The sequence below is a fragment of the Gymnodraco acuticeps genome, unplaced genomic scaffold (assembly GCF_902827175.1).
Source record: "Gymnodraco acuticeps unplaced genomic scaffold, fGymAcu1.1, whole genome shotgun sequence".
Lineage (NCBI taxonomy): Eukaryota > Metazoa > Chordata > Actinopteri > Perciformes > Bathydraconidae > Gymnodraco > Gymnodraco acuticeps.
In genome coordinates, this window is record NW_022990295.1 from 6,241,418 (window position 1) to 6,313,506 (window position 72,089).

Consider the following 72,089-nt stretch of genomic DNA (forward strand, 5'->3'; position numbering starts at 1 on the left):
CAAACTCAGCTCACACACACACACACACACTTTAAATCTCAAAACCAACAGAAACTATTTTGATGTCATGGCGGTAAATCAAATACATTCATATTATATGACAGGGTGCAGAAAGTACAGTTATCTCTTAGACCAATATGATATTTTAAGTATCTGGTAGTAGAATAAAACATCACTGAGTCCACTATCATGTTATATTATAATACATAGAAATTAAAGAGAGAACAGCTGTCCAAAGGTAACAAATCTCTCTACCAACACCTCTCAAACTCACTAACAAGCTGTTACGCACATTTCCAGAACTATCTTCAAGAGCTTAAGAGAGAAATACTGTACCTTCTGATCCAAGCATTTAGCAACTTTAGTTGTTTTTTTAAATTACAAATGTAGCCTACATACAAAACGTTTGATTGTCTTACAGTATATATTTTTGAAACATCTAACAATACTTAAAATTAGCACCATATCAAACCGCTATGGTAGAATGCAATTTATGTTATCAAATTAATGATTTATAATAACCATAGGCATATTATTTCGCCATTTTATACTTTTTTTTTTATATACAGATAAAGACTTCATTATAATACTTTTGTACTTTTATCATACTTTTCCTGGTAATGTGGTATTTTTACACTCATGTTTTGCTACTTTTACTTCATTAAAGAAACTTCACCACGGCTAATAAAAATAAGAAGAGATCAATGGGATCAAGTATTGTGTTAAAGTGAAGTTTTAAGGATCCCCAGCAAATTGAAACACTTCATTTGGTCACTTTACTGTATAACACTGAACCCAGGGGGCGGCTCTGTGAGCCAGCATGTGTTTTTATACCCTTTACACCAGTGTCCATCCCTCCTTCAGTCAGCATGCTGCCGTTTTGTTACATTGTCCTCCAGTACATGAGGTCCAGCTCTCCCCAGGCACCTTACAAACGCAGCCTGAGTTTTAAGCACACAGAGGGGCTTGCTTATTTTCCCCTGAGCCCTGGGAGGTTAACGACATGCCAACGACATGCCGCTGGAGAACAAGACCTCCGCCTTGCCCCCCTCCTCTCTTGGCTAACCCCTTTACCAGCACACATGCTCTGGGGTTTTGTGGTTGTTCTGCACCAGCACACACCCCTTTTAAAACCTTCAAGCCCTGGAAACTCCATCTCAAACAGAGCTCATTTATTGGTAGTGTCTGGTTGCGGGATCATCTCTCCCCCCCCCCCCCACACCAACACATCCCTCCTCTATTTTTACCAAGCTCCATGCAGCTCTCACCTTTTACTCCCAGGCAATCCGATCCTATTTGGGGTGTGTGACGAGGGCCATTCTCCATCACCTCACTGATCAAGAGCCCCCCTGTAAGCGGGCCCAGGGATGAGCAGGTACAGATTTGGGGAGAAGAGGGAGTGGGGCATGTAGTGAAAGAATCTGCAGTGAGCCAAGGAGAAGATTAAACGCTGGCTAACCGTCAGAGCTCCTCTAACCCCCCTCCATCTTCCTTCAGCACTCCCTTCTACTTCACTGATGTCCTGAGGGGGAGTACCAGGGGAGGGATGGGAGGACGTGGAGGCCAGTGGCACAGTGGTGGCTGAGCCATCTTGTCATCATAGCAGGACAAGCACATTCAACCGTGTCCTCTGTACCCTCCCATCTCATTCCAGTCACCGCATTGCCCTCCGCTGAAATCCATCAAAACCTCTCTCTCTCTCTCTGCCCATGCCCCCCCCCTCTCTTGTTGGAAGAGTTCTCTCCGCTGGTGTCTTTTCTTTTTTAAAGGGCAGAAATGAGTGCTGGGCTCTGCAGTCTTTCCAGGCGTCCAAATTAATTTGCGTCTGGGCAGCAACATAAGCAGCACGGGGCTATTTGATGAGAGTGTAGGGCAATGACATGCACTGGCAGTCATGCCTTGATCTCTTGCTTTCTTCCCTAGTCACTTTCCCCCTCACCTTAGTGCCAGACTCATGCCAGCCTCATCCACATGGGACATACACCAAACTTTGTGCTTCTCAGAGTAATTACTGGAGGGCTAAGAATACACTTCAGATCAAGTGTTAGTGTTTTTTTGTTCATCAAATATCCTTCTTAGTGGAATCTTAAATTAACGAATTAAAACAACTAGCACCCAAAAAGCACATAAATCATAAAGTGTATTGTTCTCACAGCAAATAAATTGAGGATGCACTAAGTTAGGCAATTTCTGAAAATCCCTCTGCTAATTGTCTGTTCAATACCTCAAGAACAGATCATTTTCATAATCATAAACACACTAAGGACATCTACAAAACAGCATTCCTTTAGTTTGATTAATGGATGTCAAAGTCAACTTAATGCAATTTGACATGCATTTGAAGTTGTGATCCAAAAAGGGGACCACAGTTAATGCCTAATTAGCATCCCTAAATAATAAAGCAACTTAGACTAATAATTATTGCATGTACCCATTCTACCAGTTGCACTGACAATTAACCTTTCTCAACTGGTGCTTCGTAATTTGAGTAAATCCTGTTATCAGCAAATATAACACATGGCACACACACACGCGTTTCAAACACCACTCAAGGAAATCTATGCAGTGTTTACGGTCGGAAAGCAGCACAAAAAAACAAACAGCAGATATCCACTTTCAGTAAACACCACCCAACCACTTATACAGGATCTTCCCAGTGGCTTAGAGTGGGTGGGGAATCAACTTTAGGTGGCTGCTGTGAATGTCATTGAACTACTTGTGTTTACGCAGGCTTAATATTGCCATGACAAGGTCTCTTTAAACACACAACGAATACTTCAGAATGTAACGAGTCAATTCTGCCTGAGGGTATAGTTTTATAAATGCCTGGCGTTGCTTTCAAGAAATTAACAATTCATATTTTAGAGCCCGAATAGTGGTTTACGTGCAGAAGTGAGGAAAAATCCCCAAAAGGAACCTGTGGTTGTCTCTGTTGTTGCTGCTGACCTCTCGACAAATAACAAATGCTGTCCAAGTCCGTGATATAGGATCACTGGAGCCAAAATGATGATTACCCAGAGACAAAGTCAAGGTAAATTCAGGATTGAGCATTCTCCCAAAATGTCTCTCCCTCATCCCGATTTGGCAGCACTTGGCTTGTTGCCCACTCCCATTGTGTGGACGGCCCTGCCACCGTTGCCATGGGGATATGTAGACCTGCGCAGGCCCTGAAGGCAAAACGGCCTGGTGGTGAGATGGAGGTTATCATCAGGAGCAGACTCCGCTGGGCCCTCCAGAGGCCTGGGTGAAGCAGCAGAGGGACCCCCTCCCCATCTCTGCAGGGCCTCCTGGTGTATGCTGCAGCTGTTTGGAAACCCAGTTAAGGCTGTGAGATGGGACTCAGTAGTGCAGGGCTCCGGCCTGTCCACTGGGGGTCGGCTGCCTGACTCCCGTAAGCATGGGCCAGACGGGGTGGGCTGGGGTGGGAAGGGGCCAGGCGAGGAGAGCTGGACTGCGGCCCAGTGCGGTGACTGCCTGTCTGCCCAGGCGCTGGGCCACGCTGCCACTCCTCCCTGGGCTCGTGCCCCTGCACTTGGATTTCAAAGGGATGTGACAGGGGGGACTGGCTTTCCCTCTCCATTGCAGGATGCCTGCCCCACCAACTTCTCCAATGCCCCCCCTAAAAACAGCTTTCAGCCCCCACTTTCCCCCAGCCCCCAAATGCCCCTCCAACAGCTTTTCTGTTTCAGTCATGAACTCAGGCTCCCTCTCACACTGTGCCATTCCCACCACTGCTGCCTCACATTTGGGAGGAGAAGGGGGAGGCTGTGCTGCTACACTGCACCCATCTGCCCCATGTCTTTCCATGCTGTGGACCATGATGCTGCAGCATGGCTCTCTGGGCGCCGTAAAGACTTTGGCAAGTACACTGGGCCTTGGAGCACCCCTCCCCTTGTACTCTCTCCCTGTCCGCCACATGCACACACTGATGCACACCATCTGATTTAAAATGTACTTACACAAAAACTAGTGCATGTGATCATGCTCCTGCATTCTTGGAGAGGCAGATGGTGGTTAATACAGGTGAATGATTCACGCTGAAAACTGTAAAACAATAATTTGTTTCAAATGGACTGACTTTACTTCAAGATACCTCAGTTAACGCCCACTGAACACCAAGCCATCTGCGAGAGATCTGAGTCAGATGCGGGTGCCACGGTGTCTGTGTGGCAACCAGCTCATTTAGCAACTGGCCCATCATCAGTAAGCATCCCTACAAACCAAAATGACACTGACAGGCTGTGTTTCAATTGGCTGAGATCTCCTTTTCTCTCTCTCTCTCTTTTTTTATCTAGGTTTCTCTCTTCATCGCTCCCCGCATTGGCATTTCTCTGGCAGGTCCTCCACTGAAATTCCTCCCCCTCCTGGTCCTCTCGACATTCCCGCAGCCAGCCTCCCTGCCTGGGCAGAGTGGAGTGGCTGGGGTTGGGTGGGATGGCGCTCCCCCCCGAGCTTGTCCCAAGCTACGGCTACAACTCCAGCCCACAACACATTCCTCCAGCCGCTGACCAGTCCCCCCAGCAACCAGGAGAGAGGTGAGGAGAGGAGGGACGGAGGCTTAGTGGTGGTTTGCTGTATAATATCTGCCTGGGCGCTACAAGGGAATAACTCTGGTCAAAATGTTCATGACATGTCATCAACATATTCTTCTCTGTACAGATCTGAAATACTCTCAGATCATCTTAGGCAATGAGTTCCTTTGTATTTTCTCAACAAAGGTTCAGTTCAATGACAGCCTCTTCAGTGGTTCACTGATGCTTAACAAGGTACTAATGGATCCTTGATGTTTCTCAGCATGTTAACAGACAACGCTCAGTCCTTCACAGAGATGTGATGGGGTGCATATCGCAGTCCGTCACTCAGAAGTTGCTCCTGGACCGCTCAAGCAGCAGTAGGACAGGAGCCTGACGGTCCCCTCCTCCGCTCCCTCCTACTCCCCCAAGCCGAGCCAGGCGCTGTGTTTACTCTCCTAATTACAGGGGAGGGGCCGGCTGACAGGCGAGCCATCACAGATTCCCCACAGGCTCGGGGCTGGGAAAGCAACAAACACCCGCCACTGTCTCCCAAATGTGAGGGCAATGTCCAACTGTCACAGGGGAGCCTTTACTGGCAAAACCCAAAGGTCCAAAGAGAGATATTAAAGACATGAGAGGAATTGGCAGAGTTGACAGTAACAGGGGGTATGCTTGAGAAGTCGGAGTGGGGAGCTGGGGGCATCGCCAAAGTGTCATTCAAAGCAAAGTGGGGTTTGGACAGGGCACAAATACTGATCTACACACACACATTACTGCTCTCGCTCTTATCAAACTAAGGCGGGAGAGTTACATGTACCAGACAAGAAACCAAGCAGTGGAGTCTCCAAACCATGATGGAGCATGTTCATAAAGAAAGCTAATCCACTGAAAACATTATTCACTCCTTCTTGACTATCTGGAAACCATGCTGCACTGTTCATTTTTGCTAAACTCCTGGCCAACAAATAGTGTTTTTGCAAATACACACCATTCATTTTGATGGCAATGGGGAAAGGTATTCAAAACAGGGATTCACGGATCAGATACATGGTATAGGTATCGGTCCAACACTGACCAAAATGGATTAGATATCGGGAGAAGAAAGTGTAATGTATCAATTAGCCTAACTATCTGCCGATTACTGTCGTTGAGGTAGGCTATTTTGAATGTTGAGTTATATCAAATAGTTTACACTGGATTTATAATTTCTTTGTTATTCTAAATACTCAACATTGCACTTTAAAAGTCATTTCAAATGGAGCTGACAAAGATGCTGCTAAAAATGATGTGTGGTAAAGCCTGATTAAAAAGAAGCAGCATAAGTGAGTCATATTGTGGGCCTTCAGGGGAGAGCAGTATTTGTTTCACAGTTTAACATGATGTTTTAAGATGGCTATAGGTTAAGCATTGTGCATCGATTCAAATGTTTTATTAACAGCGTTGTTTAGGATTGTGAAAAAGTTTTCAGAATACAGTAGGTACTGGCGGTGGCTGTATCGTTATTGGAAATGAAAAAGTTATATTGAGCCATACCTTCACTGAGTATGTGTAAAGTTGGATGCAACATTTGTTTTTTCCAACTACTTTGCTGAGAGTTCAAGATTCTGTGACATAAAAAAGCCATGTTTTATTTGTTATATTCCAATATGTCACTGTGATGTGAAGACTTGAAACAGCCAGTGCACAAACAAGGACAGATATTTTATCCAGCAGTTAAACCTTAGAAATTAAAATAGATCCTGGATATTCTTCAATGAGATGAGACGGCAGATGGCATTTCAAGAATTAAGAATACAAAACTGAATAAAAGTACAACACAATACCGAGGCACGTTTTTGTATTTAACTGCATTAATGAAAGTATGAAGCCGGTTACAATGTATGATGGAGAAAAGAGGACAGATTTAATAATCTATGACTGTGGCTTTGATCAAATATACACAGAGTTTAATAAACTGTATCCTCAGAGTGTGTATGAGTGTGTGCACTAACCCTCCTACCAGGGAGGTATAATCCACTAGAGGTTGTAATGCTCCAGTGCTGTTAGGGGGTCTGCAAGAATCCCTGGAGGCACAGTGGCTGACCCTATCACATATTCAGGTCATATAAAATTGAAAAAGCAATGTTGAGAGAAAGAGTAAAACGTAGGAATTGTCTCTTCACCAGCTCTCATAACTAGCGGCAGAGATCGTGCCGTTATATGCCGGCAACACACACCTCACCCGAGAGGCAAGACAAGAAAACCATTTGATAAATCATGAATAGTCACAGTTGTGCAAGTGCTGTGACCATTTCGAAAATTATTATGGGGATTACACACAAAATCACACAATGTAACATTTTCAAATGTGTTATGAATGCCTCCCAGAATCCAATTCAAATCCTAGGTTACCAAATAAGCCTGAACAAATCCCCCACATTGAGTTCCTACTCCTTTGAAGACTTGAGAGGTCCGGTCTGCAGGGCAGGTTTTACCACGCCACGCAGACACCTCAGCACACAGGCTACTCTAACAGAGGTGCAGAGAGGAGGGAGAAAGACAGCAGTGGTTTGACAATAATAGTCTTTATTTGTATTAATTACTTTTGTATTATTACTTCCAGGACAGTGTGGTGGGAGAGAAGAACCAGAGAAAACATATTTTTCTAGCAAAGACACCAAAATATAACATCAATTTTTAAGGTTGTAAAATAAGAATGTTTAATGTAAAAAATCCACCGGTGATGTGTGTTAATAGAAGAAGCAAGAATCCTCCAGAGTGTGTGATGTTGGGCTCTTAACACAGTTTAACCTTGAGGCAACAGAGTCTTCTCCCGTCTTACATTTGCCCTTGTTGGTTTTTCCTCCAGCCTTGACTTTGCGTCCTCATTGATGATCTGAAGGCGAGTGTGTTTAATTGCATCCGTTTGTTTGTTGGCGAACTCCTGCACAAACACAACACAAACAATTATGGCACTAATTAAAAGGCATGTCATATTAATGGAGAGTGCAAACTTGGCAAACACACACACAAACAGCCCCGGCATTATCGTGCACACCACGTTTGAATTCACGAAGACAATGTGTGAGTAAAATAAACCCAATACTTTATAATGAGTACACCTTTTTATTACGGCACAGAGCAGAAATAAACAAGAACAGACTCATTCAACAGGGTTTTTTTAATAATCATTTGAAGAAGGGCTTTGAACCAAAACAACATTTGTAAAATTGTGAGTAAAGAGATAAAATCCCAGATGCAGGTTGGTGCATGGTGAATCTGTCTGTCTGTCAGTAAACTCTCCCCAAACTGACACTGAATGGGGTGTCTCCCCCTTTAATCCCTGGGGAGGAGACTGGATGTGTTTTGATGACCTTTAGGGTCAGTTACATGTTACATTACACAAAGGTTTAGCTCCTTTGTGATAAGAGGGCTGTGTGGGGAAAGCCATCTGTTTAGACACCTTCCTCGCTCGGAGTGCACCTTTTTTTACAAGGAAGCAGTGGCAGTGGCAACGTATCTATCAAACCTGCCAGGCTAATTAAAATACAGCTTGTGATTATCCTACTTCAGCTCCTCTCTCTCGTTCTCTCTCTGTCACCCACACACACAACCACACACACACACACACTTCATATCTTTCCACAATAATTATCTTATAGGTTTAAATAAGGATCATATCCTCATTGGTTTTAATAACTGCTACCCATACACATGCTACTAGATTTAATGTGTTTTAAATGATGCATTGCTATATGTCAATTTTTACTTTCAAAATAATCACTAAAATGTGTACAACTGTAAATTCAGATTAGTTCAAAACGTATGGAAGGTGAACAGACCCTTGTGGATATTTATTTATTTATTAAAAATAACAATATGATTAAAAACAAATTTTAATTGCATAAGAAAATCTTTGCCTTGACATCAAAGAGTATCACCATTTCTATATGAAACGGCTTTCTTGATTTTATTCCTTTTTTGACACTTTTTTTAAGCTCAGAATGAATTCCACCAACACATTCCTCACATGCAGCCATGCGAATATCAAACAAGGAGGGAAAAACGCAGAGGACAGGAACGCTGAGCAGATGTATATTCATGTGGTAAATATGCAGTTTTAAATTCCCACAACTCACAATCAACATGTGGTTTATTTTGCAAAATAGCAAACATTTAAAACCTCAGGCTGCTGTGTTTATATTTGTTCTATTTAATTTTAAAAACATACATTTATTTATCCTATAATGTGTTGATTCTACTTGTATGCCTATAAGGAACAGATCAGTGGGAGAAATGGCTGCATGCCCAGTAATTATCCAATCTTGAAGTAAGATTTTTCTATCAGGCTATTAAACAAGGGTCACACATTCACGCCTGTAAATGCATTGGTAAAGATGAATAAGCTGCGCATTAACTGGTAGAAATCACAGGTTGGAGGAGGCCTGGTGAAATCCTCCTCACCCTCAGGTTGCGTAGCAGAGGCGGAGATAAAAGCCGTCGTCGTCAATTAGCCGGGAGTCAGTGGGAGCGCTGCTCGCCAGAGGCGTTTAACTCCTTCTCCCTTTAAACGTCCTTTTAAGATACAAAGTCCCTGCGGAGTGCCAGGCTTTACACTTAAATAAATTATTTAGCAATTTAAACGGTGAGATCCAGCAGATAACTGCATCACACGTCATGATTTTCCACGCAGCAGTTAGAAAGTCTCGCGTTAGGCACATTACCATGCAGCTACTGCGGAATATGAGCAAATTCAATTTATTTTCCTTTTTTGAAAAGAAAAGCCGTTTATAGCTCCAAGCTAATTATTGCTTTGCAGAACTCTAGATCGCCCAATGGGCCCAACGTGTTAAGGCGTGAAAGTCAAACATTTTTAAAGAGCACAACTTGCACAAGTCTATATATTATTAATTTAAACTTGACATCCCGGGCTAAACATGATGTTTTTTGTAGTGAGGTGGAGTGTGTAACCACATCTTTTTTGGAAAGGCTCAACTGTGACCAAACATAATAAAAAAACACCAGACGTTATCTTATTTGGCATGCATTTTAACATAAACATATGGAATCAATTAACTCATGCTATTAGATGACAAAATGCACATGTTATTCGGCAGTAAAAACATAAATACATGTTAACAAAAATACACCGAAAATAAGCAAACTGGATACCTGGATGTGTTGCAGTCCCTCGCCTCCAAGCAGCCAGACTACAGCTACACTTTTCCTCTGCAGTTTGCTTGTTAAAAGAAATCCTGGATTATGATCCATTCGGCGGCTCCCTCTGATCGAAATCTGTCAAAAGAGATGACATCGAGTTTGTGAAGTTGACAAATATGTTTGTAGCAGTTTGTGTGAAGCTACAACTCTGAGTGGAAACCAGTGCTCCCAGCAGCCTTCACTGCACCTTTGACTCTGGCCTTCCACAAGAGCCACAGAGAGAGGCAGCAAAATGACGATTCATAAAAACCCACGGTCTGCCTGTGTTTATAAATCTAAATCAATATTCAAATCTGTCTGAAGTGAGCGGGTGTGTCCGTGCAGGCGGAGTGTGTGTGTGTGTGAGAGAGAGAGAGAGAGATTGTGTGTAGTGTGTGCGTAGGTGTTCCGCAAAGCCTCTTAAGATGATACATTTATCAAGCCGTGACAAAAACCTTCGGCATATTATTTTGAGATGGGCACGCAGGTTCAACATTCAAGTGACATGAGGAAGCCTATTTGTCCCTTGCAGCTTGTACACATTCTAGTAAATAGGAAATATGATAAATGATTGTAAATAAATAAAATAAAATATTATTAGTATTATTATTAGTATTAGTATTGTTAACAATGTAAGAATACACAAATAAAAAAATACATTTTCTTATTAATCACATTTAAAATAAAACAGACTTACCTTCACAGTTTTCTTCTTCCACATCTTTTAGCAGAACGCGTGTCAGGTAAAATAAGTGAAAGTCTCCATCAGTAGAACCGGACTTTATTTCCCCCCACATGTCCCCTCTTCTCCGGGTGTGTGCACACTGCAGCTCCGGTGCAGGAGCTCGGTACTCAGTGCCTCTCGGTGGGAACTCCCTGTAAATATTGTGGGTGAATTACGGTGCAGGCCCGTATCATGCTGATGGGAGCAGACTGGCTGCCTCTGCAGATGGGAGGACAGTTTTAAGAAAATAAGTCGCTCTAAATCCCCTTTTTTTGAGACGCGCTGGAATGTGAGAGGACGGTGCAGCCTTCACAGGAGAGCTGCTTCAGTCCAGGAGACTGCTTTCTGTCGCATATTTATTTGAACACTCTGTTATACATCAAAACTATTACATTTGTTTTGTTTGAAACCCGATGTTAAGATGCGTTTATATTATTTGATTGTATTAAACTTTTTTCATATTTAAAACATCTGAAAAAAAAGAAAGAAGATTTTTGGATGACTTTTGCAGTGATGCAGATACATATATTATAAACATATATGCATTCACACCACTAGTATACTAGTATGCCCACATAATGTTTTCAGGAAACTCTTTAATAGTGCATATATCACCCACTCAGTCTTTATATAAGTCCCTCCAGTTCAATGCTTCCACTGCTATTATTTTGAATGTAGGCCTACTAAAAAGGTGACTAAAGTGACTTTTTTTCTCGGTTTAAAGTCCACACATACGGCACCGGCATAAGGTTTATTTATTATTAATGTACTCTCTCTGCGGTGGGGTGGCGATGTTGTCAGTCGCCCTCTCGCTGCCATTGGCTGAGGACTGTGCGTCAAAAAAAAAAGTAGCTGGAGACATTTGTTCCCAGAGAGAAAAAAAAGGGGAAAAAATCCTCTTCCTCCCCACCGGTGTGAGAGACGGAGACAGACCTCAGCTCAGTCCTGCGGCTCTCATTGGCTGGCAGTTTGTACAAAATCCAACTCAAACCACTTCACTCACAACACACCAACACATCCTAAAGGCTACACGCAGCTGTCGCTCCGCTCAGACCTGATGCAGCCGCTCAACATTTAACTTTTATCCGCACTGTGTCCTGAACCAGACCACCGCTCCTGCTCCTGCTCGGTTTTGTGTGTTTTATGCGCCGGGACGTCATTTCTCTGCACTGAGTTTTATTATTTCTCCTGGAGGAAACCAAGTAGACAAAGAACTTCACAGTCGTCGATACCAGGGTAAGTTTTATAATGTATGTATATTGTACTGTTATTGTTAAATTATAGCTATTATTGTTTTGTTTTAAATTATCATTAGTTCGTTACCACATTCATTATTATACATATCACAAAAATGAATCTCGAATGGCATGAAGTAAAATGAATAAGAAGAAACCATATTTAAAAGGTTTATTAATATAATAAATATGCATTGTTTTCTTTAAAAGAGTGGTGATGAATTAAAATCCACGAAAACATTTAAAGAAAATGCCAGTGAGGCTGCAGCAGATGTGGGCTAAAGTCTCTTTAAGTCAGCCTTTTTATTTGAGCAGAGCACTGAGTAAGTCTGCTCAACAAAATCTTTATGAACATAAATCGATGATGAAAATGTAAACAAAGAACACAGAAAATCCGATAATTTTAGAAGCAAACTGATTAAGTTACATGATCTGCTAATGAAATCGATCAAGTGACCGATTAAATGCTACACTTTTCTAATATTCCTTTGCCGTTTTATTTAAATGGTGTGATACCTGGAGTTTATATTTTACAAATGTCACACTCACTGACTGGAGGCAGAGCTTACAGAGAACACCGAGTCCGCATTTAGTGGGCGAAGTTTCCACTAAATAATAAACCCTTCAAAATTTCAAACTGCACATTTGTCCTCAACAAACATTTTCACACGAAACACTTCAATGAATATTTGAGGAAGGGCTGAGGCAGAAAGCTGCACTAAAAATAAAAAATGTAGGCCTGCTGGCTGCTGCTATCGAACAAAAATGTTTCGGCCTTTCTCTGAGCTGGCTCTCCTCTGCCTCCAGAGACGAGTCATTGGAGAACAAAAACCAACATGTCACATCTCATATATTTCAACCGTGTTTACCGCAATCTGGTTATAGACTGTTTGTATGCACCTTAATTGCAAGTTGTGCTCGGTTACATTTATTTTAAATATACTTTAACATTTATAAAATTTAAAGAATCAGAGTAAACATATGTTTCATGTTAAGTGCTTATGAGTATTCACGTCATTCTAAAAAAAAAAGTATGATTATAATTAAACACCATTGTTGGTTTGCAGCATTATTTTAGCAGCACTTTGGGCTGTATTGATACCAAACTGCAGCTCCACTCATGCCTCTCGGATTATCTCGTTAATTCATCAACAGAAACATTTATCATAATTAATTGTTGGACAGAGTGATCATTATTGAGCGGGTGTGTCTGGTGGATGGGTGTGTTTTAAGTGTGACAGATTGGGATGGGGGGTTAAAACCGTTGGATGTTGTGAGAAAAAAAATCAACTAATCAAGACGCGCAGAGGGGATAACGGGTGAGGGTCAGTGAAGTGACAGCAATCACTCATTCACCAATCAACTTCATGTAATTCTATTTTTATTTTTTTTTAAAGGTTACGTGTATTATAGGAGAACGCCTTTTTAACTGGATTAAAAATGTTTCTTCATAATCTCGTGAAAAATAAATAAAAAAAGTCAATCTAAATTGCCCTAAAAATTCAAACTAAGCTTTTAAAAAAAACACATTTTAAATTCAGGATATTTTCACAGCAGAAAGTATACCTAAAGGGATGGTCATTTTAAATTGATGATCATTATTGATTGTTCGTTGTAAAATAAATTAGGTGTTTAGTTTTCTATAACTCCCATTGATTTTCAGTTGACATTTCTAAACAGAACTGTACACGAAAAAGAGTGTCAAACAGAGAACAGAATACCGCCAAATAAACCGAAAAACCTGAAAATAAAATAGAATATATTTAGTTAAATCGCCTGAACGAGTGACGATATCTCTTTTTATTGTACTTCATATAAAAAAGAGCCATTATCTTTTAAGTTATGTGCCATTAGAGTGCCGGCGAGTTCCTTTTGTGTGGGGGGTTGAGGACCAGAGGACAGTTGGGGATGTGGAGAGGGCTTATTTTTGTGTAACAACAGACCTAATATCTCTTCTCAACGTACATCCTAATCGGTGTCTTCTTCTCATGTCCTTTTTGGATCAGGTGCCCGGTGTAACACGGACCACACGGCCAACAGGAGGACACCAAGTACATATCGAGAGCTCCATCCATTTTCAAGATTTTCTCCAACTTCAGCCCTCAGACAAACATTAGCATGATGTCGTATCTAAAGCAACCACCTTACACAGTCAATGGCCTCAGTTTAACAACTTCCGGAATGGACCTCTTGCATCCATCAGTTGGCTATCCAGGTGGGTTTGCACTTTTTGAATAATAAATAAGGAGTATAGTAATCAAAGAACATAAATGGCTCGGAGCAACAAAAAAAGGTAGCCGACTGGAGTGGAAATGTTACACAGTGTAATTAGGAAACACTTCCAGGCTTTGAAATCTAAAAAATAGCTCTAAATTGTGGGGGATGCAGACCAGTTGCTTGGAATAATTTCTAAAGAAAACAAACATAGATTGTAAAAAATGTTACCAAACCCCTTGCGCAAACGTATTTAACTTAAAAGGAAAATAAATCCCCTCTCCTGTGACATGTTATTTTTAGATGTGCCTTCCGAAACAATTACTAGCCAAGTGCTTCGACTTTTGCCTAAACTGCATCAAATGTGCACATAATATTAAAGTACGTTTAATGTTAAAATGTTCTGTCTCACGGGATCGTGCGTATTTACGCAAACGACAACAATTTATGTTGTTACAGATTTGCCTTTGATACATTTTTGTAATATTGTCACCTGCCTTTCCGTTTGTGTCATGTTTCATATGATTAACATTTTTATTTTTATTGCAGCAACTCCACGGAAGCAGAGACGAGAGAGGACTACTTTTACGCGCGCACAACTCGATATTTTGGAGTCATTGTTCGGCAAAACTCGGTACCCGGACATATTCATGCGCGAAGAGGTGGCGCTGAAAATAAATCTACCCGAGTCCCGAGTACAGGTGATTACCCAGAACATTAGCCTACATCAACATATTGTATAAATGCACAGCAAGAAACACTTTAGCTAACGCGTGACTGACACAATGTCAGAAGCTTATATTGTGTTTTCCTTAAATCAAGTGGAAAACTTTTGCCATGGGGTGAGATCATTTCACTTAACCGCAGATTCCCTTCAGTCCACAGATACAATTAAATTAGATACATTCTAGAAAAATCTTGATTTTGACAGTAAATACATGAAATGGTATTTATTTTCCATGGATACAAAATATATAATATATGTGCTATCAACGTAGGGTTTGAGATATGTTTACATTATAATCAATATCTCAGCAATAACATGTCATTGTGTGACTCTTCCAGGTCTGGTTTAAGAACCGACGGGCAAAGTGTCGCCAGCAGCAGCAGCAGCAGCAGAACGGGGGGCAGAACAAGGTGCGACCAGCTAAAAAGAAAAGTTCCCCAACAAGAGAAGCGAGCCCGGAGAGCGGCGCCAGCGGGCAGTTCACGCCCCCCACCAGCACCACCACCGTCCCCGCCATACCCACCAGCACCGCCCCAGCGTCCATCTGGAGCCCGGCGTCCATCTCTCCGCTCGCAGACCCCCTGTCTACCTCCTCCTCCTGCATGCAGAGGTCTTACCCCATGACCTACACCCAGGCCTCGGGCTACAGCCAGAGCTACGCCGGCTCAACCTCCTACTTCAGCGGCATGGACTGTGGCTCTTACCTCACTCCCATGCACCACCAGTTGTCAGGCCCTGGTTCAACCCTCAGTCCGATGAGCACAAACGCGGTGACAAGCCATCTGAACCAGTCCCCGGCGTCCCTCTCCACCCAGGGCTACGGGACGTCCGGCATCGGCTTCAACTCCACAGCAGACTGCTTGGATTATAAGGACCAGGCGGCGTCGTGGAAGCTGAACTTCAATGCCGATTGCTTGGATTATAAGGATCAAGCTTCCTCGTGGAAATTCCAGGTCCTGTGAACAGAGCAATCAGCTGTCAAAAAAGTGCACAAACAGTGACGATCACATCAGACACGGCGCTGCCCTCCCTCTGTACAACACATCCGACATGTTAAAGTGTCAGCCGGGCTCGGCCAGGCAGGGCTCTCAGGGGCCTCGGGTTTTCGGCATGACGGTCTTTGGTCCTCCTAGAGGAGAGGTTTAATTTATTTTAGCACTGGCAAAGAGATTTTTCTCCTGATCATTCACTGGTTGTAGCCCCTCATCCATGTCTGTCAGTGTGTGCCTCTATGCGTAAAAACACCTGTTGAGGGCAACACAGAGTGGACTCTGAAATAAAAGTACACCACAGCCACGGAACTAATGTTTATCCTAGAACAAACCCCAGTTCATTCTCCTGGTGAAGTGACCTCCTTTACACAACTTTGCCGAGCTGCTGGCAGAGACACGGATGTGGACATGGGTGCACTACTTTATTTAAGAAAAAAAGTGTTTATAAGAATCATTATGTAGTTTCTAAGAGACAATCAGTGTGTGTCTTATATAAATGGTACATGTGTTTTTTTTTAATCTGTGCTAGCCTTCGAAACTGTGATCTGTTGTATTGTATGCAATTTGTGAGCCCCCCCTCGCACCAGACTCTCTGCTGTGATTTTAATAGATTTCTAACTTTTTGAACACCGAAGGATGCTAATGGTTACATCGCCGGCCTCACAAAGAGAGAAGAGACTCCCCAAGAACATGGTAGTAATAATCAAAGATTAGCCATACTGGAAATGACTCTCGGTTGCAGAGAGCTCCACACTTGCTCCCTTCCATTGATCTCAACACGGTGATTGTGGATCCTTTACTGGCTCCGATGGTTAGACCTCACCGCTGAAAAGACATGAATAAAGGTCCTGTGAGCTTACTCTCTCATCAAGAGACGATCTGTGTGTGCGTGCATATGTGTGGTGTCTGCGTGTATCCTGCAGAGAGGGGGAATATGTTATGAACAAATTGTTAGCCCACTTTAAGTTAGCAATTCAGTTTATTTGAGTGACAGAAATATTCTATAGCAAGCAACGATTACAATGGATAATGGGAAAACTACAATTACAAATGAACACTGAAAACAAAATAATAACGAGTAAAAAAACAATTTGATTCAGTCAGATCTTTCTAAATAAAAAAAGGAAATCCAATTATTGTAATGAAGAAAATAAATAATGGTAACCACACTTTCTTTCCTCATGCATCATTACCAAAATGATATAATGAGGGAGATACTTGGTTTAAAAGTAACAACATTCTTTGATTTTAAACATATATAATAAAAATGAAATATGGGTTATCAGTTCAGCCTCTGCTCAGGTGCAGCGTTTCCTTTGTTAGTTTCCGGTATTCAATTCAAATAGTCTCAACAAAGAGAGTGTGCGGTTTGAGAAAGCAGTGTTTAATCCCGGCCTCCAAGAGATGCTAATCCCAATATTTTACCGGCGGGGGTTTCTCTGGGGCGCAGGGCAGCAGTGGCCCCAATCAAAGCTCACCGCATGGGTTTACATGCCTGATCCCCAAATGTGACCTCTAATATGGAGCCTCATATTTCATCTGACAAGAAAACATGACAACACACGTTGCTATTTCATTATTCAATTATCAAGTAACCAATTTGCTATGAATACATGTTGCCTGCATCTGAAACTGCAGCAAAGCTTCAAATCATCAGGAATATAAGAGTAACAAAGTAAAAGAAAAAGTGCAAATCTCTGCAGTTATGTGTTGCTGATGGTTTTTTGGTTGTTGGCAGTGTAGGTAACATGTAAATATGAAACTGGGTCGTGAAGTAAAAATAATATAAAGTCATCCAAGGGAAAAACATGCAGTAACTCAGCCCTTAAACATATAACGTTTCTGATTAAAGAGACAGAGTGTGTGCTTTAACCTGAATTAAAGTTCAATTATTCAATGGACTATTAGGTTGTTTAATGACTCTTTACAGTAAGGCAAGGCAAGGCCATTTTATTTATATAGCACTTTTCAGCACGTGGCGATTCAAAGTGCTTTACAGCACTATAAACAATGTGCACCTGCATGGTGCAAACTGGGGATGAGATTATTATTTACATGTCTCGTCACAGTAAATACATTGAAGAGGTTACAGGTTCTTAAAACAAATGTGGAGTTGCTTTTTTTTTCTTCATTATTTTTAAAAGGGGGTTTTGTTTGTAATTAGTTTTTTGTTGTGCTCCATCTTGAAAGTAACGGTGCAGTCAGCTTGACGACAGGAGACAATAAAGTCAGAGCGGCTCTGGGATCTGTAATGAGTCGACATGGCTCGGCAGTGGGCTAATTGTTAGAAGTCCAACAATCAATTAGCATCCTTGACATTGCCAATAATCTCTCTTTCATTGGAGTCTCCGCTAAAGGAGCACACTAATTAAAAGCGTTGCTTGAAATAATGGAAGCGTTAAAGAGAAGGCGACTTTGATTCCACTCCTGCGTGGACAGAGAAAAAGGTGTGCGAGTGTTTTACGGGGTTTGATTGTACTTTTGAAAGACTTAATCACACAATGGCCCGTATCCATAACTTATTCAAGGGTGAAGCAGAAATAGCTGTTTATATGCTGGTGCCTATGTTTCTTTAATTTATAACACAGGCCGATTTTAGCGCTAGAATATTCAAGAATCAATTATAATATCGCCACAATACAACGGCAAGTTTAGCAACACGCATATGCATCGTTATGGAGATAAACAATGCAACAATTGAACTTGGAAACAATAGAGCAGGCTGAGGGAAGCCTGAATATTCATGAGACGCGTCTCCTCTCAGTGTCAACAACTCCTCCATCAGACTGCTCCAACTAAAGAAAGAAACAAAGTGCTTCAGGCTGCCGGGTCACATTTAAATGTCAGCTGTAGAAACACTGCTATTCCGAACGAAAGAGATGTATCAAGTGACTGAAAGGCAGAATAAAGAATAAAGTTTGAAGACTGCACCAAAAGAAGAAAAACTAAATATGACCCTCCCAATATTAGCTGCCCCCCACACACACACAAATGTCATATGAGTAAGTATCACTCACTAACTGAAACACTATTTAATGATAAGCAAGGCCCTTGGTAGATGTAACACAAAGTCACCCTCGCTGTCACTTAACATTTCCACGTTTCACAATGCACTCCCTTGGCCCTAATCAATGCTCACTGATACTTCCAATATCAAGCGAAACACAATGGCTTCAGCCCGCTTGTTATTGTAACCTTGGGGCCTCGTGTCTTCAAAGTGCACAAAAGTCATGAGGAGGATTAGACATCCGGCCTCCACAATGCTTCATACATACAATGAGTTTTAATCAAGACCAAAGCAGCGTTGAGGAGCATATGGGACCAACAGACACGGCATTAATCCCTCTTGGTTTTTGTCTAAGAGCGGGCTGCACAGCGCCCCTTGTCCCCGGCCTGAGTGCAGTCCGGTCGGCCACAAACACGAGTAACCCTCCGCCAACCATCCGCCTGATCACAGTTCGAGGCTGAGGCCGCAACGCCTGCAGGGGTAACGGGGGATTGTTCACCCAGTATTTGCTCTGATCCCCAGTTAAAAAATGAAATGAGACCAGGTTGAAAAATGTATTTTATTTACAAACTATAATAAATAAATCAGTGTATTATTGTTGTGATTGGGAGATTGCCTCAAGGTTTTTCCTGCAAAATTCTGCAGGTGTTTGAATAAGTAATCAATATACACTTCTGCTGTTTAACTCTCCGTGACTTTTATGAAAACATAAGTAGCCTATTGGAAAAGGGAAGAAAAAATGTAATTATACAGAAAGAAAAGTAAGAAAGAGATTAAAAACTGATGTGGCATAGTTTGTTAAAATTGTATAACTTAATTTAGGGCTCTAAATCCACTATCACATAAATTAAGCTTCAAATTACCACATTGCCTTTACATCTGATAGCCTGCATGGTGGGGTGCATGATAAATGAAGTATATGTGTAATTTTTGCAAGATATTGTATTGATCAAATAAAATAAAGCAATGACAAAATGATGTGGAAAAATGAGCCAACAACTAATAAAACATAAATAAATATGTTTTAAGCTAATCCAGCAGTATCCCCTTGAAAGTGTTTATCCAGGCTTAGTCGACATTTTTCGGAAATTATTTAAGTTTGTGACATCATCAATGAATTTGATAATCTTGTCAAAGATTAAATTAAAAGGGGTTTGTGTAGCCTACATAATAACAGATTTAGATGTTTTAAAAAATGAAGTCTAAAGAGATTTGAAGTAAGCGCAGTAAAAAGCATGTTATTTTAATTTCTCAGACTGCTCACACAAATCCATGGATTTACAGAGATTCAAAACTGATAATGATACTAACAGCTTGACTAGCTGGAGGTCTGACGAAGCAAAGGGCCACACATTCTTCCTGCAGCACCGCACGGAAGAGATAAATAAAAAAACTCTAAATATTTTACAGTTTCCTCCATAACCTGCAGTGATTTATTAAAACACATTATCATACTGTTGCAACTGTAGAGACTTTTTTTCAGCAGGGCCCTTTGCCCGCATAAGTGCTCTTTTAAAAAGCAGTCTTACCAAATATGCCTAAACATTTGGCTTATGATGTTCATAAGCCCCACAGGACACAGAGGGCTTATCAGTTCATTAGCCACTTGATGGCCTATTTCAAGTTATAGTAGGTGGGAGGAGGGCGATGGATGAGGATATAACCAGCCATTACTGAAGCATATTTTGTTAAGCTATATTCAGGGGAACTGAAAAGCCATAAGAAGATTAGCAGATCTCAGCATATGTTAAAAAACACATTATTATGGACCAAGTTAATAGTTAAAGCTCACCTAGTTAGTACTAAAGAGGTCAATTTGTATGTTTTATAAAAATCTACTTTTTTTGCAATATGATATATGTTAAAACAAAAAGTCAGTCACTAAATGTATGATTGATAAGCATTGTTTTTCAGGATGTCAACATTAGAATGTTGACATTAAGTTGTGAAGTTGTTAAAGCCTGAAAGGTCTTTCAAACTGCTTGGATTCAATTCTCCCCGACATTTATAAAAATCTCCTTTTTGAGACAAATGGAAATATTTTCACAGTGGATTATGCTTTTCTCTTAATGGTGATGTCATACACAATGGGATGGTAAAGAGTAAAGTGCTCAAATATTACAAGTACAATTGCCCCCAAATGATGACTAATGCTCATTGATATGCCTAGAGCTCAAACAGACTTATTAAATGGAACCACAATAGGTTTTCAAGCAATTGGGTGCGATTGGGCGGTTCTCATTATCGTTTTGTTACTTTCTTTTATACATGTCATACCAAGAAACACTTCTGCCTGCTGTATAATAAAAAGGGTTTGATTCTACAGTGAAAAATGAATGGGAAAAAAAAGCATGTTTAAAGCTCAAGACACATCCATCGACAAAGAAATCCTCAACATAAGGTTAAGTTTGCTTTTTCTGAAATGTCAACCACATCTTGTGGCCTTTTAATGTATTGGTTATCCAGAAATAACCAATACATTTTAACCAAGCTTCTGTTTGGATTCAAGTTCAAAATATTTCTGCATAAAATGTACACTATGAGGGCGTGTGATCTGAGTCAAAGCACTGATTGACGTAACCCTCTGTAATCCCACCGGAAATCCAGCTGGGTTGAAGCAAAGTGAGGATTTTGGGCATCAAATGTGAGTAAGAAACAATGCAGCATATATAATAAACTCCAGTCGTGGTATTTAACAACATTTACATAGGAAGCTTTTGATATTCTCTACAGTTTAATGCTTACTTTCAACAGAAATTGGGAGAAATAGCAGGAACAGCTGACATTTGACATTGCATGTAAACCATGATCAAACTCCATAGTTAATGGCCTCAAACACACCTTTTGATCACAAATAGCTTACAAATGTAATGACTTCATGGTGAACGGAGCCAAATTCTCTCCATTCTGCCAGTATTCTCACCACAGGCTACACGGTAAATCAAAAACAGCTAGAAAAGAGAAAAAGTGTAATAATATAATTTACTCATTTCACTTTAATCCTTGGCCCCGTGAATTCAGCAAAGTCACTGAATTAATTAGCAAACTTCTTTGTGTAATCCATCATTACAACAATGTTTAGTTTTATAACATGTTTTAATAAGTACACAGGGTTCCTTAAGCCACACGGTACTACAAGGGAAAGACCCTCTTCTCTCCGTACAACGATTACCACAGGTGCATTGATGAGGCCTCACTGATGATTCACACCTCTAACAATCACTTTATCTCTTAATCTCCTGTAAACACCAGTCTCTTGTGGGACAGTGGGCCTATAGTAGGAACCACAAATTAATTAACTGCATGCAACAGATTAGAGCTTGGAGACCCCCGCCTAGATGGACAGTTTTAGTGAGACTGCAGTGCAAAGAGTGAGGCGAGGCAAATCAGCCCAAAGACGGAATCTGTTTTTTCTTATTTCAATATTTCATTGAGTGTTATACATCAATGAACTGTTTCAGGGTGTCATCGCACAGAAGCTAAGCCCTTCGAAATCCCGGTATGCAAGTGTATGCCTTCATCCAACGTCCCTTGAATACATGAAAGCGTCTCTATCACACAAGTTCTAGAAGAGTTCAACTTGGAGAAACAAAACATCGACAGCACTTTAGATTTTCTACCAGAAACAACTCAAATCTCAATCCAATTGTGTTGCCTTTTCAGTGGGAACGCATGATGTTAAAGGGTCTTCAAAACTCCTGTTAGAATAAGCCTACAGTATGGAACAGGGACAACTTCAAATGAATACAAAATCTTTATGATGACAGATGTAATGACTTGAAACAGCAGGAACAGCACAGGTGTAATTAATAACATTAATGAGGGGTGCAGGGTCTAGGTGTACATCTAAGCCTTCGTTAATGTTATTACTTCCACCTGTGTGCATCCGGTTATGAGTCTATGCCATGAAAAGTCTAACGCCTCTTAGTATACAAGGATTTATTTGACATTGTGTGTACTTGTGGTTCTAGTGTGAGGTGCATACTTTGTCTGTGGAGCAGTCTTACTGTATGTCTCTATGACTATACGTGAATGTTGTGTTTCCATTTATATAAAACTAATTGCATGAACATCTGATGGTCCAAACAGACACAACACATAATAAATAGATGCAACTCGAGTGCATATAACCCAACTTAATACTATGCTATTAAGAAAGTACCACATTGTTCAGTACAAATTGGTTTCTGGCTTAAAAACAAAGCCACCTGCATAAACACAGCAACAGTTGTTGAAGAGATGACGCTCAGGAGTGAGCCAACATGGCCTAAGGCAGAGACAAAATGTGCTCCTCATAATGCAGGCCAAACATTTAATATGGCTTAACGGGTTAAGAATCTCCTCTAAGTGAAATCTTCCGAGGATAGCCAAATCTCCCTCTTTCTTTTTATACAGCTAATTTGACAGTTTCAAAATCCCCCTATCCCTCTCTGATCAATTGTACCTCTCTTAATCCCCCTTTCCCCCCTCCACCTGTTAGTCTGGGTTTGCATGCGTGCCTCCCTCTCTCCTGAGAGCATATGGGGCAGTGGCTGACCCAAGGAGACGTTGAGTGTGGGGACAGATGCAGCCTCTTCTCTCCCCTCCCCCTCCCTCCCCCCTCTTCGCCCCCCTAGCCACAACCAGCCCATCCCTCCTATCCACCTGTTTAGGTCACAGACCAGGGGGATGAGTGGCTGTGCGCGTGCCACACCAGCGGCGTGGTCACCGCTTTGTTATCCCACCCAAAACAAAGGGGTATTTAGGGACGCCGGCTGCCCGCCCAAGGGGAACACAATGCCATGAGGCTGGCAGGCCTGCGGACTTGGGGCCGTCGATCACGTGCCCGCTTTATGAGAATGAGCGTCAGGGGGCATCTGTTGTGTGTGTGTGTGTGTGTGTGTGTGTGTGTGTGTGTGTGTGTGTGTGTGTGTGTGTGTGTGTGTCTAACCTGAGGTCCCTTGCCAGACAAGCGGGCATGAGACAAAGAATGTAAGTTGTGTGTGCAATTGTGTGTGAAAAAGACAATTGCATCTATTATCACTAAATTAGGTCTACAATTGAATACATTGTAGTAAATATTGACAGCTCAACTTCTGCTCCTAATGAACTTCATATTGGAGTGAGCAGAGGTACACTTGAGAGTTATTGTAATGTTCTGAGTAAATGATAAAACACCTCAAATCCTTTCGGTCCTCTATGGAAAAATGTAAATGTTCTGCTCCAAATCTGAAGTTGAACATTTACTATTCTAGGTCAAAACATTGTTTTCTGGCCTCCGTAATACATGTCAAATGACAACTTGAACTCCATGTACTACTATATATATATATATATATATATAACAAAGGTCATTCCTTGCTGCTGCCCTTGCTCCGTCATATCGCTTCACTGATCAATATGAATCAGTTCAAACAATAATGATTAGCTGCTCCATCAGTTCCCTGGCCAGTGTGCTGCTGCAGTGATGTATTAACCGTTTTTAATCAAGCCTATGTGACCTCTTAATGAACTCTATTAGATGTCAGACTGTGCTTCTAAATATAAATGATAACATCTGAAAAATAACCCACTTTAAGACACATGTCGACAGTCAGTGGAGGTAGATGTGTCTTAATAGCAGAATTTGTAACTGTTATAAAAGTATTTTATAATATGGTGTTTGTGTTATTATGTCCATCCCCTGAACGCCTGCTCTGAAAACTCATTTATCCATGTGTGTGTTTTTGTTTAGTCTAGACAATGTTACATCATCCTGGCAGGGTGTTTGTATGTTATTGTGTCTATTGTGGCTTACATCATGTCATGCTCTCGTCAGGCACGGTTACACATGGCTAGTGGGGCCCTGACCTACAACTCCCCCTCTTGTTTGTCAGCGGTTGTTTGGCCTACTTTCATTAAGACAAACACGGTCATTTGTTTTGTTTTGCATTTCTATGAAAATGGAATAAACAAGTGGCAGGAGGGGGACAGCTGGAGCAGCTTTTTCTGTGTGGGGTGTTGAATAGATAACTGGATAGAGCAACTTCTGACACGTCATTAACAAGCAATCATTCCTGGAAAATTCAAATAAATTAAATAATATAAACATAAAAATTAGCCAAGAATATTCACTCTATGATAATAATAAATATAATCAAACTCATTACTAAGACTATGGACCCCTCTTGTCAAAGATATGACAATTGCAATTACTTTAACGATCAACCGGAAAGATTTTAATTTGCAACTTTATTTGCATCTCTTCCCTGACCTTCTGGACACCAACCGAACTGCGGGACCCGAGATGGACAGACCCTCAAACTGAATACGCCCTCCCTCCCCTCCTCTCTCACTCCATGGACAGTGAGGATGATACAGTCTGTTAATGAGTGTGCTCCATAGCTCTTTAGAGTCCTTAATTAGTGGCACACTGACACTGGCCAGCCATGCACCAGGAGGGGCATGCTGGGAAGGCTCACTGGGGGAGGGGAGTCAAGTTTATGAGCCCACTGTTGGCTTTGCTGTTACAAAAATAGGTCCTTTTCAAAAAAACAAAAAGGATGCCTAACCTATTCTGAATTATCAGTCCACCCAATTGGATTCCAAAAGAAAATCAATTGTTTTGACAAGAAGGACCTGATCAAACACAATTGATTATGTCTTTGAAAGGGTGTGACATGGATAGCTCTCCGCGGCTGGGCAATGGACTGTAGCAAACACATGTGATTGAAAAGCTTTAAATGGGTGTCAAACAAGCGAGGACATAATGTTTGACTTAAATTATCAGCAGTCCCACAGGAGGCTTCTGGGCGCGCTCCCCAGAGCCGGGGTGTGTGTGGAATACAAACAGGGGATTCACCAGTGACCAGTGGGTCAGCGCTGGAAGAGGGACGGGTGCCGGGGCTCCTGTGGGACTTGGCGACATTCCTACAGCAGCTTTTTTTATTTGCTGGACATGACCCCCCCCCACCACCTAGCAGGCGCTAACAGGACAGACGACACTTCTCACATACAGCCACTGCGAGTGTGTGTGTGTGTGTGTGTGTGTGTGTGTGTGTGTGTGTGTGTGTGTGTGTGTTAGAGGAGCAGGTGGGGGGTGGGCTGTTGTAGGGTCCCAGATGGGTTAATGGGGAGTTCAGCATCCGGATTACAATGCAACAGTGTGGCTTCAGATTGAGTAGTGATTACCCCACGCTTACACTGGCTACCCCCCTCAATGTTCACCAACACCACCGCTGGGCCAACAACACAGGACGCGTTGGATAAACAAGTATATAAGATATTACAATTATTGTGGTAAACGATTTTTTGAAAGAGTCTCAAAAATGTAAGTAAAATAAATAAAAGTTCCTAAAATGTTTTGTCCTAAAAAAACTAAACAAAGCTACAGTACCTCCATATTGTTTACTCCAAAATGTCTTTTTAAAAACAAATTGGGTATATACATGTACAAATGAATCTTGGGTTTTCTAATTAACCAAAATAAAATGATGAAAACTGTTTTCCCATTATACAACCTTAGAGGGTGTTTTTTTAGAAAGAAATGCTAAAATATCCATTTGAGCAATCAGTCCAGGTGGTAATTAAAAAAACAAAACGTGCTCCCTCTATTGGCCATAACAGGTTATTATGAATTATAAAGTTAAGATTTTAAGTTATTATAATATTTCTTACTCCTTCGTGAGTTTAGACTTTATGATTGGTCAGTCTCTCTACTCCAGCTCCCCCCACCAGTGTGCTAGACTAATCTGTTTGTCAAACGCGTGTCTTGCCTCTGCAACCTACACCTCCCCTGCCTCCCTCCTCACCTCCCCTGCCCTGCCTCCCCCTCCTCACCTCCCCAGCTGCTGGCCATCACAGGTCGAGCTCCAGCACCGCCAGCCAGCACAGGGAGATTGAAATGTTAAGGGCAGGGACGACAGCTCCACTAATTAAATTCCCCAGGTTAATCCCTGCCGGTCCCCTTAACGCACTCTCCAACCGGGCCCTGCTAGGAGACAGGGGGCTGAGACCAGGGGGGTGGGGAGGGGGGAACAAACATTCAACATTTACAATGGGCACGAAAAATTCTAAAACTAAACAGAATGGAGAAATAAAAAGATTGAAAACGCTGCACGCGGTGCAAAGTGCAAATATGTGGACAATGGGTACCATCTGCAAACAAACATGTGCACACTAATGCATCCCAAAGAAAGAAACTCACGGCGCATTATAATGATGATTCATCTTCATCCTGTCTTCCTTTACGTTTTTAAATAAATGATAGGGACAACAATTCTACTTCTGACTGTGGCATTGTCTTGAAAATATATTCTTATTAAAGTGAACCTGCATGCGTGTTGACTGGCTGCCCTCACATTCCCAGGACTACCATCAGACCTGTCATCATCGCAGCATGTAGATACACCTTGTGTCTGACCCTGTGCCACTGTACTGACGTTCTGACCAACAACAGTAAACTCTGTGACCTTGGCCACTGCAGAGGAGGGGAAACATTCCACCTCCTATTAAGTGCTGAGCGGAAATGACTGTTGAACTGGTCTTAGAGCAAGATCTCTTTTGCTCTAATTTCTTTATATTCTCAAGAATCGAAGATAGTTGCTTTTGAAAGAGTGAGTTACTATAAGTGTGTTATTTCATTATACAAGGGGCATACAATGGACTAGAAATTACAATTTTGTAAAGATTTTTGGAACAATATATTGTTCAACAAGAGTAGTTATTGTGACAGGCCAAATGACATTGTCATCGAAGGAAAATAAATGATGTACCCCACTGAGGAACAATAAGTTATCAACAAACTGACCAACTTTGTATGCCACAACATGTTGTTTCATGTGAAAGACTAATAACACTCTTTTCTTGTCACAATTAACAATAGACAGCTAAGTTCCAATGTTCAAGGCGAATGCATCATGAAAAAATAGCCCTACAGAAATAAATACTACTGTCTCAATAGGTCTGTGGCAGTGAATAGAAGGAGTGGGAAGAGGAAAGCAGATTTAAAAAGGGATGAATAGAGCAGGTGCTTTGGTACACAGTGGGTGTGGTGTTGGGGAAGACGCGGGTGGATCACACAGTGTGGGCGTGCTGCATCACACACACCACGCGCCTGCGTTGTGGCTTCGCTCAGAGGTGTAATGCCTGATTAGGGGATTACAGGAAAGTGCTTCTTTGCAGTTCTGTGAGAAACAATTATTAACATGTTGGTGTCTCTAATCCTGGATAAACACAGCTTTTCAAGAACAACAGCGAGTCTTTCTTCCCTCTTAAAAAAAAAAGAAATCTGTGTTTAAACCCCGTAGTCACTTGAACTCCAAAGCCTAACTAATACCAGCGGAGGAGACAGGCCAGTCGTGTGGAACAGTGTCATTACAGAGGTTGTGCTCTTGGTGGAAGACATAGCTGGCCAGCAGGCCTTCACATCGGAGGGGAAATCCACATTTAGCTTGGGGAGAGAAAAGCATTGTGCTGAGCACTGCTTGTTGAAAGGGCATTAGACTGAAACATGTTCACAGCCTGTAATCTTTTATTTGTTTGTACACTTTCCTCATGTAATCTGCTTTCTACTAATACTGAGACGATGTTCTGAGTCATGCTGGGGAACCCATGGAAAACAGATCCAGGTGGGGTAGTGAGACTTGCAGCATGTTGACGCTTCATACGACTGAATTTTAAGACGCAAAGATTTCATTTTTTAAATAGGCCTGCCATTCTTTTTTTGGCCATTTTCTTTTTTACGTATAAGAAGCAGCACAGCCTCTCTTGGATGGTAACATGGCTTTTAAACACATATTTAAAAGTGTTTATTACAACATTTATTACCTGTAGCAAATTTGACAGTATATGGCAAATGCTACCACAGTGACGATCAGTCCTTCGTGTAACCATTCAATCCTAGACTATGCCCCAGTGGTAAACACAAATAAGTGTGATTGAACAAAATGAATAGCTTGCAGTGCATGTAGGAATAAACCAAGACATTAATACAGAAATGTAGGGATTCATAAACTCAAATGGAGACTATATAGTTGCAGCTGAGTGTGATAAAAGTCAGGCAAGAAGCAATCAACACTCTGCTGATTCCTGAGCCACCAATCTACCCTCACACACATATACCTGCACACACTTTATCATTTCAGTGTTGCCTGTGGCTCTGAAATAGAGCACATCAAAACAACCTGTACGTTTCATTTCAGATACCCTTGAACATGCTGACTGGCCAAACTCTCCACTAGCTGACACTTTGAAGAGTACCTCATCTGAGTCGTCTCTCCTGCCGCCATTCTGTGTGGCCCTGAAAGATGGTTGATGATACATTCAGTAACATGGCTGCTATGAACAAACAAGTTACATTTAGTTGACCAATCCATGTATACACATAATAAGCTAAGATGTAGAAAATGTAAACTGTACCACAGGGACTAAAGGTTATTCTAAAATCACCAATTAAGTGTTATATCCATAGAATGTATAGTGCTGCACTTTGATTGACCTCTGAGTCAGTTGAGAAGCGTACCAGTGAGTATCACCATGGTTCCAGTCGCCTGGCTTCCACAGAAGAAGGTGCTGGTGTGCGATGATGGGGATGTGTTTTGCCCATCTGGCAGGGCAGGGTTTAGCCCTAATCCCAGAGCCCCTCGGCAGGGGAGCACCAGTCTGTTGATCACCGCCCCCCTGCTGACTCCTCCACACTCTGACCTCCTCAGCGCACAAACACACAGACCCCTGTCACTGGAAAACAAGCCTCCACAAAACATCAACACATAAACTGCAGGGCATTACGCCAGATTAGTTTACGAGAGCTTCATATTCCACAAACCTTCTCTCGTCTTTCTAGGCATATGTCAATGTTGGGAGAAGGGTTTTGATGTCCAGTAGAAACATACAGGCTTAGGCAGCAGCTCACAAATACAAACAGGCACAGTGAAAGACAAGAAAGGAGTATGACCCCGACCAATAGGAAAACATAGAAACATATATACACACATTCAGAGTGCGCAGAGACCTTTTTTTATGAGACCGAGTAAATATACACACACATAATTACAAAAACAGACGGATAGGCAAACACACAGACACCCAGAAGCAGTCACCCAGCCATACACACCACACCTAACCACTGATAATCCCCCAGACACAGGAACACACTCACACACACCGCACACATACAGAGCATCATTATGTTTATCACTGTGAACCAGCCCACCGACACCCATCACTCTAATTCCATTTGTCTGTTTAGATTCGTTTTGCTTTAATCCTCCCTTGTTTGTGCACATCTGCAAGCACTGCAATAGTACAGACACAGTGAGACGGGGAACGAGACAGACAGGAAGAGACAGAGTGAAAAAGAGAGAGAGAGCTCACAGGGTGCACTCTCCCTCCTGACATCCCGGTCCCTGTAGCTCCAGCAGAAGGGGCAGACAGGCGTATCTCCTTACCCAGGGAGAAGCTCCCTGTCCCAGCCACGGAGCCGCCGCCAGGCCCGCAGGCCGCTGTAATCACTGCAAACAGTCAAACATCCAGTCACACAGGCTCTTACACCAACACAACATTACAGGCTTTTTACACAGTATTACACCACATCTTATTATCCCATTCAAGTCCCTCTATTAGCTCAATTGGATGGTGGGATTTTCATTTGTAAATTGGGGGATTTTAGATTAGCTTGTCTGTCAGCGATGAAATGCCCCCTGAGACTGAATTATGTGACCAATCACACATTAATCAATGCTTATGCATACTGTACTGCATGAATGGATGGTGTCAGCAGGAAGAAATGACACCACCATAACCTAGATGATGTACTGTACATTTGTGACACCACAGGTTTTATCAATGCAAGCATCACAGCTGTGTGGCTGCAGATTAGATGCACTATAGTCTTTAACTCTTCTCCACATTTAAATACAGGCATATGATCCAGCCCAGATGTTTCAACAAAAATGTGAATGGCACCATTTTTGTGTAGCTGACAATAAGCAGTGTTAGCTTTTATACTGCAAATAATATTCAGGTCTAATAGAGAATTATTAAAGAGATAAATATATGCTGCAATACACACCTAGCAGCAACATTATGCAGAACTGAAGCGGGTTGGTTGAAAGGAGGCGAATGAATTACCCCTCTTCCTCCCCAGGCCTTCCATTCAGACACGGAGTGAGAAAGTGAGGGAGGAGAGAGAGGAAAAAAGGCACCCCGAGCTAGTCAAGAGACCCGGCAAATTATGAAAATGCCTCTCTGTGTCCTAAATGGAGGCCGAGCTCTTTAATGTGGCACAAAATTAGAACCTGGGGGAGGAAGTGTGGCTCGCTTGATTGGCGAAACCCCTCCTGGCCCACTACCCTCCTTCTCCCCCTCTCAAAGCACAGAGATATTATCCTGTGGCTGGTGGCGCTCTCTTGTATTGGGGAAACTGAAGGACCCCAGAGAGAGCCCAGGGGCGTCCATAAAGGTGCCTAATTTGTCAGTTTACTCCTCAATTATTTAAATAGATCTAAGAAGGGAGGCGAGAATGGGGCTTTTTCTGCCTCTTCGCAGTCAAAGGCAGAGAGAGACCTTTCTCCACGGTAGCCATTTTCAATTGCGCTCTGCACTGCTGTCTTTGATATACAGAAGTGCTGTAGTAGAGAGGGGCTGTATCAAATAAACAAATGTGTGTACACAAGATAACAACAGCAACTTGGGGATAATATTCAGTTTGCTCTGAAGAACTCAGTTATTTCACATTTAGAGATTAAAAACAAACTTTACCAGCAACACATGCACACAATGTACACAGACATACATTAACATTGTGTCCGTCTCATACATAGGCAAAAACACCCACACATACACATCTATCTGTGAGGATTTAGTCGAGGTAGGGATATAAAGCGGGGACCCTTTGTTACTCATCCCTCTGCTTTTCCATCCATCCACACCACCAGGTTACAACCCCACCCCCCATTCTCTATCAGCACCCCACACCCAGTAGGAGCACCAGCTCACTCCGCCTGGCATTGCCAGCTCTCAGCCAGAGACCACTGGAGGTATGTGGGGCCCGGGGCCAGAGATTAACAAACGGTTGAAGATTGATCCTGGAAATGTTGGTGTTGCATTCCCCAACCCTCTGACCTCTAATCCTTCACATATCTGCCTCCATTGTTTGGTTTGTTTTACTAGAGGGGCGAGGTTTCGTGGGCTGAGGAGGATGAGGGCACTGTGAAGGTGGAGGGGGTCCTGAGGTGACCTTATCTCTCACATGCGTCTGGTGGAGGCAGGTAAAGGACCCTCTCTATGTCTGAATGCTTTGCCGCAGACCCCTATTGAGATGAACTCTCATCTGTGCAACAACAATCACTTTCAATAAGCTCTATATCAGCAGCAGTGCCAGCACTGCGGCCAGTGGCAGCACAATAGTCTGGGTTCGCCTACACAAAGACGTGAGCACCAAGACAATAACACAGTCCTTTAAATGCAGGAAAGACACTTAGAAACAGCGAAAAGCCTTCTTGGCACAATAGACGCATTGCAACCCAAATACAAACAGGAAACACCATAGCGAGCACAACAAACACCTGAACAAATAAACTCAGTAAACTTGCAAACATACTGTACCTGGCATACAAACAGTGGCTCCCACACACTGAGAAACACACCCATGAGTGGAAACAAACAAAAACCTGAGACAGTCAATCATGACATCACGTCAACACAGACTGACGCTAATGGGCCTAAATCTACACAATACACATCACTTGAGTTAATAGGAAAATATTTAACTTAGCCAAATAACAATTACTTTAAGTATGTTTAGGGACTTTTAAAGTTGAAGTACCACTGTGTTGAGAATCTATTCTGTTTTCTAAGACATTGGAGTCAACCAACTGACAAGATGTGCCATTTTGGTTAAACCTGCAGCTTAGTGCACTAGAATAACAACAATCCAAAGCTAAAAATGTGTGTGAGAGTTTGGTAGCAGGCATTGGCAACCTCTACAAAGATAGGTGGCACCTAGTAAACATCCTTGAAACAGGTTTCTCATGCTTAGGAAAGGGATCTGCAGGCAAAGTTTTTCAGAGTGCAAGATTCTGCAAAATCTGCGGCCAGCTCAGTATATCATGCCTCTCACACCCTCTATTCTCTTCCCAAACACTAACCAACACACCCGGCCCTCCGCCTCCCTCCACTCCAAGCTTCCATCCAGCCAGGGAGAGGAGAGGAGAGGAGATAGGCCCAGTTGCTAAAGCTGTCTTTTCAGCCCCTGCTCCCGCTCGGTCTATCTGAGATACACAGCAAGCGGAGGTGTCGCTTTTCCGCTGGCATTTCGGACAGTATCTACTTATAGACGGGAGGAAAAGAGAAAAGAAAAACAGAAGGGGTATTATCAGGGAGGGATGAGAGCAGCAAAGGCATTTTGTCTTTTTATTCCCCTCCTAAGCCCTGGGCTTTGCTCCCAATCCGATTGGTCGATACGGCCAGGGATGTAAATGAAATGCAAAGAGGAATAAGGCTGGCTCCCATCTCCAGTGTGTGCCCCCCTAAGTCCTCCTCCCCTCTTTCTCTGTCTCACTGTTTATGGTGTTGTGTTCCTGTTTCCCCATTCACAGACTTGCTGCTCTCCCTGTTTCCGTCTCACCCTCCTTACTCTGCTTCCCCCCCCCCCCGCTCCTCTCTCGCTGGATCCCTCCCCTCTCCCTGGCTGGGCTCACAGCTCTTATCTCCTCAGACGCCCCACATTCCAGCGTTGCCGTGGCTCCCTGCCTGCATCCCTGGTCACGGCGATTCCACGGGTTCCCACAATCCTCGGCAGCTTGCTGATTTAGGGTGGGCAACTGACTCTCAGAGACAGGGGAGAGGGGAGGAACAGAGGGGTTAGGGAAAGACAGGGTGAGAGGGGATGAGAGGGTGGAAGACAAGAGAGGGATGAGAGAGGAGAGGATGGGAAGAAAGTAAAGTAAAAATAACAGTATGAATGTAATAAAAAATGTTTGAGGATATATTATCAACATTTGCGGCTTAAAAGTTCTAACGTGGGAAAAATGCTCCAAAATGTATAAAAATCGGAATCTTTATTAAAATACTTGAATATTTAGAAAGCAGAGGGACAATTTTCCATTTGTATGGGTAACCAAACCATCTGTGCTACAGCAGGTCGAATCTCATCATCCGACCAGCTGACTGCGGCTAACCAGGCCTGTTCAGACATTCTGAGAAAACCACACATGCTGTCCACACATGCTGTCCTTCGCTTTCTAGTGGTGTCTCAAAGAGCAGGCTCATCCAGCAGTGTTTATTAACCTTAGAGAAAAGGTTTGACTGCTGTGAAACAATGTTCATTAACCATGGCAACAGCATTTAGGGAAACAGTGTGTAGCTGAGGTTCTGGTCCTCTTGCTGTTGAACGCTACGATGTCTCTCAAGCAACCCTCACAGGACTAATGTTCTGGTACACTGTGAGGCTGATGGTCATGCATGTTTTTGTGTGTTCCTGGAGTTTGCATGACTTTGTGCTTGTAGGATGATCAAAGTACTTTCCTTTTGAATGTGCCGATCTGTTTATTGACTACGTTTATATGCGGTTCCGGCAGGGAAAAGGCTTGGGTGGAGATTTAAGCATGTTCACACACACGACGACATGCAAACAAGCATGCACAGTGCACAGAAACGCACCTCTAAAAGGGTCCCTGGCATCGTGACATTTTACATTTCATTTAAATCCATGAGGGATTACATCCCTCCCGTTAGGAAGGAAGAGAGGGAAAAAAGCACTCATCGAATCCATTAGTTTTGAACATTTAAAGGACCATCTAAGATAGACTGATGGGCGGATAGAGGGTTGGGTGGGTGGGTAGTGCCAGTCATGCGAAGTGAGGACTGTGTGGCACAGCACAAGTCTGTCCTAGATTAAACAGCCACTCTAATCCCCCATTTCTGGCCCCAAATTGGTTTTCCCTCAATCTCAGCCTTACCATCCTAATGTGAGAAAAAGACAAGTAGAGCTGAGGCAATATAATCAGCACGTTAAAAAGCTGTGAGAGCAGAAGAGGAGAGAAAAAAAGAACGAGATGCAACGATAAAGTAATCGAATGGGTGATTTTAAGGGGAGCACGCACAGTTTGATTGGGGTCAGTTAAGGCTTCTTGAAAGCAGGCTCTGTCCTGGGTCAAATGCAAACGTTCTTCAAATGAAGCATTGCCGAGTTGTAGTTCTCCGTCCATTGTGCTGCTTGATAACTACGTCCCATAGTCCTGCGTAAGCAACTTCTGACTCGCAACTCCAATAGGGCCCAGTCTTTTTAGCCAACATTTTATCCTTCCACAGCACCATCTTCAAACCACGAGAAGAGGCACAATGGCTCAGACTCCGTCCCCAGTACCTTGCACTTCGGCTGGGCTCGCGGCACACTCATTGTTCCAGCTCCGTGTAGGTCTCTGGATCTCGTTATGGAGTTTGCCTGCGGCTCTGGCGAAGCTCGTCTCTTTCTTTAAGTAAACTAGTAATGGCCGAGCGTATGGCTGTGGTCTGGGGATCTGTGGGTTCCTTCTCTAAGTAGAGACTAAAGTGCTGGGCGCCTAAGGTCAGCAGGCTGTCTGGACTGTATCCCTGGTGACCCGAGCGAAGCAGTCTCTCGCAGGCCAGTGCCAAGTTCTTGTCCCAGTTTGGAGGGTAGTCTGAGTGGGCCTCCACAATCTCCTTATACAGCTGCACAGCAAAACACACATACATATACACACAGAGACACACACACAGAAGCAGATGTTAAAAATATTTTTCTTGTGCGGCACTTACATTTGCCCCATTATGGTAAATGAGAGTATTGTTGCATGTTTGTTGAGGTCAGACTCACAGTATAAGACAGCTCATAGAGGCGAGCTTTCCCCTCTCCCTGCATCCCTTCTGCCAGGTCAAACAGAAAGAAAGCTGTCTTCATCCTGAAACAAAGCACGCAGGCTCAGGGCTAAGTGCTGGATGGATGAGCCATGCAGATCCACACTCACAGACACACCACTCCAATGGAGTGATTTATGTAGATGCTGCCACCAAATAGAATGTACATGTAGATGCTCTACCACACAAGACTGGTTTATGGAGATGTTCTAGAGAGCTAGTAGGCATCGTGACGCAGCTTTTTTCTCAGAACACTAAAGTATACAACCTCTCCAAGGAGAAAAACCAACGTATTTAAAAAGACACTGCACTGTACCTGGCTTGCCACATCTCTTCATTAGCGACATGCTCCCAGGACGCAGGATGGAAACTGTTTACAGATAAAACAAATTCAAAAAATCTTTATGTAAACAGCTTGAGGCGTTGGCTTGTGCACAGTTCCACTAACTTTAAATGATTATTTATGTGAATATATTGTTCCCCTCGACTGTGCAGGTTTTGATACACTAAACATCAATGTTTGCTGCATAAACATTAAATGACTGCACAACAATACCAGCTAGCACATTAGACATGGAGTAAAACCACATCTCCCTTTCTTCACTTTGTTGACTGTAAACACTTGACCTCTTCTTCAAAAGAATATTTTAGCAGGGTTTCTAAACTAATATTTGGCTTGCGGGCATCGGTGGACACGCTTGTCGGGAGGGTGCGGGAAATAATGTCACAGTATTCAGTCGTGGATATCTGAGTGAATGAAGGACTGCTGGCTACAGCAACAGAATATGGAGCTTTGACTAATTCCACTTTTGACACAGTTATTGACAAAGTGCAATAAGAAACTCATTATTTTTCATCTTCAGCCTCATTTCAGATTGCTGAAGGCCTAATGTCTTTCTCTGGTTGAATACACAAAAGGCTGGATCACAGCATGGAGAACAGAGGACAACCTCACTGAGCGAAGCTCTGTGGAGTCTAAGGAAAAGTGAGTGAGAAGACCACAGAGAGACGGGAGACGACGAGATGTTGGAAATTAAATAACGTGGTGAGGACTCACTCGTTTAGAACAATACGCAATTTAAGTATAACATCCTGCAACATCCTTTGGGAACTCACTGTGGAGCTAAACCAGGTTCAAACCCCGGGACTTTATTTTAAATTCTAGTCCCAAAGGACAACAAAATATGCCCAGCTGAACTTTAGAACAATATGTATAAAATGATGCACAAAAAATAATATTTCCATTTGGTGCTGCAATAAAGAAAAAGAAAGCAATAAATGTTGTGTTATTAGAATTCAAAGATCTGACAAGTTGATTTAATCTATATTATTTCCAAACAGTGTGGAATAGGTCAAATAAAGCTACTTAAGAGGAGGGAAAAGGGTATGTTTAGGGGTTAAACACATACCTGTGGGCAGACCTTAATGAGTCTGTGTATGAGTGTATGTACCTGTTGTGTGGTTCACTCCAGTTGTAGATGTTGCGCGTGCTGTTGGCCCACCTTTCAGGGTGAAAGTGCCTCTGAACCGGCACTAGATAGTCACACACACCCAGGGGCCAACGAGAGAAGCTATGCTCCCAGCTGTGGTCTCCATCAGGCAGCCCAATGCAGGCAACCACATGCCTACTGCAGAAAAACAAACAGGAAGAGACCTCAGAAACATACTCAACTATCATCCATACAAACACCCCCCTTTAATCAGGTAACTAATGAAGATGAGACACAGAAACATCATGTAGACTTTTGTTCACTATCTAGCTCCCCTCCAGTCCCGCAACAAAATCGTCAGGCCCGCAGGGTTAATCGCACAGGTCAGTGTTGCCCCACTGAGAGACGCATGTTGGCCTGGCAAACACTGCCCCCTGGTGGGCTTGGTATTAACAGGTCTCCAGCCGGTTCCTGGTTCTCAATTCCTCTTGGAGTGATGGGAGCAGGGAGCAGTGATGAGACGACTTCTGTAGTTCATCAAACTCCTTTTATGGCCTCAACAGCTGTACGGGCTTATCTCCTGTCTGCACTCACCGCTGTGTGGACCATCCCACTGATCTCTGCCTCATTTGATCACACACTTGTTCATTTGGACCATTGTTGCCATCCCAATTCACTCTCTCTTAATTGTACACTCCTCTATTTATCTGTTCAGACCACGCTTTCATTCTCTCCAGGCGCTCTCACTGTGTCTCGGTGACTCACTGTATGTTGTAGGACAGAAACTCTTCCAGACTGAAGGTGTCTTTCCCCACAGGGTGGAGCGGGTCCCACCAGCGACCAGGAAAGTTCACCCCAGGGTGGTGCTGCGCCAGCTTGGCCACATACCAAGCGTACGTCATCATCTGAAAAGAAGATAGAGAACCACCAACTCAGTTCAAGTCTTTGAATTCATGTGATGTGATCAATTCACTTAATGAAAGGCTTTATTTGTGGTTCTGGGGTTTTTCTTTTTTCCCAGAAGAGACTAAATCTCAAATAACTTTTTTTTACATAACGTCCATATTCAATCGATCCATCCAGAATATTATGATTTTAAAGAGATATAAATTGTATCCAACAAATATCATTGTCAAAAATATCTTCCTTCCTTGCTTTATTTTTTAGAATAAACAAAGACATCGTCCTTTTCTCAATTGAATCCTTCTTAATTGACAACCAAAAGAAGCTAAAGCAATTTTGCCATTAATTAAAGATTAAAATAAATGCTGGAACTTTCCTTTTCAAAACAATACACGCAATGAAACCATGTTTTATTATATATTGCTATTTTAACACATACATGTGTAATTCTTCTTGAACTTAACTGTGTTTAAAGGGAACTTTTAAAATTCATTGGATTTTGGTTTTAAAATAAAGCTGTTCTTGATGATACTAAATTCTTACTTGACGTATATAACATTAAAACTTAAATGAGAACAGCTCAGCAAAGACAAAACAGCGGAGAAATCAAAGCTCTGACCTCCTGGTCGACCAGACGTGCGTCGGGCCGCATGCCTTGGCAGTAGTGTAAGTAGCGCAGGGAGTTTCCGGGCAGATCCCCTCTGGTCAGGATGATTGCGTTGTTTGGGACGGAGGCCAGAAGCTCCCTGCCGAACCTCTCCACCACGTTGTTTCTGCTCTGATCGCACTCCCTGAGGATTATCAGCACATACACAATCACACTGTAAAGTATAATCAAAACACAAGTTGTGTTTACTGGAACTTAAAAAGAGGCTCGAGTACATCTTTACTCCAGCTTAGAATTGTGAGGGATCTGTACAAGTGTGCGTACGTGAGTGTTTGTAGGTTAGCTTTCAAGGTGCTCTGAGGGGAAGTTGTCAGTGCCCCCGCCCCTTCCCCTCTGCAGAGCGCTCCGGCTGCCTATCTAATCGTGGGGAGACAGGTGTGATGGGTCTGACAGCACAGGCCATGCTCCCCTCTTGATCAAAGCCGCTCAGTGATGGCTGTCTGGCACTCCCAGCACTACGCTGCTGTAATCTGCCTCCTCGGACAGCTAACATCTCAGACTGAGCTCTGTGAGTGGAATCTATGTGCTAACCGTGCCTCTCTTTAGCCCCTACCATGGGGTGAGCAGGGAAAAACCTGACATGTGGAGTTCAGACCTGCGGTATGAAGCGCAGAGGAGAAACAAATCCGGTTGACTCAAGGGAAACTTATGCATGGGGATTTTAGAAGGAACTCGAATGAGAAGGGAGTTTTTATTCCACTTTAACTTTATAGCAGAAGTATTTATTTTAGGAAACATTTGGCTCTAGTGAAGTTACTACAATAGGGATGCTGTAATGTGAAACCTATTATACTTATAAATGTACAAAGTTCCAGAATCCAAATGATTCAGAGAAACCAAACTCCAAAACAAGAGCAGTTTGAAAAACTAATAGAGGTTGAAATCAAAAACAGCCTATAGAAGTTCATAACAATGCAGCTACAATGTCTTTCATTTTTGTAAAGCACCTTGAATTGCCTTGTGTTGAAAGGTGCTATATAAATAAACTTGCCTTGCCTTGCCTTACAATGTGTGACCATTTTGAGTGTAATGTAGAAGTAGATTTTTATAATTGTCTTTGAAAGTGTATGTTCTGCTTTTGATTGAACTTGTGTTTCTAATCTCTATACTCTAACAATGTTCTGATGTTAATGGACTACAAATGTATGTTTTTTTCACACCCAAACAGGAATTTGTTACACTAACAATACTCACTTGTGATTGGTGTGCACCATATATGCCAGCAGAGCCATGGTGAAGACCCAGCCTGTGGTCTTCCACAAACCCCCCCGGCCCAGCCTCCTCTCCAGCTCGGTGTGTGTTCGGCTCAAGCCGAGGCCTGCCAGCACACACACTGCAGCGTCGCTCTGAAGCCAGAAACGCTCAACCTGCAAGCAGAGAGCGAACATAAGAAAACGGTTTCCTGTAGTCTTCTTTAGTTTTTAGTCTAGTCCAGGGTTTACCACTGGATCGGGATCAGCATCAATATATTCTGCTATTACGGTGCTCCTATTTCAAGATCTAGTACTGCCTGCTGTTTAGACATTTCTCACAAATGAGTTGGAATTGCAACTCAAATGCATTAGTGTGCTTTTCAACCACTGTATGTAAAGGAGAAAACTGTGGAATCAGAGAGAGGATGTCAAACTGAGTTAAAGTCTCATAGCTCACCACTCCAAGCAGGAGGGGTCTGCTGATGTCCAGGTTTGCTCTCCAGGCAAAAAACAGTGAGTAGACAACCATCATGGCAGTGAACAGCCAGGACACAGAGCGACACGTCCTGGGAGAAGGAAGGCCAGTTATTCAGTTTAGAAATATTGTTCATATATTCATTTCATTAATATTGGGCAATATTCTCATGGACTGGCATTTACAAATATCTAGTCGAATGTAAAAATATATAATTGAGTAAGTCCATTAAATCATTCATGTAGGCATGGAGATCCCAAGCCCAGGAGCAAATGTATACACCAGCCAGCGTAGAGGTACATGATTGATTCTCTAATGCAGACCGAGTCATAATGAGCTGCTGCCAACCGCTGAATCACAAACTCATTAGAGTACAGCTGTAAAATGCACTAAAAAGAAAAGACATTGTGGCATTAACAAACCATCCTCTGAGCCTGGACGGACACGTTTAAGCTCTACTCTTCTTGCCCAAATGTAACTGATGGCCACAAATAAATATTGCTAATATTTTGTTTTTGTAACAAGATAAAGTAAATTCAGTTATTTTCTATTAAGACAATGTTCTCGTACAGTTGGCTCCATGTAACAACATTGGGTAAATTAGCAGTTGCATGGCTTCCATTTGGCATCCTATGAAATGACCTTGCTTTTTTTCATCAGTGTGTGTATACAGCCAAGTTTATCAAAGGGCACCCCAGGAGAGGGGGAAGCAGGGGGGGGGGGTGATGCACTACAGCGCCTCAGGGCTTCACTAGGCTTTATCAGCTCCACCCCACAGACCCCAGAAAAGGCACTGCTGTAATGATGACTGGATCACATACAGAGATATACAAGAAGCGATTTACTTTCACACAAAAACATGTTTAGAAAATCCGAAATACACATCAAGCTCCCTTGATTTCAATGTGGAACGTCGCGACAGCTTGACAGTGAGGTGCCTCAGTGTTTTTTTGTGTTCTCTTTTTCTAAGATCAGCATTTTGTCAGTGGTTTTTGTTCCCCGTCTCTTACTCCAGGGGATTAGATGTTTGGTTAAAGCAGCTGTTGAGATGTGTGTGACAGAGTTTGGTGTTCTTTGCTCATCCTACCTGTCCCATGAGGAGAGGAGAAGGCCTATTCCAGCTAGCGCCAGAACAGGAAGTGAAAGGTCTTTCAGGCAGTGGTCCAACTGAGCCCTGCACACACACAAACACACAGATCATATATATGATGGACACCAAAGACGAGCTCAATGACTCCCCCTACTACTGTCCCTGTCAGAGACTCTATGACTCAGCCTATCATAACAACCTAGTGAGGCTGTCCAACAACATCATCTCCGACCCAAACCATGTTCTGAACAGTGAATATGAACTGCTACCATCTAATCGGAGATACAGGGTCCCACGATTCAATAAAGTCAGACTGAAGCACTCCTTTGTGCATCAGTCAGTCCTCACAGTATACAGAGCTAAATCCCAGACCAAATGCACGCTGAAGGCTCTTTGAGCATGTTTTTCTCTCACTGATTGTGCTGTTATGTTAAATGTTTGTGTTTCATGTATTTGTGTATGCATATTTGTCTGTTGATGTTGGACATGGAGCTGCTGTGATGCAAGTCACATTTCAGACTTGATCTGACAATAAAGTAATATCGTATCGTATCGTAACTCAAGGACACCAATTATTTAACGCTCTCCATCCTCTATCAAAACAAACTCCTTGGACTGTGCGCTCCTCCTTTCAATTGGATTGACAGATACGAATGACTGTGTCATCCCCCCCCCGCTGCCCCATCCTCTCCTCACAGTGCCTGTCAGTCACAGGGCGCTTGCTCAGAGCAGAGAGATAGTTTCCTGCCTCTTCCTTAATACCCATCTCTATTTGACAGCTTATTGAGTCTCTGTATCTCCCAATGTACACTATGTGTAAACGTGCTCATGAGCGTGTGTGTGTGTGTGTGTGTGTGTGTGTGTGTGTGTGAGCTTCTCCAGCGGGTTTACGTCTCCAGTGTGACATGCCTGTCATGTTCGCCTCTCTTCCCCATCTTGAAGGTGTGCTTGTCCATCAAGCAGCAGGGGTGATGGGAAGGGGTGGGTGCCTGGCAGAGGGGGGGCTGGGAGTGGGGGGTCTTAAGACTCACATGCACCCCCCATCCCGTCAGCGGGAGAAAGATACCAGGAGTGGGATGACTGCGATGGTGGTGGTGGTGTTGGCGGGGAGCAGGGGGGGGAATCGGGTGGAGGAGGTGGTGGTGGGGGGGGGGGGGTTTGCTGGAGTGGAAAAATACAATTTCTCCAGCTCTATTGCAGTGTCTGTCATCACAGCTTGTCACGCTTAAACACCAGAGCTGAGTGATCATTTCAAACTGCTGGAGAAACAGAACACAGCGATTTGGCCCTCTAAGCAGGTTCAGTTCTGCTTTGATGGGAGAGAGGGGAATGGGAAGAACAAAAGCTGCTGGGGAGAGGAGAGAGGAAGAGGGAGAGATGGGCAGAAGAAATGACTCCCAGAACAGATTGCAGGGTCTTTGATTGAACCTGTGTGAAAACACCAAGACCAGCGCAAAACGTGGTTAGGACCTCCAATGGTAGAACCAGGTGAGTCCTCACTGAGCCCCATATCAAATCACCATAGTTTTCTCCATTGTTTCTTTCCTACTTCAGAAGAATTCATTGAGTAAGTAGACACAGAACACGAAGGTTGTGTTGACACTGAATAAACATCCAGCACACTTCATCAGTAATGTTCCTTCCAACTTTCTGAATTCCTCACACCATGAGCCTTGCAGCGAAAACTGTCTGAAAATGTGAGTTGTCAACCCATGTTTAAAGTGAAGTTTCCTCAGTAAACAAAGTCAGTTCAATTGAAATTAACATGTTCAGTAATTAAAATGTTTAAGCATTTCATAAAAAAAACAGACTCACTTAAGCATTGAGGTCAGGCTCACAGAACTCTCTGTCTTTGCCTGCGAACACAAAAAGAATACAATGAAAATAATTAGTATACACGGTCAAAATGTCCCTGCAGCAGAAACGTAAATCGACTGGTGGTGCATGTATAAAAATAACATCTAGAGAAGTGTGTTTTGTTAAATGAGACAAGAATCACATACCAGACTGAAGGTGCCATATTCAGCCCTCAGCAGGTGGGTCAGCAGGCCTGACAGGGTGGTCTGATCCCCCCAGCTCCAGCGGGCAGTGTTGATGTAGGAGGAGACGGGCAGGTAGATGTACGGCAGGAGGCCTGCCAGGAAACACACTCCCAGAGACACAAGGCCACGTAAAGAAAGCTCCTGTTGAAGTAGTTTGAAGAAAGATGTATTACATTTTTTTACAGTTAGGACCACATTAAAAAAAAGTGGCTTCTCAAGAAACTTCAATTTAACTTTTCATTAAGACACATGACTTGATATTGAATTTACAGTAAGGCAAGTGGGATGTCAACAAGACTGTACAGTATGTTTACAATCATCTTTTTCTTGCCTGTCTTGATGTTTCTTTAACACTCAATTAGAATAAGGTAAATAATAAATAAATACAGATATGTATTTATTTTATTCTGAAATGGTGCAAATGTCACACAACTTTATTTCCCCCATGGATAAATAAAGTGTTTTAATATTCTGATTTTCTAATTCTGAATTTGTTCTACTTTTATAAACCAGAGGCCAGAACTTACCCCAAGAGAGTGAAGGCGATGAATGACCCAGGGAATGATGAGCAGTACATACAGCACCAGGGTGTGCTGGTTACAGAGCCCCAGGCCACAGCATAGCGCTCCCCAGTGTGCAATCTGATGAGGTCAAATATTTGAGTAAAACCACTGTAAGTTCAACTTAACATTTTAATTTAAGAAAGCTTTTAAGGAGTAACCAGAGGAAATTGAAAAATCAAGAGACCAATAAGAGGTACCTTTGCTCTCTGGGTGGCATTTTCTGCACACTGGAGGCTGGCGGTCAAGAAGAAGAGCACACCAACAAAGAAGTTGTTGAGGGTGAAGACCTCCGCCACCATGGACCACTGCCAGCTCAGCCGGGACACAGCGAAGAGCCCCCCAGCGAGCACTGCTCCGGGGCCGGGGCCCGCTAACCTGGCAGGCAGGGAGGACAGGACTTTATAATCAGACGCAACTTTAATCAGACACATCATATTCAGGTATACAAATGCAAGCTTTACTTATTGTTCTTCGTCACTTTTAAAAAGTACAGAACTTCAAGTGTTTTATTTGAGCTAAGTTGCACTGCACTGACACAATGAAGGTGATACAGTCGGCAGCTTCACACAAAATGTACATTTACAGTGATAAGCCACCACTGTGCCCAGGCTAATTTAGGGACCCATTATAATCTTCCCTATACCAAAGTTTGGTTCTCGGACAAGACCTTGAAAAACACCCAGTGAATTGGGCCATTCACATATCATGAGAAGTCCCCTCCCCTCCCCCCCCCGCAGCCGGTTGATCTGGAGCAGACTGGCACAGAAACCACCGAGGTAGAGATAGCACTTTATCCTCAGCTTCTTAAATATAATGTGCGCACAAAAGTTTTCCCTTCCTCCTCTCCTGTACTGTCTCCATCTCCTTTGCGGTAATTGAAGCAAACTTGGGATAATCTGTCATACGCTAAGACCCACCACTTACTAAAATGAGAGACAGAGGGGGGAGAGGGAGCGGCGACAAATGATGGGGAGAAGGAAAAGAAAAGAAAAATAGTGCAGAGGAGTGTGTGTTAAAGGGGTGAGACAGTGTGCGGGATAAAGGATGAAATATAGAAAAGGGAAGAAAAAAAGTTCAAGAAGAGAGAGGGGTAAAAGAGAAAGGAGAAAAAAGAAAGCGGCCCAGTCCCCGGCATGCTGGCTCTGAAACATGAGCAGGCTCGACAATTAGGGAAGTCAGGCAGTATGGCCCTTTCCGCCATTGTGTGGAGTGGCTTAGAGTCCTCATCAGCCTATCAGCTAACTGACAGGCAGAGAGCTGCTCTATTCAGCACCGCAGATACAAGCTGCAGGCCAAACGGCTGCCAGGTCCCTTATGACCCCACAATCCCTTGCCGGTGACAGCTTCAAGCTCCATAGCAAATTAGGCGCTCTCACATTACAATCGCAGAAGACAGATTCCATTAACGGTATCTGAAATTGAGTAGAGAGCAGGCCCGTTATCAGACCTGACTCATAAGCACCGCCATTAATCACAAGGCATGATACCATTTATACATTTCCAGCTCTCTGCCTGCCGCTGTGATAGTCAGCCACAAAAGGCCTGATGAGACTTAGGCTAGGGGAACAATAGAGCTTTCTGAGGAAAGCGCGGTAAATCAGGGAAAAAAGGAGAGCGAGAGCGAGAGTAGAAAAAAAAAGACTCATGCTTGCTGACTACTTCCCCTTTTTCCTTGGGTTTTCTCTCTCCTTCTCTCCACTATTTTCCCTCTGTGTTCAGTGTAAGGCGAGCCCGGTGAATGAGGATGTATATGTGTGTGTGTGCGCACTTAAAGGAGGGGGGGGGGGGGGGGGGACTGTGTTGATGGGGCGTCTAGGAGTGGGTCTTAATAAGAGATAGCAGCGTCTTTCTCGCTGCACCGCTCCAGGAATTAGTTGTAACTTGAAGGAAGGATGAAAAAGGGTGGGGTGGACGGGGGCAGATGGGGACTTTTGTTGAGGTGCAGAGACCCCCCGCACCCATACTTTTACCACCCTGCATGACAATTAACCCATAGCTCGTACACCTAGCAGGGGGGCAGATTTGGGGGCAGCACTGGGCGCAGAACAGTGGTGGGGGTCCACGGACGAGGTGATTACACCAAGTCTGTCCCAGCCTTTGAAGCCGCCTCGGATAGTCAGGCAGCGCTCGTCACACACACACACACATTCCTGTTCTTCAACTTCTTTATTCTCCCCAAGTGCCTGACAAATCTCTCTGTTAGAGCTTGTCAGTCCATAAGAGCCCAGTGATGTGTGTACAGTGCGGGCTGTAAATGACCTGTCTGTCTGCATGGGACCACCTGGGTCCCAGTCAGCCTCCCAGCCTCTCCACAGCTCATTCTGCGGGCTGGCTGCTCCCAGGGCGAGCAGATAAAGCAGGACACATTCTGACACCAGTGTGGCTGTGTTCCCCGTTATCACCACTCAATGCGGTGCAGGATGCCGCTGTGCTGAAATGTTGTAGCTCAGTGACAATGGCCTGGTTGAGACGTGTCAGGAGAATCACACAGCTGACAGCGAGACTATTCTACCCTGAACTGATCCCCCCTGCCAAAACGTCTGTGTCATCACTTGGGTAATTAACTGAATGACAAACAGCATGTGCCTGGAATGAAGCAAAAGCTAAATGCAAGTGGTTAGAAAAGGAAATCACCAATAATTCAACTTTATCGGGATAGAAATGGAGATTTTGAGTCATCAGCATGTGCTGTGTATATACTATATATTACTTTGTGAATTTGAACCGAATGTACATGCTTTGTATCACTTGCTTTTGTGGAAAAAAAACTGAGAAAAACCATGTCTTATCTAGGAAAAAATACATAAGGAATATAGATAAAATACTTGTTGGTTGAATTTATAAATATGTTATACAAATCTGTTCTAAACTCAGGTTCAGACAGTAGGATCAAAAGGTAAATAAATAGCAAATGGATGAAAATGACAACAGGCTCTGGTAAGCAATGCCCCCTTCAAGGACACAACAAAAGCTCGGTAAAATCACTTTGAATTGTCAGAATGGGACCTGCTTCATTTACCCCCTCAGTTCTACAGTATGGGTCGGAGACATGCCAGCACCAGTGCTAAATACCAGCACACAAAAACCCTTTACCAGCACTCTGCGCTGAATGAGGCTTCACAATGGAGCTGGCCGAGGGAGCCACTGTCACACACCACCCGAGGGAACGGACAATACCACAGCTGTGCCATCGCGGATCAGAGCGGCACTGTTCTCTAACCGTGTGGTGGTTTGGGGAAGCGGTGCTGGAAAAGAATCACACATTCCTGAAGAGGGTAGAGACCCGAGAGAGGAGGTGGTCTGCTCGGGCTGAGATGGAGGCTTCCAGCTGGCCCTCGCAGACACCCAAGGGCTCTCCTCTGGCCAGGACGCCAGGCAGGGTACTTAGCAGCTGTTATAGGACAGTGTCTCATGCACTGCTTTGAAATGTAGAAGCCAAGCGAGAATGTATATACAAATGTAGGAATTTGAATGATGTGTACGGTGTATGTGTCAGGAAAACAAATACTGGAAGTATCTCATTAGAGTATGGTCATGTTTTATCTAAAAATACATGTTCACCGAACACCAACTTGCACTCCTAGTTCCTTTCAGACAGAGCACCATTCAGTCTGTAAAAGCAGATATATAATGTCTTTTGTTTGAAAAGAATGACCTTGATGACTTTCTCATCATTATAGCTTAGAGTTTTCTAGAAAGCCTGTGTATCTAAATGCGGGGAAGGACGGTCTACAGACATCTACATTTATAAAGGTAGGGAAAAGTTGAATGAAAGAGGATTTTGAGTTTTGGCCTTTTTTTTATGCAATTCTTCTCTTGTTAGTGCCCTTATTTAATGGAGGTGTAACACAAATGCATCAGTGGCCTATTCAATTAATATCAAGCAAAATATTATTAAAGACTAAAAACCTATGTTTATGGTTTAATTCTGCGTTAAAAGCATCGCAGGGGCGGTGGTGGCGAAGTCGATAGGGGACTTGGCTTGGCAACTGGAAGGTCACCAGTTCAAGTCCCGGCAAGACCAAGTGCTACCGAGGTGTCCCTGAGCAAGGCACCGTTCCCCACACTGCTCCCCGGGCGCCGTTCAAAATGGCAGCACACTGGTCCTAACACTAGGATGGGTCAAATGCAGAGAAACAATTTCCCCACGGGGATTAATAAAAGTCCATCTCATCGCAGTGTGAGATCAAATCAATTTTTTTATATATCAATTTGTAAATTCTTGCTTATATCAACACAGGCTTTTTTAATATATATAATTGATATCATTACATGACATGTTTAACTTGCTAGGATGTTGTATCTGAACACCCAATAACCAATGAATGACTTTAATACTTTTCTTTAAGTCTCCTTTTTGAGAATGATTTATCTAAAATAACCAATAATCATCACCAAATTGTCACATCATTAATACTAAGTTAAAAATACTACATATTATGTAATTCTTTCAGTATTGTCTGGTACTAATCCTTTTTATAATCAACTTTCAAAACAGTATATTGGAATCAGGGATGCCAAACCAGGCACTTCCGTGTCTCCTCTGCCTTATCCGGCGTGCGAAAGGGAAGCAGTCTACTCGAACAGAGAGGAGGGTAAATGAGGGTCCCGGCGCTGCCGCTCACACACACACACACCCCCCCTCCGGGAGAGAGCTCCAGTGCGTGTAAGATTAATCACCACAATTCTGCTCAAACAATGCAGCCACTGACATGACAATTTCTTCCAGAATGCCATCTTAATCTCCACCCAGCACAAAAATTACAGGAAGAGGGAAAAAACAATTTACAAAAATCCTGTGTTTATGCAATTCACTGAATGCCATTTTCATAGCTGCTTTTCCCCACAAAGTCATTAGGCACACACCAGTGATATATAAATGTAGCTGCATAGATTCCATTAGCTAATTCTGGGTGAATTGTAATTGCCGAGTCTGATCTGTCTCCGTCCATGGTGCCTTATTAAGACTGCCTGTGGTGGCTGAGGAATGTAATATTGACGTCCGAGGCAGACACAATCTCGGGCCCACGGGCGAAAGGAATATTAAACTGGTACTGTATTCTGCTGTCTATCTACCCTCCCTCCCTCCCTCCTCCTCCTTCTCTCCATCCCCATCCCATAGCCAGTAATGAGGAAATAACATCTTCATTAGACATCTGTTTAACTGTATTAAGGATGAGTCCTGGGGGAACCATTGGTCATGCTGAGGATATGGGGGGGGGGGGGGGAGTAAGGGAGGTCTAACGGACTACAATATGACAGATGAGATACTGCAGGAATGGAACAAAAGGTCCAGAGATTGGAGCCTTCTAAAAAGACAAACTTAAAATGGTCTTCTGCACTTTCAGGAGAAAATAGTAATGGCTGTATTCTCGATTGACACTTGGGAAGATTTTATCTGGGCATAGCAGACGTGAGAGGGAGGGGCAGCTGTCCCACCTGCAGGGAGAGGTGACAACAGTATCCAACAACACAACTCAATTTCAGCTGTTTTCTAGTAATCAATATTATCCTCAAAACAAGATGGCTACAAAACAACCATCTCCTCACATATCTCTCCTGACATGAACCCAACAAGAAACATGCCATTTCAGCCCAGTGGAAAAACAACCCACCTGAGCAAGGAGGAAAGGCGCCATAAGGACCATATGGTGGAGGTCCTTATAAGGAGCTGGGGACGCAGGGGATGGCACCACGCCCACCCTCAGGTCCACTGAGGTGTCAGCTGTGCCACATGGGCCAGCTCTTGGCGGGGAAGCCTCTCGCAGGTGTGCATTTTGTTTTGATGGCCGCCAGGGAAAGGGGAAGCCGGGCTAGTTTGGTGCGCTTCAGCCGTGCTGTTATGTAATCATGTGATCAAACAGAAAGTGCTGATGACTGAGCGTTGGAGGTTGTTTTTGTGCTCTGATGACTGTCAGCGCGCTAACGTCTGCTCCTGGTCTCTCGGGATAAGCCCCGAAAATGGAGAGAGATTCCTCCCAGGTAGCAGAGATTCAGAGCAGCTTTAGCAGATAAACTGTGAAACGAGAGAGCACAGAATACCGAGCTGTCTGGATTATCCTGCTATGAAGGGTGCATTCCTCCAGAGACTCATGGCTGAGGCCTTCAGCATACCGCAAAACGTTTCTTTCTGCGAACCTCCGAGTGCAATCGATAGTAATTATCATTACGTCCACCATCCTCAAAGGCTTGTCAGGCCGTGGTGTGAAAACATAACAAGACATGCAATTTGGCCATCAAACCATATGATCAAGCCAAGAGAACTGTAATTGACAAATCAAAGGGAGGCTAAGTGCTACATTTTAACTTATGCAAGAGAGAGAAGTGGCTTCCAAGCCCATCATCTTACATTCCCCCACATTAAACACGGCAATCTGGTGGACTAATTTAAATTGATACATCAAAGGCCTGCCATGTTGGGTATACTCCAGATGAATTTCAAGGTCTTACAATTTACTATTTGAGAGAAACTGCCTTCAAGTACCCGTATTAACTTCCAATACATTTTGCCATATGAAAATAATCACACAAAGCAATGATTTGTTTTGGAGAGGAAGTCTACTTCTCAGCCAATAAAAGCCTAAAAATAAGAAATAGTGAAAAGTTTAGGAGGGCCTAAAAGGGACAAAAACTAGACAAATCTGAGAACTTTATTATGTTGGCGAAAAGACTGGCATCATGGTCCCTGCGAGGACAGAGCAGGTGCGAACGAACTGGTGTTAACTGGTCAGTTTTGGCATTTCATCTGAGGGAAAGGACTGGTCATAGAGTCGCCGCATGGCTGTGGTTTGACATCTTTGCCAGATGTCTTGGTATGGTCAAAGCAGGGCCTTTACAGAAACCCCTCACCAGGCAGAGTCTGCCAGCTGATCCAAAGCCACAAGCTCATCCCAAACTAGGCCCTAAACAGATAATGACTAAAACCTTTTATGCTTATTTTTCAAATTGAAAGCGTAGATTATACGTTCATACTCAAGGGCTTATATGGTGTGACTGTGTGCTCTGGCTGAAGTCCTCACTACCCATCATCCCATGTTGTGGAATGGGTGGGGTTGGGGGTCCTCATAATGACTTTTAACTTGACCATAATCCAAAATTGGATCTAAATCCTCAGAGATTACAAAAAGGGCTTCAGTTAACATACACACTGCTAGCCAAATATCACCCAGACTGCATGGATATGTTCTGGCTTTAAAACGGCTGTTAATGTCTGGCCAACAGTCCAATTGACTGGTAACTCATCACATGTATTAAGACAGTGGGGCAGTATGTCCAAAAAAACAAACAAAGATGCAAGGTGTTCCTCCCCTTTCTTGTTCTCATCTCTTTGTTTGTTTTCTGTCCTGTCCTGGGGAGAGTCTTTGAAGCTGGCAAGTTTTGGATTTGGGTAAATCACCTCTGAAAAGGAGTAAAGCAAGGCAGGGTGTAAGGCTGATGCAGTCTGGGCTGAGGGCCAGTCCCCTAGAGAGCAATTCCTCCCATCCCTTGCCTTTCTGCAGCAGGGCTGACCCTGTACCATGGACCTATGCTGGACCACCTGCCACCTAGCACACACTGCCCAAACACACAGGAAGTAGGCCCAGTGCTGAGCACCTGGAAACACACACCTCCATTTTCTCCTGAATTTCCTCCACCAACACTATGTACTCACAGGCTGCAAAGGCGTACAGCAGGACGAAATGACATCATATTCAACAATTCCTATTCTGGAAGAGTAAATTAGGAGTATATGATATGCTTGGAAATGACCCAGTATGCATAAAAAGTGACAAAGGAAAAATGTTGACACTAAGCTGCCATCAACAATGCAATGTGGGAAATGACTTAGATCAGCAAAAGGATGATGTAAGGTAGTACAGCCAACCACGGGAGATAAACACACACACAAAGAGGGAAGGGGTAAAGTACTTCTTACATGATAGGGTCAGCAGCAGACGAAACTGCAGGGTGGTAGATGCAATGCAGGGAGCGTAAACTGTGATCAAGACTGAGCGAGGGGAGAGGGAGGAGCAGAGTGAGTGATCCTGTTCCTCTCGGACCCAGGAGGCAAGAAGGGGGAGATAAGAAATCGTGCCATGTCAGGATTGGGAGCATGCTGGGCAGTGGGGGGGGAAGGAGAACAGGGTTGTCAGTGTGGGGGCTGGAGGGCGTGGTAATTGTGATATACATACACACACGCACGCTCACAACGGGTGGCTGATGGGTAAACAGGCAGGGCAGGGTGGTGGGAGGGGGGAGTGCGGCGGGCTCTGCTCCTGAATACTGAACAGAGGATCAGAGACGACACTGCCAGTCTGTCAGGACCCAAAAATACTGCTCAGTTCCAGACAGCATCGAGATGCAAAACGTCAGTAAGGGACTGTCAGATGGCTGCTTCAACTCCAAACATGTGTTTTTGTCATTGCCTTGGGTGTTTGACTTTTGCAATACAGATTGATGCATATGCAGCGTTTGTCACCAGATAGCTGTTGTCACATTCTTTGACTTAACGGGAAAGATTGTCGGAAATCCAAGTTTTAGACAATCACACAAGTACGATTTTGAGAAATCCCATCTTCTACTACTTTTAGTGCCAGCTAAAATGGCCTATCTGGATATTATTTTGAAGCCCATTCCTTGAAATAAAAGCACAGTAATTGCAGAATACAGGGACAACAAAAAAATGACTTCTATATTTCATGAGCCTACCTGCAGACAGTAATGCAGAGGGCCCCGCAGGCTGCGGCCCCCAGCAGGCCGCTCATCAGGTTCACGCTGTGGGCGGGAGAGAGGGAGGGCAGGAGACACATGGCCAGGCGAGCTAGTAGGGTAAAGACAGGGTATCCTGGAGGGTGGGCCACCTAAGAACCAAATGACAAAGTATGAAATCAAAACCTCAAGACCATTAAGAGACAGAGTCACAGATTAAAGAGAACAACAAGGTAATGCTTCATTTAAGATGGGCTTGTGAGGATGGCAGGCTAGAATGCTTAAGAGGTGCAGATTTAAGATATACAGTAGGAAGGCGGAATACAGAGTCAAAGTCAACTTTATTGTCTATTTCTCTGTGTGTGATACAAACAGAGATCGAAACGCAGTATACCTATATGTATTTATTCAAACATACACACCTGAACACCCACTCGTATATACACATAAATATTCATACATATATTTAGACACATATATAGATACACGCATACATTAAGATATCAATAAGGCATAACATTACATACAGTCTACACCCACATATTTCAGACAGGACACGGGTGTATGTCTATTCTAGTAGACTACAACAAACATACAAATGATGAAATAAGCAAGGAAACTAAAGTCATAGTCAGAATATACAAGGTCATCAGGAAGAGTGTAGCAGCAAAGATTTGTTATTTGTATGATCCCCCTCTGACTGACTGGGAAGTCAAGTTGCTCTTCTGCCCTCTGCCAGCAGTCGAGTGCTGTAGAGAAACTGTGATGGAAAAGCACTTCCTGCTTGACCGAAAACTGACTCTGCAGTGATACCAGAGCCATCCTCTCCCTCTCTTCCTCCCTCTCTTCATCCCTTTTCTCACTTCTTTTCCGATGGCCTCTACCCAAGGACAGTGCCGCTCCCTAGAGCCGGTGGTAGACCACGTGGTGCTCGCCAGCCCCAGCCCCCAAACCACCTCTGAGCCGAAGTCATTCTCGCCTGGGGGATCTTGGCAATCACAGCAATTAGCCGCTTAGTCTCCTCCACCCAGATAAGGGCTCAGTCATTAAACACAGACTCATTCCCTGGCACTGATAACACGAGCCAGGCAGGCATGGAGAAGGGGGGCAGCTCTTCAAAGGAGCACAGAGCCGAAAGGTGAGAGTACGACTATACCTCGTCGGTCACCTCAGATACTGCAGAGACTCCACATCAATCCACAACTATTTCCCTCTGATCTGGGTAGAATTGTTTCCACCCAAATCAGAGGGAGGGGTTGGGAGTAAAGCATGTACAGTAGGTCAGGAGAAGTCAAAAGGAAAAAGAGAAGAAGTAATGTAGAGAATAAAAGAACGACAAAAAGATGAGCAGACATCCTGGTGGTCTTAGTGTTGGATGGGTGTCAATTAAGGTAAGGGCATGTGGAGGAAGGACGATTGGTCCAACAGGAGTGGACAGACATACAGCAATAGGACAGCTGAGGGACAAACGCTACAGGGAGCATGGGGAAGCAGAACTCTGATGCGCTGGGGATCAGAAGGGGTGCCGCAGCCTGGGGGACGGCCTGCGAGGCCCTGGGGAGGCCTGAAAGGCAGGCAGGCCACACGGACTGCAGCACTAACAGCAGGATTACTGGCATAGTGACACCGACACAGCCTCCCTAAAAGGATCACAGCGGCATAATAAACTTTATTAAATAATAAAACTTATTATAACTGTTAACCCGATTTAGTTCATTCTTCGCGGCTTACACACACACACAAAAAAGAGGGGTGGATATAATAAGCCTTATACCGTACATAAGGCAAAGCCTACAAAAGCCATCGCCTTACCATTGACTTTAATTGGATTTGAAAAACGGGTTGCAAATTATAGCATTCTCTACTTGCAACTTAGTAAAATAAGTGCATAGAAAAGAAGGGGGAAAACCTGTGGACTGAATGTAAATTAATCTGCTTTCTGCCCATGCTTAATTAAACTTCCTTAATGCGTATAAGAGTTAATGAGTGGATTGATTAAACAATACAGCTAATACTTACCCCCAGCTCACAAGCACTGGTGATCAGCTCTCCTGTGGAAGAGAATAAGGGAGGAAATTAATGTAAACCCAATCATTATTATTAAGAGACTAGTCTGCTCCCAAAGTTTTCCCAAATCAAATACTTGCACTGGGGTTTTGCATTAATTTGCCAGGATCAAAACCTACAAATCTTCCCAGTGTGACATTTCCTAAGCGGCACGCTCATTCTCTTCATCTCTCGCTTCTCCCCTGATGCCTCCCTCCCCGTCTCCGGCACATACACCCGGATATAAACACACACACACAAACCATTAGACTCCCTCTCCAATGCTCTGTCACACAAAGAAGACACACATATGCTGATCTGAGAATAATGCTTCCAGTCCCTTCCTCCCCATGCATCAGGGTCCTTTCCCTTTCCTCTTTCTTCCGCCGCTCTACGTGCCTCTCTCCCGCTCCCACACTCCCAACGCCTCAATGTCTCCTTCAGTCCGTTGGGCACAAACAGAAAGACAACGTTGGTGACAGTCACAGAATGAGGTAAGCTGTAAAAATAAGAAAACCCCTAAAAGCTATTTTAGGAAGCTTGAATGCATCCTGGCACAAACACATTTGTGCCAGGATGCACCCAGAGCATTTCAAATTATACTGATTTCTCACCCTATGTTTGCATCTCCCACTCAAGAAAATTGAAATTTGGTTCAGATGAAATGACATTGATAAATGTGTCGGTTCAAGACAGCTCCATCTACTGGTACTAGATGGGTAGTCATTGCCTGATTCCAGTACAGCCATACAACGGAGACCTTGTTTCCTTCATCAGCACTGTGAGGTTAGTCAGTCTATAGCTTTACTAGCAAACAAGCTACATTAGTTTTTTTTAAATAGTATTACATTAAACATCAAAAACAGCAAAAGAGTAGAGGTGGGTATTTTAAATATACATTTATATACAGGACATGTAACCATTATAGAACAGAACGGCTGAGTTTCAGTTGGCATTGGCTGCAGCAGGGATTTTACAACCTCGCCGATAAAGTGAATTACTACGCCTACATTTCTGCCACATGAGGAGTCCCATCTCTTATCACGCTAATGGACCATGAAGTCAGAACTCCTCCACCTGCACAGCTTAAACGTTTCCTCAGCTCCATTTCACCTGGCATGAGCCGCCTGCTACCTGCCATCATTTCACATCACACTTTCCCGTCCCAATTGCACTTATTTCCCCTCAGTAGTGGCACACTTTTACGCCATTACACACAGGAAACACTCAAACTAATACTGAGCCAAAAACATCCATCTCAGTGGCACAGGGATGCAGTTCTGTAGCCCCAATACTAAAAAGGGAAAATATTGACTCGACGGGGTAGCAGCATGGGTGCCAAGAGTCTTTGTGATAGTGGAGCATGGGCACCCACACCAGTCTTCCCATAATCCCCGTCATTTCCACACTCCACATTCCTAGACAACAGCGTACCCGCGGGGCTGTGCTCAAGCCTCTCCAGGGCACATCACACCTAAAGAGATTAGGACACAGAGACGGAGACCTGCAGAATTCAAAAGGGTGTTCAGCTGGCACTATCAGAGCGGGCATCCTGCACGGTCCCTAAACACTGTGGAGAAGGGGCTGGCCATTTTTTCAAAGGCCCCGTTCGCCAGACAGCAGAAACACCAGCAGGACTACTCAGCGCTCCAATTGCCTGCTCTCTCCTCGTATCTGGGCGAGCTTTTCACATGCTTTCATTCTGCTAAATGTGCATTCCCCTCCACAGCAGCTTGAATGCCAGAGCAGCGCAAAACTAACAAGCAGAGCCTTCATGCCCTCAAGTCCACATTTACAAGTTTGTAACCTTGCTATCACTTCTAAACACTGTTTGCAATTTTGCAAGGCAGTCCATAAACTACATTACATGAATGTTGGAAAACATGTTGGCCTACAACATAGAAATGTAGTGAGTGAAATACAATTTGGCACCACTGTTAAGGTTGGTTACAAAGAATGCAAATTAAATCGATGCATACCCGCATAATATTAATTTTAACCAACCAACCTGTCAACAATACTTGTGATTAATGGCAGTAAAGTTAGAATCATAAATAAAGCACTTGTATTTTCCCCCTGTGGCGTCTAAAGAAAATTGGGCCAAAGTCAGTTAAAAAAACAAGTATTGGCGATATAAGAGGTTGAACTTTTGACAAAGTGAATCATTTTAGAATAACTTGATGAATAACAAATGCTTGCTCAATTAGGTGTGGGTTAGAAGATAAGTGTTATATCATGATCATTTCTTATTATAAACTCATGTAACTCCACAGCTCAAAATACATTATTTTTATCCTGACATCAGAAGTATAATTACAATTTTTAGGTTTTAAAGAAACCTTCTTATCATATATGTTTCCGTAAAAAAAGGAACATGGTATATTTCAGAACCCTTTCAGAGTCATGTATATAATAATAAGTTAACTAAGTTGCATACAGCAATTTTCGGTCTGGCCAATAAAGACAAAGACTGGACCAACGATACACCAATAGAACAATTATCCGAAACCATCCCCCATAATACGGAAACATGTGCAAAAGTTTATACAACGTATGTAATTGAAGTCTCAAGGAATGGCATATGTTAGAGTTGTTCATCTATCTATTTATCTCAAATGCACTAACTGTACTTCCAATTCTGCATTCAACATTTAATCCAAAACATATTGCTAACTGTTAAAGCGGTGCTGATGTGTGAACAATGGTATGCTCTTGCAGGTGAATTTAAAACAATAAATTAATATATAATAATATTAATAATTTAGTTTTTGGGAGAAGGGGTGGGATTAAATAAGTGTAAACTTCTTCCCACCCCTTTTCGGATGTGTAATTAAGTAGAGTAAGATGTTTGTATATCAATTTGACACTGCTCATTTTTATATTGTATAATAATTATCATGTTAAATGTTTGTATTATTGTTTTACACATTCGAAATTAATCAAAATAATAAATGCATTTTAGGCTATGTCTTACACGTCTTACGTCAAACATATGCGTATTTCATAACCATTATATTAATGTTTATGTATGATGTTTTAAACTAGTTTTGTTATGTCACGCATACCTGCAGCACCACGGACAGCACCCGATCAGCTGCAACAGCATGGCGCCACACTATTGGCTGCCGGGCAACACAACAAAGCCACATGACCAGAAAGGAGCATTAGCTAGCAGGCTAGCACCAACCTGAGTCTCCACCGGGGACAGTCCTCTGCACACAGGGCACATAGAGAGCTGTGACACAGGCGACCGTAGCTCCTGTCAGTATCCAGCTCGTCCTCTGCTCCGTTGACATTTTCTCTGGATGAATACAGATAGTTTTCAAACAACTGCTAATGTTGAGCTAGCTAACGGTAGCATACATATATTTCGGCACTTGAGACTGCAAATAGAACTGTAAGCTACCAGCCACCTTAAACCGACGTTATTATAGAGATGAAGTTAAGTTAATATTACACCAAATAAAGTCCTAACTCGACAGTTTTATTGGAGAGGCTGGACACTTGGCTAAATTGAATTGTTTTTCTTCCCGGGAAGAAGCAACCCACTTCCCGTGAACAGGGGGCAATCTCGCGATACTACCTGACGCGCCATTATTTAAAGATACAGCATTCATTAAAGTTGTTGTGATTTTTCATGAACTGGATGCTTTATGTTCGTTGTGGCGGTGGAAGATCATTGTGTTTTTCCTCGGGTGAGTTGCTTGTAAAAATGCGTTTCCTTTATACAATCATGGAAATCCCAATTTCTTTACTTGCTGGTACACTAACTAACTCAGAACTACATGTGAAGAGCTGAGACCTCTCTCATCACTTAAGCCCACATGGCTGAGAGGGTCTGCACCTCTAAACAAGTATAGGCCTACTATGAAAAATAACTAACATTAAATGACACTTTGTCTAGCGTTTATGGATGTCAACAAGTCCTTAAATTACACAGAGGAATGGACATTTTGGAAGATCAAGACATTTTGTAAAGCCTCAAAACAGCTACTGAATGGACCCTGTGGTGAGATTGTTTTTGACAGGAGCTGTTTCCAAGGTCAAACATGAATTTCCATTCTTGTTCACAAAGGTAGTGTATTCGTGCATACCTTATTTATATCTCAAATTGATCTGTGGAAGTGGTTTTGTAGTTTTTGACTATTGGACAAACTGGACTCAATGTCACAGGCCCCACTTCCTTCCCATTTGGTTAAAGTCTGCATCTAAATGTGTGGTTCGCTCCCTTCACTTTTGTTATATTTTTGAAGATGCAGGCGCAACCGGTTTTCTTCTCTTGGAGAATCAGGTGAATGATGCTCAATGCTTTATAAGGGGTTCAATACAGAGGGACATCTTAAGAGTGTTGACAATTTGGAGCCTTCAAAGAAACAAAAGTAAGAAATAGTCACTATAGCCCTCTTTAAACTCCCAGGAGTTGAAGAATTATAGATGGACTGTCTGAAAATCTTGTGTTTTATTGTGGCTAGCCTTTTCATGAAAATAAAAAAAAGTCTGTTTTTTGTGGTTCACAGCCGGCACAAAAAACTTATGGATTTCACTCTTTAAATTGAAGAGTGATTCAACTTCATTTAAACACAATGATACACATGATACAGCTGTTATTTTACCTGCTGCTAAAACACAATAAAGCAGGTAAGCAGTAGATGAAAACTGAAACAAGATACATGTACCCCTAAATGTCTCACAAATATCCATATTTCACAGGTTGAAGGGTGACTGTAATAAAGAAATTGCCCTATTGAACTGATAATAATCCAAGCCCACCGTAAATGAGTCTGATCCCTCAGTAAATTGAGCCCTTGGTGAGGTGGAGTAGTGTCAGCACCTAGCCAACTCTCGGATGGCTCTCTAATCCTCGCTTCCCTCTCACCACCACCCTCATCGTCTAATCAGTCTTGAACACACACATAACGCTCATACCCATTTGACACACACACATGCACCCCAAGTACTCACCCTTCCTCACACTCGGGCTCAGCCATCTCTTCAGTGTGATGTCACTGCTAATCCACGCTTGGTTATCCGCTGGGCTGCAGTGCTGCCAGAGGGATATGGGGAGGAGATGGAGTGAGTTTTTGGGAGGTGGTGGTGGATTGGAGTGGGGAAGGGGGGTTGGGGGTGTAATAAGGCACGTCATAAAATGTTCTCTCTAAAACCACCACTTCCATTACCCCCCCACCACATAGAAAACCAAAGTCTCACACCGAGCCATACTGAGCAGCGTATGCACAAATGCTAAATGGAACACGTATTTCAGTTCTGATAGGAGAGATAAAACACAGCTGCGAGCACATTCACAGAGGCCTGTAGCTCCCATTCGAGGCACAGAGGAATCATTAGAGAGTCTGCTGGATTAAGCACCCCCCCCCCCCCCTCTACCATATGCATCCATAAAATGCAAGGCCTTTTTATTGACAGCTTGTCCAAAAAGAGGAATTACCCACATGGTTTTGGCCCTCGTTCCATATGGCACCAGGCTATTAACAAACATTAGTTGACTGTAATAGCAGTGGTATTAAATTCATTATCTTTTTTATGTGAGATGTGTGATTTTCTGTGTGTGTGTGTGTGTGTGTGTGTGTGTGTGTGTGTGTGTGTGTGTGTGTGTGTGTGTGTGTGTGTGTGTGTGTGTGTGTGTGTGTGTGTGTGTGTGTGTGTGTGTGTGTGAGAGAGAGAGTGGGGCTAGAGTGCATGTACACACACCCAATGTGTGCCAGTGTGTGTGATTAGAGACTTCTAATGTTCCAGCTCTGGGGATTTGTAGCATGAGATAAGAAAGGGCATTATTGCTGAATTGTGACGGTCCAACAGAGCAAAACTGTTGTTTGAAAATGTGCAAATGTTTCCTTTGCTGAAGCGTTTATACAATCTACATATTGTCTCACACAAAGCTGCATCTGATTTTGTTACGCCGTGCCTCACAAATGCACGCAGGGTAGCCATGCATGAGCTAGTACGAGACCAGTGAGTGAAATTCAATCTATTTGATTTTGTATTTTCCTCACTTACCACATATCTGTTTTAATCTTACCTTAAGCATCCTTGAAATTAGTTGTAATCCGGTTAAGCCTTTTTGAATCTGCTTCACAGCCACATTACACCCAATTCATTGCCCCATAAACATTCACACTGCTAAACAGTAGCTCACTGAGATTGTCCACAAGCCAAAATTCACATTCTATAGATGTTAAAAGATCAAACGCTGTGGTATTTGTGCATGTGTGACACAGGCCCAGACTTTCCGTAGGTTAAAAAGGGTTTAAACATTAAGCAATTTAGCAACAGATCACACATTTGAGGCACAATGTGAAATGACGTACAGTAAAATGTGTCACTGTCTCCTGTTACTGCGAAACCTGTGGAGCAATATTCTGGGCAAACACTGTCAAGTGAAAGCTGCCAGACACATGACAAGTGTTTGTGTTAATATTCCACACCTTGGATCAAATGCTGGGCCGGCGAAAATCAACAAAACAAGTCAATTTCCCAGTATTTTCTCCAGTGAATAAGTCTTCAGAGAGATTAATTGTCCTCTGTGATCCTGTTCTCATTACAAGAAGCTGGGGACTCAAACACACGTAATAACAGGGCAGACTGCTGTTGCTTTGTAACATGTGGCTAGCTAAATGATCCTAAATAAGATAGATGACAAGGATAAAGAAAATCATAATCGGCATGTTGCACAATGGAACATAATAGTCTGAAGAGAACAAGGGACAACATACAGAGCTCCTGTTTCCAGCGCCTGGAGCAGCACACCTAGTCGAGAGCAATTAAAATGAGAGGATTCAATTTTGTCAAACACCAGGAACCTCAGATAAATCATGTATCTAATTTTCCAGCGGAGGACGTTGCCTCACGCCGGTGCTATCATGTTTGTTATGGTATTTTAGAGAAACAGCTGGCTACTGACAGAGTGGGTAAAACAACCCCCTACCCCAAATGATGCTAATCCTAATCATTTCAAGAAGACCCAGGGGTGAGAGAGGGATGGGTGAGAGTGGGAATAAAAGACGGCCTCAGACGGTGGTGTTGGTGGAGAATTTAGACAGGAGCAGGAGGGGGAGTAAGACAGCACGACTCTGCATGGTTTCCATGTGGGAGAAATCCACTTACTTCAACTGATAAAGATTTAATTAACAGAAGACCCTGCAATTACTCCATAATTAAAGTAATTTGTCCCCTTGTTTGGATGAGAAGGCAAGGCGCCACATGCCTCTGTGAGAGCACGATGAGAGGGAGAGGGCACCAGAGGCTCAAAGAGGTACACTCTTAATGTTTGAATGTAATGCTTGATTTTCCAAAACCTATTTTCACCTCGCATGTTCTAATACAATATTCGTACCAGCTTCTCTTCCGCCTGTGTTTATTTGCTTTTTATTTGACAACTCATTTGTTATTCATTGAGAAAGTAATAAGCTGAGTACAAAGTATCAAGAGCCACATGAAATAGTAAATAGGTCTGATATAATCATAATCCTCTTCAAACTGCACCGCATACAGCTTGAATTGTGTAATAGAAGGGCTACAAAGCTCGCTGAAAGCTAGAAATAAGAAAGTGGTGCTTTTGTTTGACGAGATCAAATTGCACGAATCCAAAGTGAGAGTCCTGTGTGAGGTGTTTGACCTTGGGCTTGGTGCAAGGTGGATCTAATTTACAGCAAAGTATCAGTGCACTATTGATGGGGGAAAACACGCTCCGTAACAACTAGTGACTAACCACACAAGACAGAAATAGTGAGGAATTAACAACATCGTCCAATATGTGCCACCGTGCAATGGCAGTCCAATTAGCCTGGAGATAAAAGAAAAATGACTGCCAAGTTTACTATATTAAAAACCATGGAGAAAAATGTGTCTTGTGTTTGCTTCTGAGGTTAATTTACGCGAAGGGGAAGAGCACTATCTCTTATTTACAGATGATGATCTGCATATAATTTGCTTCAGTTTCATGCTGGGTAATTGAGGTAAATATCACAGCCACAACTTGCCAGCTAAGGAGTCCTGCTGATAAGTTGGCGCACAGCCCGCAGCCACCTGTGGCATTTCACATGTTCCATCCCGGGGCAAAGAAACATGTAGAAGCGAGGCTTTAATGTATCTTCTGCAGAAACACTCAAACATGTGTTGATACACTTTTTTTAAATAATTTTCCTGTTAAGATGTTTTGTTATTTTATAAATGCCTTACAGATTTTATGAGTAACATTAAAAAAACAACAACATAATAAAACTGCAGTATTAGAATACCTGCAAGGGCCAAGACAGTAATGATATCTTGAATCTTTGCCTATTAAGCTGCATTATGGGAAACGTAGGATTGGGCTAGTATAGACACATTCTAGTTAAGTTATCTCTGGCTTTTCTGCTAATTACTTTTTTACCCGCAATTTCTTAAATGCGGGAGTCCCCCTTTAATATAACAAGTTGATGATCTATATTCATTGCCATACCATCACTTACCCCTAATTTCATAAGCAGATTGACAGACTTAATAATGTGTTACTTAGCCAAAGTCAATTTGTAATATAGTAAAGCTGAGAAATATCATTGTGTAAAATTGAATTGTGTGGCTGTGAAAAGTGTCAGGAGTTAATTAGTTTTAAAAAGGTGATGCTAGAAGTCCTGAGGTTTGTATCAATCTATTCCAGTCGCAGCGTGAGTACAACACATGCACCTTACTGTCTCATGCAGGAAGCTGGTCCAAGAAAGAAATGGTATCATTCCTCTTTATTCACATAACCCTGCCCTGCTTAAGGCAGGGGAGCCACCGAATGATCTCAAAATTAACATGCTGTCACCTTCAGTGTCTCTTCTGTCATTCAGAAAAACAGGCAAGTGTGCAGACATCTGAACCCATCTCACATCTACTGCAGGAATGTTAATTAGGAAGCATGGCATCCCACAGCTCCATGCCTCTCCAAACGCCTAACTGACATGTTATGTATTTAAATCCCTTTCATGTGCCCTTATTATAGAGGAGATGAAGTCACATGCAAATTATGGAAAATGTCATCATCATCATACAATATTTTTGCATGCACATAAAAATAAAAGCTAAAAAAATGCCTGTGCCCCCTGTGCATATTTGTCAGACATGTCTTGTGTGTGATGCCAGGATTTAAATCCGGAATAAATCTAAGAGCTGTATAATTAATTTAAGAAAAACATGTAAAAACAAAAGCACATGGAATGTTAAAGATTAATCATTAAATGTCCTACTATAAATATACAGTCTACATATCTCCTGTGGTAGCGTAATTGCACACATAGAGGATTTCCAGGGCATGCAAATTTAGTATATACAATTCCTCTTGTTTCAAATGTATTTATACTGAGTCTTTTTCATAGTAAACATCAAACTCCCATTCCTTTGCTCTGTGGTATTGGCTTTTTAATGCGACAGGCTCAGTGGTGTGGTGGGCTTCGTGCCAACCTCTTTATTATTGAGGAAATAGTGCCCTCTTCTGGCTTCAGAGGAAGACTACACTCCGCTCCAAACACCAGGGAATGTTGCTCATGCAGTGATTTTCTGTGGGAAATATTAAGATGATGCTGATAAGATACATGACATGTGAATAATATAGACTTGGAAATGTGTTCCCTATCTCACAAATGCTTTGTTTGATAGAGATATAAAAATCCAGGGACTTTTTGGCAGCCAAGATAGCAGGGAAATGCTTATAGTGAGGAGTGATGAAACACATGTGTAACTGTGATTAAACATTGCTGCCATGTTGTACGTACACAGCAAAGACCAAAGACATCAAAGGCAAACAATTGCATCAACTGTACTACCTTTTAAAACCACTAAATCAATATCACAACCACATGAGATTTAAAGAAGGGCTAAAATCAGAGACGACCAACTCACTTTAAGCTCTTTTTAAAAAATATTTTATTCTTTGCAAAGGAGGCATTGGGAGCATCAGTGCGTTCTATGGCTTGTGTACAGAGTTCCTGTATGAGACAGAATCATAGAACAAGCCCTTGGGTGAACTGAGGGCCCCACCCATGTTTACCGAGGAGGAATGTTTGAGGCAGCTACTCTGCAGCTGTTACAGAACACGGTCTTAAGCAATGGGCACAGTGTTAGAGCTGAAAGTGTTGGAGAGGAATGCAACTGTACAATATGTGGCTTAGTACTTGACCCTGCTCGGCAGTTACATCAAATCTAAATTCACAAATGTGGTATGCAAGAAGCGTAATGCTGCTGATGTTTTTAAGAATGCTAGGTATGTTTCTCTTAGTAAGTGAGCCCTTAATCGGACTGGGTTCATATTACATCCAAAACACATTTGAATGCTATATTAAAAATGTTACGATCAACTCATAGATTTAATGCTCAATATTGTATTTGTTAAACTAGAGTTAGACTTAATGCATTCAGCTACACTCTACATATAGGCAGTCTGGTAAGCTAACATAGCAGAATAATGCAGATTTGTCCCAGATTCTTTACTTTCAATTCATCGGCTACTTTTTTGATCCACACACAATAGAACTCACCAATGTTGGCATGGTGTGCGATAATATCATTATTCTGCTGGTTGCGAGCAGCTGAACAGCCTCCACTGTAATCCAGAGCTGTCAACACTCCACGATAGCAGCAGTTTGGGTTTAGGACTGTTTACAGAAACACTTTGGATCTGAGAAGAGTGGTCGTTACATCTTGCGTTTGGAGACAAAAAAACATCTCCTTATATTTGGTATAATCTCTGAATGCTGCTGAGACTGTGCCCAGGTTTGACAGCGTACAAATCATTGGATCAGACCCAGCGTGGGATAAAGCTAACAACAGTGCAGATTGAATACAGTACATGTGTGTGGGGCATGGACACGGCTAGCCAACAAGCTAGGTGGATGCATGTGGTAGTTTGTTGTCAAATAGGCCACAGCCATAAAGAAAGCAAGTTGTATTATTGAAGCACCACCAGTGAGGAGAGTCAATGTATTTCACTACATTCATTATCAAACCCTTCAAGGTGGGTTTGACTCCTGTTTTCTCTCTGGTGGTGTTTTGGGTGGTGGGCGAGATCATAAAAAGGGGATTGGGGTGAAATGATGCAGTGCACCCACACACACACACACACACAGTCACACACGCAGGCACACGCACACTCACACATCATTTATGCAGGAGAAAAATATATTAACATTTGCATTACAAAACAGTACAAGGGCCTCAGTGTAGTAAAATACCTCTTCTGTCATAAAAAGAATCCATGTGGGCTGTCTCTTCCCTATTTATGCAAAAAACTATCTCTCCCTTTGCCTTCAACAAAATATCTCTTCTCCTTTATGAAAAATATTCCCATGGTTTGATGGGATTTGAGGCACTGGATTATATCTCTGTACACAAAAAGTATTTTCCCCCGCCTCCTCAAAGTTCAGCGAATGGAAGCCAAGAGAGCTACGAGATGGAGATGCCGCTAAGGGGTCAGGGCCGGCAGGGCGATGGGGAGCGCTGAACCAGATCGCCATCATACTCAAAGATTCTCTCAGCTTTCTCCCAGCCAACAGTCCAGCTGTCTGGCTCTCCAATAACTCTAACCCACCAGGAATTGAAGTAGAATATGTTATCAGTGTCCGTCTGATGAGGAAATCATTGCTTCTACAACCTTATTTAAAGGCCATCCGATGGAAACCAGCAGTGATAATAGTGTAAAACAATCGTCTTTAAAGCAGTCTCAGGTGAAATCGTATTCAATCCTGGAGGAGCCACGCGTGGTCCACGTCCCCGTGTGTCACTGTGGCCCTGAACAATCTGTGGCCCTGAACAATCTGTAACGGCTCTCTGTTGTAAAGAATGCACAGTATATGACCAGAAGACTTACTACTTTCCGCAGCTGGCTTACATGAACCAAAGAAAGCACAAAATCATTTCAACAGTTTCACAGCATGTTGGCAATCCTGTCTAATCTTCTCTACCGGAGCAGGACCCTTGGGCTCAGTCCACCGGGCCCTGGAAGATTAGCTTGGCGAAGCCCTTAGTGAGGCCGAGCTGGGTGGCACAGAAGGGGCAGGCGGCGTGGAAGGCGTGGGTGCCGTGGGGCAGCGGGATCTCCGCCCAGTATTTCACTGATTTCTCAGAACACACGTGTCCGCATGGCACGAAGGCATGGGTGGGGGCCCCTGTGTCCACGTAGAAGGCCGGCTCGCAGCCCAGCCACAGCGGCACGTAGGGCCCGACCATCCGGCACATGGGACACTCTCGCTGAGCGTTGGCATCCTGTTCCGAGCGGTGGCCCCAGTTGTGGTAGCCGTGCACGTGGCCGCAAGACAAGTAGACCCAGGGCTGCTTCTCCTCCAGAGAGGAGAGGGCGCGGCTGCGTTGCATGCTGGGGAAGGCGAGGGTGTTCAGACCCACGGGGCACTGGGGGCGCCCCGCGTTGATCTCCTGCCTGAGGGCCTCCAGGTGCTTTTGGGTGGGAGTGTGAAAGAGGCCTTCTGCAGTGCGCCACAGCAGAGTGGCTCCGCAGAGATCCACCAGGGAGCCGTCCTGCAGGATGTTGCTCTCATGCTCCACCTGCAGAGGGGGACGAAGCAGACGTTCAGTTTCACTAAGCAGCGATACCATCATAGTCATTTTCTATTTGTGATTTAAAAACATGTGTCACAGTGGCCCTTCTGCTGTATGTATGCAGCTACTGACCAGTTTGCCTGGAGTCTGTGCCGAGCGGGTCTCTCTCAGCGTGTAGACGTCCCCACAAACAGAGATCTCTCTCCACACGCCAGGCTTGGACTCCTCTGTGAAACCACCCTTGGGATGCATTACAAGCACGCCATTGGTTGTCAGTCCGTCCATGTGACCGTCGGGGTTCTTCCATTTTGCAGCTTTTTCCTGTAGAAGAGACAGAGTACACATGCAAAGTGATTGTTACACAACGCTGCCAAATGTGTTTAATACTTCATGTCTATGGTACACTGAGTAGTGCTTACCCCAAGGAAGATGTTTTTGGAAGAATCAAAACCAGCAGCGTAAATGCGGGCGGTGAAAGGTGGGACGCGCTCGCAGACCACTCTGCAGGCAAAGCGTGAGATGGTGCTCTGAGTGATGGGGGTCTCCTCTCCCTCCTGGCCGCCTGCTACTGTGTCAGTCACCACGAAGTCTATGGGGCTCTCAGTGGATCGCCCAATCTACGCAGAAACACAGTATTCATTCAATATCATGCTTTGGATTTCTTGTAACTACAGTGGCATGATGAAAAGGGGTTTCTTTTTCCTTGAACTGTTTTGACTTCCTGGCAAGTCATGTGTCATGTTGTGGCAGTTTGAGGCTGCACAGGATCACATTGCTGTGTTTGGGAAACCAGACATGGTCGTGTCTCAGAATTTTAACCAAAGTTTTACATAGCAGCATATTTTTGATATATCAGTACATCTGTGGAAAGATTCCAAGTTTCTTTTATTTTTTATTCAGCCCTATTTTTAAGCAGACTATAGAGGTCAACACTTAACATTCTCCAGAAACTTCCCAAGCTAAACAGAGGAGCACTTCAAGCTTTCATTTCCTCTTTTTTGTTCATCTTAAAAATGATCCTGAAGTCCTGTTTTTTAAATGAATTTCCCCTTTTCTCAAGTGTTTGTATTTATTCAGTGTTGCTCATAGAAACATGGACACAGTATAGGGCTGATGTGAAGCACGTGTCTGCAGTGCTGACTCCCCTCTGGTCCTCTTTTCCTTGCTGTTGACATTACACAATCAGGACACTGAACTCACTGGTGGAGTGTGATGGGAAAAACCACCAAATGGGCACAGATTTTAAAAGGCTTAGCTGCAAATACTCTTATTTAAGTAGACTTTAGACTCCTGATTACAACATACTGTAACTATTTTCATAAGTCATCATTTTGAAGAAGAAATGTATCTCAGCTTCTCAAATCAATGTAAAGCTTTTATTTGTTATAATTCGTATTACATTTTGATGTTTGAGTTTGTAATGTGAAAGTAAAACAAAGCTAGTCATATAAGAAAAGCAATCTGAATACATCCCCTTTGGCTCTGGGAAATAATCTAATCGCTCAATAATGAAAGTAATCCTTAGTTCCAGCCCTAAAGCAAAAGGACAGGTTTTTAAAAATACAATCCAAACAGTTAACAGTATTATATGAGGGGTTTGTACCTGAAACATGTCGGTGTCTTTGTCGTGGCAGTACTCCACCACTACCGTGTGGTTCCTGGACAGCGTGTAGGAGATGCTGTGTTGGCCTTTACAGTTCACAGCCTGCAATATAACAAGGAATGTATGACATGCTACTCATTGGGATACCATATTAAACACGACAAATGCATATCTCAACAATTGAATAAGAAGCCAAGCAACATATTTATGTCATTATTTATTTATTTTGTCTTTGTTTTAGTGAACCCTTTGATGTCTTGGTTTGTGGCTTTAACACCGGATATGAGAGTGCCAAAGGAGAGGCACTGCCATATGCCTTCTGCAATCACTGCTGAGGTTCAATTACAGAGCAGGTAAACAAACCCCACTATTAAAATGCACTCAATTGATGAGTCACACCCTAAGTCTTAGAACAACTATCGATTTATTTATTTATTTCCTTTTAACAACAACAAAAGTGTGTTAGCTTTTCATTAAAATTGAGATTTCTTACAGATGACATTTAAGCAAGAATACTTCCTCATTATATTACATGCTGTGTGCCAGGAATTTCTGGTAGAGAAAAAGGGAAGAGCGTGTAAAGTCACACTCCCATGACAGTGACCGTAAAGCGCCCACTGGCCTCAGTTCACACAAGCCTGGCAACCAGCTGAGCTGCCTCAGTCCAAGCAGTGAGGCATACGATACGATATACTTTATTGTCCCCATAAGGAAATGTGTTCTGGACTCCGTCCTGCAGTTCCGCATACATGTACATATACAAACATAGAAGACATTAAGAGACATACACATATCATCAGTCATACACCGTTTGAACAAACACAATACACAGACGCACATACTGACAATGGCGACCTATTGCACAACCCTCATGGCCAACATTTAAAAAGTACATTTCATTACATTTGACTACATTTCATTTCATGTGAATGTTAAGAAGCTTAATGGACATAGGTAGGAATGAGTGCTTATAGCGGTTCAGCCTGCTCTTGGGAACCCTGAATCTTCTACCAGAAGGTAGGAGCTGGAATTCTGGGTGGAGTATGTGGGTGGGATCAGACACCATTTTGTTTGCCTGTCTGATAATGGACTGCTCGTATGTTTTGGAGAGATGGGTGTTTTTTAACCCCCATACTTTTCATAGCAGTCTGTACCAGGCGAGCGATCTGTGACTTTGACTGCGCTGTCAAGTTACCATACCAGGCAGTGATACCATACCTCATGATGCTCTCCAACACTGCATGATAGAACAGTAACATGAACTTGTGTTCGACTCCGAAAGCCCGGAGTCGACGCAGAAAGTACAATCGCTGTTGAAGTCTAGAGCACAGACCTTGAACATGCGCCTTCCAGCTGAGTGTATTATCTAGATGGACACCAAGGTACTTATAGGAGCTGACCTGAGTTATGGGTTCATTGTGGATAACCACCGGGCTAAGGTCACCCACTGCCTTTGGGTCCCACACATAGGTCCCACACCATCTCCTCAGTCTTCTTCACATTCAGCACTAGATGGTTAAAATCACACCACTGCACAAATCTCTCTATTTCAGAGTGATAAGCCGATGAACTGCTGCCTTTGTGCATTAAGCCAAGGATGGCTGTATCATCTGAGAATTTGATGATATAATTCTCCGGGTGGATTCTCGTACAGTCGTTTGTGCACAGTGTGAAGAGGACCGGGGAGCTCACACAACCCTGGGGGGCTCCTGTACTGATGGTCCGGGGCTCTGAGAGGGCATTGTTGACCCTGACGTGCTGAGTGCGATTGGTTAAAAACGAAAAATACCATTTCAAGATAAAAGGATTTATACTGATCTTTATCAGTTTTTGAAGCAAGATGTGAGGCTGCAGTGTGTTAAAATCCACAAACAGTAGGCAGAGGCAGGGTGGGTTAAAGTCAGACCCCTCTCCCATCGACACTTCACCACATGCCACTATCATCGCGCTCTAATCTGCGAATACCATTTCCCAAACAACCCCCGCCTTTGTCACGTGCGACAGGGAGAGAGAAAGTGGGTCACCAGCGCTGCCACACTCTGCTGGAACATCAGAGACAGACAGGGACAAATGTCATCATCACATGCCGTCTCGTCTCCACGGCGCCGCTACAAACAAATGGGGCTCCACCTGTTCCACGGCTAAAAGGAGTTCCTGCACGTTCCAAAACATATCTTTTTTATAAACACCACGCCCCCCCCTAAAGTCACACACACCCTCCCTCAGTTGAAGGAGTGATAAACAACCCAGCAACAGGCTATCCGGCCCTAAAAGGATTGCCAAAGTAAACAATCACTACTGCACGAATGCAGTGATTGAGATTAAATGAGCAAGTGTGAAAGCAGGCGCAGGATTTGTATAGGAGGCTGGCAGTGGCGTCATGGGAGCTCCTCATTATCTGTCATGAACACCAGAGTGTGCACAGACACGTGAGATTTCCCTCTCTGAGTAACAGAGCATACTCAGCTCAAGATTTTAGAAAAACAGGAGATGGATTGGATCAATTTACTGCCAACTTAAAAAGAAAGCTCTCCTCGAATTAACCTCACCACCCTGCTTGTCTGGGAAGGGCTATATTTGACCGTGTGTGCAGCTGTGAGTGCAGGGTCAGGGAACAACTTCCTCCTCAGCTCACCCTCCTAATCCCCGGCCTGGTAACAGGGTGGCAGAGAGGAACGGTGGAGGAAGGGGAAGAAGGTCACAGCAGCTCATGTCTCTGAAACAGTGTGTGACTAATTGTGCAAAGGGCACATTTGCTCAGTTGAGCCGTGCAGCTAAATACAACCCGATCCAAGGAAACATGGTTTTCAGAGCAAACTGTCTGAGGAAAAAACTTGAGAAAGAAATGTCAAGCCATATTTGATCAGCCGCTGCAGCACAACAATCATCTCAAAGTCAGTTGAAAGGATGAATCCCTGCGATGAAAAGGCCTCTGTCACAGAAAAACAGCTATCTGGAGTCATGTTCCACAAGGTGAGAGTAACCCGAACCACAGGGCCTTCAGCCAGAGAGCTAAACTCCCAACAATTGTCTACAATATTGGGCTTCAAGATGTGCCGAGGTAAGCAAGTCCTCCGGCTTGTTTAGCACTTTTGCTTGGGAACCAACGGCAGGAATGCAGACGTGTTATACTGGAGGGGGCAGTTTCTGGCAGGCACTGCGGTGCATAGAAAGAGCTATGAGGCCCGCTTAGGAACTACAGTGATTGTACTGGAAATGTCAACATTAAGGTCTGCCAACAATAATGTAAAGGAGTTCACCGCGCGTTCCATAAGCTACTGAAAATCACTGAGAAAACATTCTGCTGCTCAAACAGAAAGTGTTTTTCAAAATGTTCCTTCAGCTGTGATTCCTCTACCTTCAATCCCAATGTGTCTAAGTGCATTGACCCGATTACTCATTCCCCTCTCTGTTAGTTATCCACATGCTTATAC

The 72,089-nt window shown here is 43.2% G+C and overlaps 3 protein-coding genes across 4 annotated transcripts in view; 1 reads left to right on the top strand and 2 right to left on the bottom strand.

Annotated features, from left to right (window-relative positions):
* The first annotated feature begins 11,399 nt into the window (after positions 1 to 11,399).
* Positions 11,400 to 16,460, top strand: otx2b (orthodenticle homeobox 2b). The gene is made up of 4 exons (XM_034221884.1): positions 11,400 to 11,652; positions 13,658 to 13,866; positions 14,415 to 14,566; positions 14,931 to 16,460. Exons 2-4 carry the CDS (start codon positions 13,770 to 13,772, stop codon positions 15,552 to 15,554), a joined length of 873 nt encoding a protein of 290 aa, XP_034077775.1. The 5' UTR covers positions 11,400 to 11,652; positions 13,658 to 13,769; the 3' UTR covers positions 15,555 to 16,460.
* A 17,129-nt stretch (positions 16,461 to 33,589) lies between these two features.
* tmem260 (transmembrane protein 260) lies at positions 33,590 to 58,056 on the bottom strand. The gene is made up of 16 exons (XM_034221921.1): positions 57,712 to 58,056; positions 54,498 to 54,529; positions 52,479 to 52,630; positions 43,988 to 44,165; positions 43,755 to 43,868; positions 43,189 to 43,368; positions 43,001 to 43,041; positions 41,183 to 41,269; positions 40,078 to 40,186; positions 39,622 to 39,794; positions 38,380 to 38,551; positions 37,623 to 37,762; positions 36,879 to 37,055; positions 35,744 to 35,797; positions 35,387 to 35,471; positions 33,590 to 35,241 (listed from the first exon to the last, which is right to left on the bottom strand). Exons 1-16 carry the CDS (start codon positions 57,818 to 57,820, stop codon positions 34,981 to 34,983), a joined length of 2,064 nt encoding a protein of 687 aa, XP_034077812.1. The 5' UTR covers positions 57,821 to 58,056; the 3' UTR covers positions 33,590 to 34,980.
* A 6,347-nt stretch (positions 58,057 to 64,403) lies between these two features.
* Positions 64,404 to 72,089, bottom strand: part of peli2 (pellino E3 ubiquitin protein ligase family member 2) — a 13,987-nt gene continuing 6,301 nt past the window's right edge. For both annotated transcript variants that reach the window (XM_034222284.1, XM_034222283.1), the window contains exons 3-6: positions 68,656 to 68,757; positions 67,472 to 67,669; positions 67,185 to 67,373; positions 64,404 to 67,058 (exon numbers count right to left, since the gene is read on the bottom strand). In XM_034222284.1, the coding sequence (XP_034078175.1) occupies positions 66,480 to 67,058; positions 67,185 to 67,373; positions 67,472 to 67,669; positions 68,656 to 68,757 (1,068 nt within the window). In that variant the 3' untranslated portion in view covers positions 64,404 to 66,479. The remainder of the gene's footprint in view (positions 67,059 to 67,184; positions 67,374 to 67,471; positions 67,670 to 68,655; positions 68,758 to 72,089) is intronic.

Bases quoted from the DNA above. Each gene is read 5' to 3' on its own strand.
- otx2b (XM_034221884.1), top strand. From the start codon at position 13,770: ATGATGTCGTATCTAAAGCAACCACCTTACACAGTCAATGGCCTCAGT. The intron at 13,867-14,414 runs GTGGGTTTGCAC...TTTTTATTGCAG, and splicing joins TCCATCAGTTGGCTATCCAG to CAACTCCACGGAAGCAGAGA. The intron at 14,567-14,930 runs GTGATTACCCAG...TGACTCTTCCAG, and splicing joins TACCCGAGTCCCGAGTACAG to GTCTGGTTTAAGAACCGACG.
- tmem260 (XM_034221921.1), bottom strand. From the start codon at position 57,820: ATGTCAACGGAGCAGAGGACGAGCTGGATACTGACAGGAGCTACGGTC. The intron at 44,166-52,478 runs GTAGGCTCATGA...CCTGCCTGCCAG, and splicing joins CTCTGCATTACTGTCTGCAG to GTTAGCGGGCCCCGGCCCCG. The intron at 35,472-35,743 runs GTACAGTGCAGT...GCTTTGTTTCAG, and splicing joins GAAGAGATGTGGCAAGCCAG to GATGAAGACAGCTTTCTTTC.